Source organism: Mustela erminea, chromosome 3 (assembly GCF_009829155.1).
Source record: "Mustela erminea isolate mMusErm1 chromosome 3, mMusErm1.Pri, whole genome shotgun sequence".
Taxonomy (NCBI): Eukaryota; Metazoa; Chordata; class Mammalia; order Carnivora; family Mustelidae; genus Mustela; species Mustela erminea.
This window is the reverse complement of record NC_045616.1, coordinates 116,757,422-116,829,510: the sequence shown is the minus strand read 5'-3', so window position 1 is coordinate 116,829,510 and position 72,089 is coordinate 116,757,422. Positions and strand designations below refer to the sequence as shown.

Here is a 72,089-nt window from a genome sequence, read left to right as displayed (position 1 = left end):
TGGAAGGATTTTTCTATCCACCCCCTGCCACCAACAAAAGAGCATTTATTTCATAGGCAGCCACCTTAATACTGACAGCCTGAGTTGATCAAAATCTCCGATGGCAGCTCTGAAGAAGTGAGTGTCACAGCTGCTCTGCAGTTTACTCTGCCATCTGTTACAATGAGGAGAATATTAAATATTGACCTCTTGTGGATCAGGCAGGCTTTGTGAGTTTTAAGGATTTAATGTCTGAAAAGTGCCTCTTGCAGTAACACTAAGCACCTTACAGTAGCCCTCTGGCAGCATCAGGCTTTTTCCTTTCCTCACCCCAGAGATGATGAAGGAGCAGAAACCCATGTGAGGGCTTTCCCCACACAGTCACCACTGAGGGTAGTGCCAAGAAAAGGAGGAAGGAGAGAAATGGGGAGACAGAGGCCTGGAGGTGCAGATGATGGAGAGAACTCAGAATAAACATGAGAAATGAATAAATTGATGTCTTCTACACTAAAAAGGAAACAGTTTGTCTTCTGACGAATCGCTGTGTTGTCATGAGACCACTGAAAGACAGCCCTGGTGTTTCTACTTTGCCTGTAAGAGGACTTGGTTACATTTTATGTCCGATTTCAATCTATTTCCTTAGCTTAGAATCTCGGCAAGCAGCTTCGCCCTGACAATAAAACCCAAAACTAGGCAAAATGAGGTAACTGTGTCTTGTTATGATCAGGCTTCATATTCTTTTTGGGCAAGTGGGCAGAACGTAATACATTATTATGTGAAGATGGAAGAGTATACACTGACCCAGGAAATGCGCTAAAAGAGATTCAGTCCTTGATCACCCAGGATTTTCTCTGAAACAATCTCCACTTCGGAAACAAAGTCTTAGAAAAAGAATAATAAGTTGCTTTTTTAAAACTTTGCACTTAATTTAGAAGTGTTTAAATTTTTTTAATTAACTTAAAATGTTGATGATACAGAAAGAATCTGAAATAAACATGGAAATACTAGCATCTCAGTGGTAGGCACGTGGCTCTTTCTATGGATTTGAAATAGATCATACTTTTGAAAATAAACCCAAATTACTGAGAAGAGAGAAGTCCAGCTGGCATGAGAATTAGAAGCTCTGGACAGCCTTCTTGGGGGCTAAAAGGGGCTCATAATTGGAATCTGAAGTCGAGTGAGATTAAGGTAAGGAACAAAACTCTGAACAATCAGGAGGCTGCCAATTAAATCATCTGAAGACATTTATAGAGCTCTACTGTATACCTGGGGCTTTTCCAGGTCTTGAGGATATAAGGTTGAACAGATGTGGTGCCTAACTCCGAGCTTCCAGCCTAGTGGAAGACCAGACAAGAAATAAACAAACGAGTGAATATAGTTCTACAGTGTGGTAAGTGTTCTGACAGGGGTGCCTGGGTGGCTCAGTGGGTTAAAGCCTCTGCCTCTGGCTCAGGTCATGGTCTCAGAGTCCTGGGATCAAGCCCAGCAGGGAGCCTGCTTCCCCCTTTCTCTCTGCCTGCCTGTCTGCCTACTTGTGATATCTCTTTCTGTGTCAAATAAATAAAATCTTAAAAAAAAAAAAAGTGTTCTGACAAACAAGCGTGTAGGGCTGAGATAAAGATGGTGAAGGGGCTTTGCTCAATTTAGACAAGGTGATTATAAACAGCCTCTATGAGGAAGTTCAATTTAGCTAAAAACCAAAGGAGAAGGAACAAGAGAAGAGCAATCCTGAGTGAGGTCAGTGGATATGTACATGCCTGAGCAGGATTATGCTGTGTAAGTCGTGGGGACAGAAGACCAGAGTGGCTGGCATACATCCTTGAGGAGGGAGAGGAGCGAAGGTGTGGTTCAAGAAATAGTCAGGGGCCAGACCAGGCATCGCTCTGGACACACGGGAAGGAGCCGGCCTTTTATCCAAAACAAATATGGCAGCTACTACACATCGCAGTTACAAAGGACTAACAGGTTCTGAGGATACCCTGAAAAAAGATCACTCTGGCAACTAACATGAAGAGTTGGCTTGGAGATTGGTCGGAGTGGAAGCAGGAAGAGGAGGGAGAACAGGGACCATCTAACGGCAGCCTGAGAGCCGACGCTGGTGGGCTGTGCTGCCTCTTTTGTACGTCAAGGTTCATTGCAACACTACACGTTCCTGTTCCTGTATAGTCTATGGCTACTCTCACACTACAACAACAGAGTTCAGTGGTCAAGACAGAGGCTATATGGCCCATCAACCCCAAAATATTTCCTATTTGGCCCTTTACAGAAAACATACGCAGTCTCCTGAGTTTGAAGTTAGCGTCACTAGCCCCCATAAAATATGATAACAGCCAATCAGCTTTCATCCAACAGTTATTGAACATCTCCTGTGTTCTCAAGGGAAAGAAGGACCTAGAAAGAGAAATACTGCTAATAGACCAGATATTTTCTTTGGTAACTGTCCATCCCATCAGATCGGTCCCTTCACTTAGGCTTACCTAATCCTACTCTTCTGATGCCTCCACTCTTTTCTGAAGCTGGAAATCTGGGTCAAGTCCTAGACCATCCATAAAACTTTCCCTGACTTAAAGCTTACCCTATTTTTGAGCCCCAACCATAAGCATACTCCTATGTTATGTTCTTAGCCCTTGATTAGGCTCTATATACTTATGGTTTTAGATGACCAAAACAGTTTTCCTATGGTTATGAAAACATGAACTCTCCCCACCTTGTCCCCTAGCCCCCAGGGTGCCACTCAAGCTTTTAACTCAATGAGAGAACTCTAGTTCCAAGGTGACAGCAGTCGGTTCAGAGAAAGAACATGAACCTAACAAAAACTTTCCTCCAGGGTCATCTGCCAGAACCAGTGAAAATGATCATCTCTTGTCTTTGCTGTGATGGTACTAAAAGCTTCTGAAACCCTAGGATTGCCAACATCCTGCCAAATGGGCCTGTTCAGATACACACACCTGACCCACCCTCAGGAAGGGGAGAGGTAATGGTGAAAGAAGCAAATGGGAATCCTGATGGTTTTCCCTGTGCCCTGCCTCTCACAAAACCTCTCATTTTTACTAAGGACACAAGCTGATAAGTCTTGACTATTTAAGTTGACTGGGTTTCTGCCATTCCCAACAGAAATCCTGGCCATTATAATAGCTTCATCTGCTCTGGCAAAAGAAGACCAGGTTGGGGTCATTGGGTACCTCTATAACCCTCCTCCTGGTGCCAGGGAAACACAAATTGCTAATACACTAAATGCTGGCTGTTTGGCAAGCACACAGGCCTTTACACTTTGATCTTTGCAGTGAAGGCTTCACCTACAATCAGACTCTGCTAAGAATAAATCTAGGGAGGGTCTAGTACAAAACCAGGATACTCTACCTTTCATTACTGTGGGGGCTGGCTTCGCCACAAACTTTCTGTCTGACCTCAGGTAAGCCCTGGATACCCTCAAGCTTTTTCCCCCTACAAATGCAGAAACCTTTCTGAACAACCATCTCCATGCCCATTCCTGAGCTTGGGTCTGCCCAGTTCCTCCAGGAAAAAGTGCATTTTTATCCCATCACTTTGGGACCAAGGTGACTGTTTCCACAGAGCATTATTTGATTTTGTTCTAGAAAATTTAATCTCCGAGCCACATGTAGAAGCAGGAGCCTGCTATTTACACTGGACTTCTGGGTCAGCCCGGACTGGGCAGCCTCCACACACCAGGCAGGGACAGGCTAAGGGCAATGGGAACACCTCTGTTTTTGACTACGGTTGCATCCTGGGTCTTCTGAAACACCTCAAGAGCTTCTTGAAAAATGTATCCAACAAGGATAAAAAGAAGATTTTTAAAAGTCTTAGAGGCCAGTATGAACTATGAAGAATTCTAAAGCTGACTGAAAATGTTGGCTTTCTTGTTTCCTACAAAGGCACCTTATTAAAAACAAAACAAAACAAAAAACAAACGATCTCTGGCAATGGTTTGTTTCTGTCCTTAGCTGCATTTCTCATGAGCTCTGTTAGTCCTGGACAGCCTGGCTATAATAAGTCAAAGTCATCACAGTGTTTCTCAGCTAGGGCACCATTAACATTTTAAATGAGATTTTTCTTTGTGCTTCAAGGTTCCCTGCATGACAAAACATGGACCCTCTCAGCTAAATGCCAGTTGTACAGTCCCCTATCATCATGATGCACAGTCCAAAAAGACTCCTAATCATTTCCAATAACCCGAGGCAGACAGGTACTTGTACAAACGAGAGAACTGGGGTCCGAAGATGTGACGTGATTCCCCAAGATCACACATGAGAGACAGGGCTAAGGGACGAAACTGAAGCCACATATTTTGACATCCAATCCCAGTAATCCTTATACTAGCTTAACCCATCTCTGATAGCGGTGGGTTTCAATTCTATAGCTGATGTTGTTATAAAACTTACAACCAACCTATTAATATTAATCCCAATATCAGCCATTACCTTCCAATTATACTTTGATAGCACTTGATACATTCCCATTCTGTAGTTCAGCAAGTTTTTTCATATTCATGAGGGTCTTCCCTATCCTATGTAGCTCATCATACTCACATCTGTTAGTAGATAAGAAGTGGCCTACAGAATCCAAAAGCAGACTCCTAATTCTTACCCATTGCCCTCAAGAAGCAGAGGGAGGAACCGGTGGGCATTCCCCCAGAAGGTGGTAATCAAAAGATATTCAGCAACCAAGGAAGCTACTTGGTCCATAAAATCCTAGCATTTCTGACATTTGGAGTCCCGTTTGGTCAATGATCAGGTCTTCTCATGAGTTGCTCCTAGTGAGTGATTCCGCAAGTTGTCTAGGATACTTACAGGGGGATGGTCTAAGTTTCTAGCAGTAATCAGGTGTTGGGGGAAATCAGCTCCTCTCTTATCCATTACAGCTCCCCAGATCCCACCCCATCACTAAGTGCTAGAGGAGATGCACAGACAGGAAAAGAGAGAGGTTGGTTGCGTGATTACAGTAGCTGGTATTTGCTCTGCATGGTCTTCTTACAATAGAGTTGCTGGCAACAAGGATGGAAAAGCCTGCTCACATATCCTTGGTCTCAGAAGCCTCCTCACGCTCCTGCACACCATATCCATCAATATTGTAGGAAGGTGAAAAAGGACAGAGCCTCAGGACTCTATGTTCTCATGGTATTTTCAGAGCAATTCATGAGCTTCTTTTAATGCATTTGCCTCCGCCAAGATGTGCTTCGGACAAGCTCATATGATCAATGATCGAGCGATGCCCGGTCACTTTTTCAGAGTTTGGTAGACCAACAGGTCTGGAGTTGCATTTTAATAGCCAACTCTCTCCTATAATCCAGAGTTTTGGGGTTGTTTTTTTTTTCCCCTGCATAAGAAATTTGAAGACAGAAAATAGATTGACTCAAAAGTTTAACACAAGAACAAAGCTAAGGTCCTAGGTTTGTGAGCATTTAAAGCGGTAAATATAAGGTCATGGGAACACCAATTTATAGCTAATAAACATCAGGGGAAAATGAAAAATAAATATATGTGTGACTGTGTGGGTCTGTGTGCATAAAAACCTCAAAAAATGTGGTAGTGGCAGAGTTTTCTTTCCCATTTTTAGCAGTGGTATTAGAAACTCATTAGAAGTCAATTACCGTTTTTATTTCTCTGTAATATCCAATTACGGTTTTGCTGTCAAAATGTTCCTGTGTATCACATAGGCCATTTAAAACTAAAATTTTGCCCTTCCCTCTCCCTCCCACCACCAAAAGAGGGTCAATTTTGAAATACAAACTCCAAAAGTCCTTTTTAAATTTTTGACTCTTATTTTTCAGGGAAACCAGAGAAACTGGCCGATTCCTACAAAAATGTTGGCAGCTAAGCACAAGGATGCCCTCTTAATCTCCCCTCCCTTTGTAAAGCTGAGAGCTATCCAGACTGTTTATCCAAATCCATTCTTCAACAAATATTTGTTGCAAACAAGGAGAAAGCAATACTGTTAGCAAGGAAAAAAATGCTACATTTGTGAGGGAGAAGGGGAAAAAAGACCCTAAAAAAATGCAATTATCCAGCATGCCTTAAAGCTAGTCGTAACTATTTTAAATTACTTTGTATATAAATATCAGTTACCCCAATGGGAAAATGTAAAGACCAAAAAGAAATGCCAGAAAAGATGCAGTAATAAATCTGGCACTATCGTTGGTAAAGTTATGCAGGACAGAAATGCTTAACACCCCTCCCCACACACCCAACTCACCTTCAAGTCTTTCCTGTGAGGCATATTTGCAAGAAAACTTTCTGATAGTGGGGGCAGGGATAGAACTTGGAAGCAAATCAAAATAACAGCTTCAGACAAAAACCACTAAGATTGATCTTCAACTCAATTATTTGCTAGGAATGAAGAGCTTTCACTACAAAGTATTTGTAAATAATCTACTGGCATAGATTTGGTTTGCTTAAACACAGCTTTGCACCCTGCTCCACCACTTTTTCATTCCTCTCCTCCCAAGACCTCAGCTTCATCCTCAAGAGGTCCCAATCCAGAAATAATCAGGGAGAAGATTGTTGTCTTATTGCAAACTACAGGTGGTAAAGTAGTGTAAAGTTTTCCGACGAAATAAACACAACACCAGGCGAAGTGGGTGTAAGGCAAGGTTTATTAAAAATGCTCTCCAGTGAAGTTTCAGGGCTCAGGAGAAGGGGAGCCAGGAAAGTCGCGCTGGGAGGAGGTGGGCACCCTCGGGCGAGGTTCCGCTACTCTGGAAAGCAGAGTGGCGGAAGTCGCACCCAAGGCAGGGAGGAGGGGGCTTTTAAGGGGTCTTGGGGAAAGCTCAGGGGTCTTCTGGCAAGTTTCCCTTATTTGGATATCCCGCCTGCTCATCGGGATCCCATTGGTCCACAGGAGCCCGGGGCGGGGGTCTCAGATTCCTGCTTGGGCCTTTGTTCTCCTGTCCGAGCTCAGGTCTTGTGGCGGGAACTTTTTGCCATCTTTAGTAGCCCTTCATGCCAGCCCAACATTCCAATCTTTTGCTTAATATAATGGTGTCGGGGCATCGACTGGGTTTTGGCTACTTCCTGCTGACAGGGGGCGTCCTCATAGGGATAGTAGGAAGTGGGCAGGCGAGAGTAGGACTGGAGGAGGAGTTGATTGACAGATACTCAGGCAAGTTCTTGTAGGCGACCCTGCAAGTACCGGAAAAGACAGAGAGCAACTGAGATTAGAAGGAGGATTATGCATACAGGTCCCGCCAGAGGGAGCAGCCAGGTTACCCAGTTGTACGGTTCCAGGCCCCAGGAGGACGTGTCTCACCGCTGTGCTTGGATCTGATCCCTGAGTTCTTTGATCCTGGAGGTAACTATACCTGATTGGTTAACAAAGTAACAACATTCTTCATTTAAGAATAGGCAGGTCCCCCCTTTTTCATCAGTCAGAAGGTCTAAGGCCCGTCGGTTCTGTAGAGCTGAGGCTGCCAGGCTGGTGACTTGCATCTGTTGGATTGTGAGGGAGTCAGCAACCCGTTCCATGTCATCATTCAGGGCTTGGAAGAGTTCGTCATGAAAGTCTATGGAAGTCCCTGTCCCCGCTGTTCCAGTTGCCACCCCTGTGGCTACTCCTGCTGTTATGAATGGGAGGAAGGCAGCCCTTCCTCCACGGTGTTGGGGGAATAGGATGGACAGCAGCTGGGATTCAGAGTAGGTGGTGGTAGAAGGAGATAGTAGAATGAATATACAGCCCAGGGAGTCCTTAGTGGTCAGGCAGCGATAGATTCCCTGAGGGCACGAGAGAAATATTCCCGAGGGAGTACAATATGGGAGGGATAGTGATATGGCAGCTGCGGTGGTAAGGGGGTTAGGACACATTAATAATAAGTATGTTTCCCCCCGATGGGGCCGATATGGGCCGTATTATCTGTGGCCCTGAAGTTGGGGAGTGGCCAGTCAATAGAGAGGGGTATCCCTATGATGTAGAGTGAGGTAAGGTAGATAGGATAAAAGAGGCGGGGAAATGGCCTGAAGGCTATGATTTCTAAGAAAGGGCCAGCGGAATAGTAATTCGAATGGGCTTAAGCCGAAGGCCCGCGGGGCGTAGCCAGGAGTCTGGTGAGAGCCATAGGCAGAAGTGTAGGCCAGGAAAGATGGGTTTCTAGGGTAGGTTTGGTGAGTTGGGCTTTGAGCAGCCCGTTGGCCTTTTCTACCTTACCCCGATGACTGTGGGTGGTATGGGATGTGAAGTTTCCAGGTTATGTTGAGGCTCTCAGCTACCTGTTGGGTTACACTGGAGATAAAGGCAGGTCCATTGTCTGACTGGGGGGTCTGGGGCAATCTGAACCTCAGGATGATGTGCTCGATGAGTATTGTAGCCACCACGTCCGCTGTTTCCCGAGCCATGGGGTATGCCTCGATCCAACCTGTAAATGTATCAACCAAGGTTAATAGGTGGCGAAAGGTTTTATGGCGAGGATCTGAGTGAAGTCCAGTTGCCAGTCTTCCCCTGGCTGATGACCTCAGAGCGGATGGTTAGGCCCTGGTCTGTGGATTCCTCCTTATGAATTCATGGAGCAACAGGTTTTGCAAGCTCTGTGGACAACTTCAATTACCTTAGATAAGGAAGGATGATAGAACAATGGCTGAAGAAATTAGTGGAGAGCCTATGGGCCACTATGGAGGGATCGGTGGATGTCAGTAATCAAGGTGTGCGCCAGATTGCCTGGCAGGGCAATCCTGTCCTGAATGTAGATCCACCCCTTATCTGGTGAGGGTATAGGCAGTAAAGTTGCAGGGTTTAAGCTGGGGGAGGTAGAGAGAGAGAGATGCGGGTTTTCTAGGAATAGCAGATGGAATAGCTGGAGACGAGTTGGAGTCATATGGGCCAGGGATCGGTGGCTAAGGTCTGTGAGTTGGCGGGAGAGTAGACCGTGATGGGCTGCCCTAAGGTCATGTTGAGGACCTTAGGGGGGTGACTTGATATCTCTTGGCCCCCAGAAAGTTAAGTAGGGTGGAGGTGTCGTCTTGGGAGACCGAGAGGGAGGGGCTACAGAGGAGGAGGTCATCCACATATTGTAGTAGAGTACTGGCCTTAAGGACAAACTGCTGTTAAGTCTGTAGGCCTGGCCAAAAATGTGAGGGCGGTCCCTGAACCCCTGGGTAGGACAGTCCAAGTTAGTTGTCCAGAAGCATGCGTGTCGGGGTCCTCCCAGGTTAAGGCAAAAAGAAAATAGGAATCAGGGTGTAAGGGGACGGTGAAAAAGGCATCCTTTAGGTCCAGTACAGTCAAGTGAGAGGTGTTTGGGGGAACGGGAGACAGTAGGGTTAGGAACAACTGGGTGGAAGGGGACCATGGCCTCGTTGATAAGCCTAAGGTCTTGTACCAGTCGATAAGCCCCTGAGGGCTTGCGTACTGGGAGGATGGGGTATTATAGGGGGAAATGATGGGGATCAGGAGTCCCTGATGTTAAAGCCGTTCTATGATAGTTTCAGGCCCCGGCGGTGGGCTAAGGAAATAGGGAACTGAGCTTGAGGGAAACTTAGAGTTATCCTTAAGCTGTACTTTAACCGGGGTAAGGTGGGAAGCAATGATGGGCTCTGAGATGTCCCATGCCTGAGGATCTATAGTAGGTAGGTCATCTGGAGTGAGGGTCGAGGGAATGGAGAGGTGTAGGATGAGACGGGTTGAGGTGGATAGAGGGGAGAAAGGGGAGAGGCAGACAGTTGCCCTCCGTTTCTGGAGAATGTCCCTCCCCAGTAGAGGGACCAGGCAGGAAGGAATCATAGGAACGAGTGGGAGAAGGGGAACCCCTCCAGGCTAGAGGTAAGGGGAAGGGTCACCCTAGGATTGGAGGAGGTCCCATCGATCCCCATAACAGTACTTAGTGAGGTTCGAGTAAGTCCCAAGTAGGAAGGCAGAACAGAGTAGGTAGCCCCCGTGTTCAGCAAAAAAGAGATGGACTTACCCGCTACCTGGAGCATAACCCTGGGCTCGGCCTGGGTGAGGGGGGGGCTGAGTCTGGGCTTCGTCATCCTCAAATCCAAGCAGTTGAAAGGCCGGACTTACGGTCTCGGGGGTCCCCCCATGTTGAGGCACTGAAGATACCCCGAGGTTAGGGCAGTCGGATTTCCAGTGGCCCATCAAATGGCATTGAGGGCAAGGCCGAGTTGGTGGCTTTGGATTGGGGCACTGGCGAGCCCAATGTCCCTCAGCCCCACATTTGAAACAGGCGCCCGGGGGGGTGCGGTTGGTTGCCCCTCTCTGCTGGCTCCCGGAGCCAGTCACAGGGCTGCTACCAAGGATTGGGTCTGCAACTGAACCTTTTGCTGGAGTCTGGCTTGTCGTTTAAGCTCAGCCGCCTCCTCACGGGAATTAAAAACCTTAAATGCCATTTTCACCAAGTCAGAAATGGGGGTCTGAGGGCCCTCCTCAGCCTTCTTTAACTTTCTCTGTATATCCGGTGCCGATTGAGAGATAAAATGAGTAGCCAGTATCGTGGCCCCTGCAGGAGAGGTGGGGTCCAAGCGAGTGTCCTGGGTTAAAGCCTCAGTCAATTGGTTAAGAAACATGGTGGGGTTTTCGTAGGGGCCTGGACAATCTCCCTAATCTTGTAATTAACGGGCTTATTAGAGGCTGCCCGCATGCCGGCTATGAGAAATTGGACCATGCAGTCGCAGCGCCAGTGGCCATCTTGGCCATCCTGATAATCCCAACCTGGTTCTACAGCTGGGACCGCCCGGGCTCCAACTGGCATGGCAGCATCAGTGAGCTGACCTGATCCGCGTGCTCCCGGGCAGCAGCCTGGATGCGTTTCCTCTCCTCTGTGGTGAGGGTGGTGGTCTGGACCACATGTAAATCATGCCAGGCGAGGTCATAGGCTTGGGCCAAATATTGGAATTCTTTAATAAAGTTATCAGAACTGGCCGAAAAGGAGCCCAAACATTTCTCAGTTTGGGAAAGTTCTTGCAGAGAGAAGGGCGCATGAACTCAAACAACTCCCTCAACTCTAGCAACCTCCCTTAGGGGGCAGACTAACTCAGGGGGGTGGTTTGAGCCCTAGTGCGGGTGGAGCCATACAGACACATTCACGCAGTCAGGCACTCTTCAGATTCAAAGAGATTGGACACCCTCCCCTTTGGGTATCCCTGGCTAATGGGAGGTGATCAGTCTCCCCTTCCATTCTTTATGAAAGGATCTAGCTCAAACAGTAGCCCCGGGGTTGTTACAACAGAATTCAATTAAGCACAAAAGATGTTTACCAACAGATTTCAAAAGTGTAAACCTAGTTCCAGCAACCAGCACTCTGGTATTTTATCCCATTCTGTTAAAGGTTACCAAAGACCTTGAAAGCTACCTTAAGAATTACCCATTAAAACTCTGAGACACACAAGTAACCATCAGTTCTAGTCATCTCTTTGCTAGCAGATTTTAACAAATAACAAGAACCTATTTGACCTTCAGTAAACTTTGATTTGAGTTTGCCGTTTACTGCAGATAAATTTGTCAGGAGTTCAGATAGGAGTGGGGAGGGGGAGGAGGAAGGGTAGACAAGGGGGCTGGTTCAGAAATCCTGAACTTAAGGGACCTTGGGGTAAGGGATCGCGGTAAGGAGGAGGAGGAACCAGGGGCCCTCTTGTCAGTGGGTGGGTGAAGCTCTCCGGGGGTTCAGAGAGAGGAGACAGGGAGGAGAGGTCCGAGTCTTTGGGAGCAGTGGGTGGCAGGGGAGGGGAAGGGGAGCGGGCCAAGAGGACCTGTGAGCTGGAGCAGTGAGAGCAGAGGGAGGGGCGAGAGTGCAGAGTCCAGAAAGCCTGGACATAAGGGACTTCAACCCATTTGCCTTGGTGTCTGCCGAGGTTATTTAAGGTCCATGAAAATCTGATAGTTAAACGTGCCTTCCGGAGGCCATTGGGACTGATTGTCTAATCGGTATTGTGGCCAAGCGACAATACAGTAATGTCGTTTTCACAGGTCCTGGTCCAGTTCCAGGGTTTTAAGATTGGCCAGCAGGCCTAAAACACCCCCGGGATGTTTTAGGGTCGAATTTGGATTGGGAGGTCCCCACGATTCATTGCTGGGCAACCCGAGGGCTGGAGGAAGGCGTCCCCTAGTCCACCACTGGGTTGCAGAAAAACTGTGTCAACTGCCATGGAGGTTAGGACGTGTCTCCTAGCCTCTCGGAGTCATGGAGGTCACCTGGTGACCTGCGGGATCCGCCCTGACGCAGCCGCGATTAGGGCAGGGCTTTCCGGAAGGAGGCGCGGAAACGGGGGAAACTCACCACAGCTTCAGAAGTGGTGTTCGGAAAGGCAGGTCCGGTTCAGCCAGGGAAAGGAGAGAGCCTCCCCACTGTGTGTGGGCTCAATCTCCTTCCCGGGTGCCGGCACCAAATGTAAAGTTTTCCGACGAAATAAACACACCAGACGAAGTGGGTGTAAGGCAAGGTTTATTAAAAATGCTCTCCAGTTAAGTTTCAGGTCTCAGGAGAAGGGGAGCCAGGAAAGTTGTGCCGGGAGGAGGTGGGCACCCTCGGGCGAGGTTCCGCGACTCTGGAAAACAGAGTGGTGGAAGTCCGCGCTCAAGGCAGGGAGAAGGGGGCTTTTATGGGGTCTTCTGGCAAGTTTCCCTTATTTGGATATCCTGCCTGCTCATCGGGATCCCATTGGTCCACAGGAGCCCGGGGCGGGGGTCTCAGATTCCTGCTTGGGCCTTTGTTCTCCTGTCCGAGCTCAGGTCTTGTGGCGGGAACTTTGATCATTTTGGCTCCAAAATTCTTTGGCCAATAAAGTATCTCAAGCCTTTGGACCCTAGATAGTCAAAATCCTCAAGCAATAGAAAATCCTCTTGTTTTCCCCCGGAGACCAATGTTCATGAGTAAAGATGCCCCGCCCAAGCATATCTCATGCCTGAGGACCAAAATTTGTTTATTTATGTGTGCATGTACACACACTCACACAGAGTGGGAGGATTGTTTAAATAAATCCCAAGGGCAGAGTAGAGGTTTTAGAAGAGCAGTCATGAGAAATACTGTAGATGAAAAAAGCAAGAACCTAACAAAGATTCTCTTCTAACCAAATGTTAGACTTCTTGAAGCCCTTTTTGGTTAGACCTTATCCTTGGGCCTTGTTTTCAAGTACAAGAATCCCCTACCCCCCTGGGGGCGGTGGGGGTGGGGAGGTGGTAGAGCTGATCATCTAGCCAAATTCCTCATCCCTCCCAACACCCAGGTGATACCTGATCACTCTGGCCTGCCTTCAGCAAGCCTCCTGTGACATTGACTCATCCGGAAATGTCCTATTAGTAAATTTCCCATCCACTGACCCCCACCCTGCTTCTTGGCTCTAAAATCCCCACTGGTTCATGTTTTTTTGTTTTTGTTCTTGTTGTTTTAAGATTTTATTTATTTGGGAAAAAGAGAGAACAAGAGAGAGAGAGCGAGCAGGGGGTAGGAAGAGGGAGAAACAGGATCTGTGCTGAACGAGGAGCCTGTTGTACTCAAGTTTTCACGTCCAAGTGACCACCAATGAGCCAACACCGATGCAATCACATGAGGGTTTATTTAAGCTTAAACTTGGGCCCAAGTATGCCCGACACAGGGGAGTAGGGACTTGGACCCCGAGCTTAGTTAAGGCAGGGGTATTTATGGGTTCCTGTTACTAAAGCAGGGGTGTGGATTCCTGGAACCAAAGCAGAGTGGGGCTTCCTGTTACTAAAGCAGGGTGGGGGTCTTTGGAACCAAAGCAGGGTGGGGTTCTTGGAACTAAAGTAAAGTAGGGGAAAGTTCAGCCCTTGGGCACAGGGGTCTGAGATGGCTGCTGGAGCTAAGATGGCTGTACTTATGCTAAGGCTAAACCGGAGGCGGGATGGCCTTAATTCTTCTCTGCCTCCACAGAGACCAGTGTGGGGCTTTCGATCCCAGAGTCCTGGGATCATGACCTGAGCTCAAGGCAGATACTTTTGTTCATGTTCTATTTGGAACTGAGCCCAGTTCTACACTGAGGTCTCCGTTCCCTGTTGCAATAGTTCTGAGTAAATCCATTTTTACAACTTTCACTATTGTTCAGCTCTGGTTTGCCTTGATGGAAAATCATGGAAGTGCAAAAAATAAAAAGCATCTGTGGGAGGGCATTTCTGGAGTAGTTTGTATTCATGTGAGCACCTCCTGTCTTTTTGTGGGTTTTGTTGTTGTTATTTTGTTTTTCCATCGAATGGCCTCTAATGTTCAAAACACCATGAACGCAGGTATGTCTTTTCTTTTTGTTTTCAAGTTTTAGCTCAAAAATCCTCTCCTCACTTTCTCACTTCCACAGCAGTGAATGATGGCTACATGAATTCAGGGTTTCCTGTGGCTCCTATGCTCCAAGTCTTAAAAGTGGCTTTTTATTCAGAGAAGGGGCCAAACGGGAGGGGTTGGGCGGTGGGGGTGTGCGGCGCAGAGAAGACCATCCTGGGTAACTGATCTAAAAGAAACTTTAAATGTAGTCAGGTTACTGAAGCTTAATTGCTTCAACCTTTTTTTTTTTTTTTTTTCCCCTCAACCTAGAGTCTTCAATGATTACTGAAGTTCAGGATGTTACCCTAATAAAATTTTCTCTTTGTCATGTCAGCAGTTACTCAGAGAGTAGAAAATAAACATTTGGAAATGGTTTTAACAACAAAATCCAGGGGAGTTAGCTGTGATTTGAGGATAGGTTAAGGAAAAAAGAAATTTTTAACAATGCAGGAAATGCAGTTCACCCAGAAAATGCCAATCCCCACACATTCTGGTGTATTAAGATGTGGAGCTTGCTTCTGAAATTGTCTTATAGGATAAAAAGCAGTGACATCAACTAGCAAGGCAGTGACGAGAGTATGGGTTCTAACCTCTATTTTCACCATTTTGGCAGAACAGAAGGCACTCCAAGGAAATGGTAGGAGCTACACTTGGAAAGGGAGGTGAGGGGGCAAGGTGAACCAAAGATTTTGAAGAAAAGAAAGGCCTTGATTGGAATTATGACTTAGAAAGCTCCCTGGGAGAGCTGATCCTTGATGAACTGACAGGGGGAAAACATAGGCAGAGGAACCAGTTTGGGGGGTACTGGGACAATGCAGACAGCCCGGAGCCTGGCAGCAAGCAGAGGAGAGGGTAGATCCCAGGAAGCTCTGGAAGGAGAAGTGAGATAAGAGGCTTGGTTTGGAACATGCTGGCTTCCACGAATGGCATTTGGACCAGAAGTGTTTGGAACAATGGGACATGATGGTGAAAATGAGGAACAGGTTGTCAGAAATACAGAACCAGAGAATCAGAACCAGCTAAAATTCATGGATTTCCTGCAAGGTGCCAGGCCCCTTTAACTGTATAGGAGGTATTAACACAGCAAATTCGTCTATACAACCAAACAGATGCCACCTGCTGCAAAAACCAAAGAGCATGAAGAGATCTCAGGAGTAGCCCTGCTCCGACAGCCAGGCCTGGAAATGGCTTCACATATGCCGCCCTCGCTTGGAAAACCCTTGGCTGTGCACGTGGGTTCCTCGGCGACCGTGTCCAGCCAGTTACTAGATTAATCCTATAACCCAGCTCCTCTTTCCTGGGGGGAGGGTATGGTGAGCTGATAAATGCTGCAGCTAGACCGAGGGGGGCCGGCTTGCCCTGACCCCAAGAGAGGGTTTTCTTCGGCCCCTCCCTTTCAGCCCATCTCCAAAGACTTGAACACTAGCGTTTTATTCCTCTGCCTTGATAAGAACCTTCTTCTCCCAGATCTTCATGGCCCCCAATCAGGGAAAAGGTCTTCCTCTCAGTGAGGATCTCCCAAAGACTCAAGTGGACCCCAACATTTAGGCACATGTCACTCATTTATCTGGCTTCAGGCAACCATGAGCTTTCTTCCCTTTGTCCCACTCTCTACTTAGTAAAACTGCCAGTTAAAAATAATGGAAAACCTCTTAAGTGTCCAGCAACACTGCGATCGGTTCATAAATTAAGGATCCTCCATGCAGTCCAGCGCCATTCAACACTTAAAAATTCAACGAAGCTTATCTACTTACCACTGATATGGAACAATCCCTAGACACTCAGTTAAATGAAGAAAAATGCTAATAGTGTGTTTTACCACCATTTGAGCCAGGGAAGAGACTCTGGGTACTTGTATCCAACTGCTGTGGCACAACACTGTTTCTTGAATGACAAACGGTCACTCTTGGAACTAGTGCCCACAGGCTTGTCCCAGAGGGATGGGGTTGGGGGGCGCGGGGTATGGGGGAAACAAAACTTAACAAGGAAATGAAGGATTCTAGCCACTACTTGACTTCTATTCTATGGAAATTGTTAAAAACAAGTTTTCTGTTCGTGTCTTGTTACCAGGATACCATTTTTCCAATTACTCACAAAGAGCAGAGATTATTAACCCTGTGATTTTCTTCCAGTGGGACTATTCAAGATCGCACTTCCTGCCATCCACCAAGGTTAAATAATGAATTACGCATGGCACAATGGTAATGAAATTCTCAGAATGAACTTCTGTACGCTCCAAATAGGTTTTCTGGGCAGGGTGGAAGCGGGCAAAGAGAGGAAAGGCAAGCATTAAGAGTGTAAAGGTCTGATGGACCCAATTTGATTTTGTAGAACAGTGAGGAAGTCCCCAGAGCCTCTGCGAATGTACCCTAATTCCATTCAACAAACATGAAGCCACAGTGTCTGGAAGATTTTAGAATGAAATGCAGCAGGAACCAGTTGCAATGGTGCCCACTGTAGAATTACCTTTGGAAGAACCTCTTTGCAATTTCCAGCGAAGGAGGATGGCTTGTCAAACTCTGACCTCAGCAGCCTTCCCTGTACAGAAAGGGAGTCGTTCTGGAAAGGCCTGCCCTGGCTCATTATCCCTTACATTGAGTTCATGAGAGATCCGTGAGGCCCTCAGGTGAGCCCCCCATGGGCAGGTCACTGAGGGGCAGAAATGGGTGCAGCTGTTCCTAAGAGGCGCTGAGGGCTGAGCCTGGGGCTCTGGCTGTTTCTCACACCAGCAAGCCAAGTAAAAGGCAGAGCAGCCCCTGAGAGCGTGTCGAAAACACAGACTCATGGGCCCTACCCCACACCTTCAGAAGATGCATTTTAACAAGATCCCCAGGTTATCTGTACACACATATAATTTGAGTTGTACTGATGTTAAGTAGCAGCCATGAGAAGTGCTGCATTGAATACAAAGCAGGGGGTGGGAGATGCCTCCCTTTTCAGCCTAGGCTTGCAGAATGTTCCAAATTTATTATTTTCTCAAATTTTGGCATGGCACGGAGGCTTTGGGAAGATACTCCTGCCGAGAAGCATGGCCTCCCTAGTTCACCCCGTGCCAAGGGGTGGAAGAAGTAGGAACACTGCAATGAAGTTTCTGTTGCAGGTGTAATTACTAATTCAGTCTAATGTCAGGCAAGTTCTCTGCCGTTTCTGCATCTCATTTTCCCTGAAAGTGACATGAAGACTTTAGAAAGAGACCATCTTCTAAGGCAGTGACTGTCCACAGTTCTATCCATGACAAGAACAGTATCTGCTATGAGGTCTTCAATTTCCCCCCTTCACTGGCCCCTGGATTAGACAAGGCCCTCTTGCCGGAGCCTGTTTTGATTTTTTAGGCTTTCTTGGTTGTGCTTAGCAGCCTATCACTGTGCCAGAATCACTCAGATTTACCTGGAGGCCAGCCTGGTCTGCATTTCCAGGACTCTTTGCTTTAGGGGACCTCTTAGTCACTCAAAGACACAGATTATGAAAGTCTAAGCTTCTCTCAGGACATAAGGCTCCTTCACAGAAGGAGGGATTGCACCAATACACAGAGAGAGAGTTTATGAAGATGAATAGTTTAGCTTCTTTGGTATTTGCTAAGTGGTGATAACTGCTAATATTTGCTATGTAGTGATAATAATCTACCACAACATAAGCCCAGCTGATTACCCTGAACACAGAATCCCAGGGTGAAAAGTCTCCTTAAAGATCAAGTACCCCAATTATTAATTAAATATCCCCTTTAGAACACAATGGCAAGCACATCTTTCAGTCACTGTTTAAGTACCCTGATTTGGGGGAAACTAATGACCTCCAAGAGGTCTCTAGAAGTTTCCCTCAGCTTATGCGTCACTTCTGATCACTCTTGCCAACTGGGTCTGTTCTTCTTCATAAAGCCCCACAGCCCCTCTTCTTCGGGGTAGGTTTCCAGCTACTGTTTTCTAATGAAGTGTCCCATCCTCCTAAGTTCCTTCTAAGTTCCTCCTAAGACGTCGTTCCAACAGCACCCGGACTTGACATCTGTACTTTGGCTGTGGAAGGGAGCAGGACCCATCATGGCTGTTTTGCTCGCTATTTTTCAGGAAGGAGGTGAAGTTAAGGCATGATGTGGAAGGATGATGTGTTGAGATACATTTTATGTTTTGTGCTTCCTCTTTGTCTCACCATGCTACCCAGACCAGGTAGGGGGACCTTTGTGCTCCCACACTTCTAGGGTGGTTTGTGTTGCAAAATTAAGAACAAAAGTTGCTCTCAGAACATTCTTGACTTTTGTTCTCCAGGATCCTATGTTCCTTGACAGACTTGGGAAATGGCAGGAAGAGCAGAGAGAAGGGGTGATGGCCCTCGAAACAGAATGGGTAAAGCCAAAGAAAAAATTGAGAGATTCTTCTAGAATGAAAAGGGGATGGAGGTGATCCACAAAGTAGTGGTGACCTTTGCCAATGTGATGTTTAAGAGATGTGGCACCCATGCAGAGGACCCTACTACATTTTCAATAACCATTCGATATATTGCTTAGGCTATGGTTTAAAACCTTGAACCCAAAGCCAGAACATCTGGGTTTAAACCCTGGCTCTGTGTGAGTCTATGTAACTCTGGGCAAGCTCGTTACCCAGCCAACATTTCAATGTCTTTATAAAATGGAGATAATAATAGTAGCTGGTTTGTAGGGTTTTGTGAAAATTAAATAACATAATCCCTGTAATGTGCTTGGTACATTTCTAAGTGCTAATTAACTATTATACATGGAGGAAGTTGACGTGAAAACATTTGACAAAATTAAACACATCATAAAAATGTAAGTCATCATAATTAAGTATTTGGTATTTCAGTTGACTTGAAAAGAAATTTCCCCACTTCCTAAAATAAGTTAAACATCTGGATCTAAACATGCAGAATTATAACAACAAAAGGAGAGAAAACATTTCCATCCACAGATGGGGAATATTACTTATTTAGGCCTAAAAATAACCCAACACTGTCATATAACTTGGATTCTGTTCCATAAATAATCATAGGAAGGTTAGTGATGGGACGTTCAAGTACAGTATTCAAAACTTCTTTTCTGCATATACATCTGAATACGAACATCTTTTAAAATTAAAGTTTTCCTTCATCTGCCAGGCAGATAATACAAAGGTCTTATCAATAATTCATCCTGCCAAAGAAACTCATTACTCAGCCAAGGCTATGACGAAAATCCTGTCAAGAAGCCTTGTTTTGGCTAAATAAGACAACTTAATTTAGTGCAAAGTGAATAATCCGACTCTAAATCATTCATTCTAGGATTAAACATTATGGATTTCTCCATTATATATGCATCCCAGGCCTGGACATGTATTAACTTCTGTATTGCTTGGCCGTGAGGGATGGCCCCAAGGGGTGGCCAACCCCGTGTTCTTGGAGCCTCTCTGAGGCTACGAGGTCTGGTGGGCAGAACAAAAACCAAAAAAGCAAAAAAAAAAAAAAGGAGAGTTTTGGAGAAGCTAAGAACTTAGAGTTGGAAGTTCTCAAAGTCAACCTTTTGCATAATCTGAGTGTCCCCTCCATAACTACTCTGAAGGTTGGTCATCCCCTTCTATGGGAATACTATCATGAATATGGAGTTTCCTACCCATTTTAGTTAAAACTTTCTACATTTAAAAGAACAGAAAAGCCAACTCAAGCTAGTAAAAGCAAAATGGCAATTTATTTCCTCATAAAATACCACAAGAACTGTCTAAGATTATACTTTCAGTCTTGGCATGATTGAGACTCAACCAGTGTCACCAGGGTTTGCTTTTTATTCTCCTGTCTGAGCTGCACTTCCCCTTGAAGAGTCGCCCTTGTTTGTGCAAGCACAGCGGCAGCGGCAGCCTCCCCTTCTCTTCTTCACAGTCAGCAGGAAAAGATCAACATCCTGCATAACTGAAACAAAAAGCTTGGAATTGGGTCCTTGGGGCTCTAATTGGCCTAACTTGGGTCTTATGTCTATCCCGGACCTACTCATTAGTGCAGAGAAGAGGGTAGGGTGATGCAGTGCTCTGATCCCCCAGGCTCGGTTGAATAGAGGATAAGTGAGGTGCAAGGAAACTACAAATAATGGAAAGGCGAAAGAGAAGTATCAAAGAAATCAGAACAGATGAATGCTAGGTAACTAAAACCCTACTCACCACATATTCAAAGTAAAGCATTGAAAAGCATTCCTTTGGTTAGATAGAAATTGATTTCTGGAAGTTAAAATTCCCAGTCCTAAATTTGCCTTCTGGAATTACATAGAACAAGACTACTTCCTCTTTTCAGTGGCGGTTCTTCAACTGTTTGTAACACATATCAAATCTCCCTTGCTCTGTTCTCCTCCGGTTAAATGTACCAACATGCCAGAAAGAAGACTTTTGGGATTAGAAATAAATCAATGCATACTATTAGACAGTAGAATCTTATTGTAGAAGTAAATATATTTTTGTTCTTTTCATCTTTGTTTCAAAGAAAATGGTTTTATTAATAAATTTGGTAATGATTAGCATTGGCAAGGCTATTGGGGAAGTATACATTTTTAAGACCAATGAGTTCTGAAAATGTTCATTGGGTAATTTGGACCAACCATTGAAGACACAGAAGCCCAAACAAAATGCTTCTCAGTGTTCTTTAAAATATCAAAGAGCTGGGTGCCTGGGTGGCTCAGTGGGTTAAGCCTCTGCTTTCTACTCAGGTCATGATCTCAGTCAGAGTCCTGGGATTGAGGTCCAGGTCAGGTTCTCTGCTCGGCCGGGAGCCTGCTTTCCCTTCTCTCTCTCTGCCTGCCTCTCTGCCCACTTGTGACCTCTCACTCTCTGTCAAATAAATAAATAAAAACTTAAAAAAATAAAATAAAATAGCAAAGAGCTAACAAAATAATGAAAAATCACTAGGCCTAAAACGAAAGAACATGCTAAATCAGAAAGGAACTCTAGAACTCAAAGTTGCCTTTGTTTTGGAAGTGTTTTCTAATCTGGAAAAATACATCTACAAAATTAAATTGTGGTTTTGGCTGCCTCATGAAGTTAGATGAAAAATGTCAGGGTGTAGAACTCATCAAATTTAGGGAAGTTGATAAACCATTCTTAGTATTAGCTAGATCAAAAAGAACTAGATCAAAAAGGGTTATACCCTCAGGATACGCGTGAACCAGTAGGAACTCTGGGCTCTCAGGAGCTTACAACCTGACTTCAAGTCATCGACGTAATCCATGGAGCTTGAAGCAGTAGACTTGAGTTATGATGGTCCTAGACTGATAACACACAATATAGCAAATGCAAGTTCTTTCTGGAAAAGATCACAATATGCTAGGACTCAAATTATTCCTAAAAATAAATGTAAATTGTACCAAATGCAATACCTTTATACAGTCAAGATAGCCAGGCAGACAAGAAATTAAGACACCATGAGTAAGAATATGACAAGACAAAAGACAACAAGAACAGAGCCCAAAAGACCCCAAAGAGTGGAATATCAGATAAGCATGCATAGTATTTTCAAAGAAATTAAGTTAAGCTTGAATTCCAAGTCCATTCAATGGCAAAAAGGAACATCTCTTTAATAGATGGTGCTGGCACAGTGGGACATCCACATTCAAAATAAATAAATAGATAAATAAAGTTGGACTCCCTACCTCATACCACACACAAATCAAAATGAACCAAAGGCCTAAATATAAGACCAAACCAAAACACTCTTAGAAGAAAACAGAGGTATATTTTCGTGACTTTGGATTCAGAAATAGATTCTTAGATATGCCACTAAGATAACAAGCAACAAAAGAAACAATATACAAAATGGACTTGATTAAAATTAAAAACATTTGTGTAAAGGGCACTATCAAGAAATTGAAAGACTAAATATAGAATGGGAGATATTTTCCAATCATATGTGTGAGAAGAAATCAATATCCAGAATATATAAAGAACTCCTACAACTCAACAACAAAAGGACAAAAACCCAACTTAAAAATGATCACAGGACTTCAATAGACATCTGTCCAAATAAGATGTACAGGTGACCAGTAAGCATATGAAAAGATGCTCAATACTAGTAGTCATTAGTGAAATGTAAATCAAAACCAGAAGATATCACTTCATACCTACTAGGATGACTATATATTTTTTTCAAATAGGCAAAGAACAAGTGTTGATGAGGAGATAGAAAAATTGGAACTCTCATACATTGCTAGTGGGAACTTAAAAAGGTACAGTCACTGTGGAAAATGGCAGGATGGCTCCTCAAAAAACTAAACACCCAGAATTACCATCTGACCCAGCAATTCTACCCTCAGGCATGTGGCCAACAAAATTCAAAGCCAGTACTTGAATAAAGACTTGTATGCCACTGTTCACGGCAGCATTATTCATGACAGCTAAAACACTGAAACAACCCAAGTGTCCATCTTTAGACGAATGGATAAACAAAGTGTTGTATATACCTACAGTGAAGTGTTACTCATCCATAAAAAGGAATGAAGTTCTGATATATGCTGCAACACAGACACACCTTGAAAACATACACTATGTGAAATAAGCCATATATAAGAGGACAAATAGTGTACAATGCTACTTATATGAAATATCTAGAATAGGGGAATTCATAGAGGCAAAAAAAAAAGTACATGGTCATCACCAGGGGCTGAGGGAACAGGGAATGGAGAGTTATTGCCTAATAGTTACAGAGTTTCTGTTTGGGATGACAAAACATTTTGGGAATAGATCATGGTAATAGTTGTAGAGCATATAAATATAATTAATACCACTGACTTGTATACTTAAAATGGTTAAAACGAAAAATTTCATATTTTATATATATATATATATAAATAACAGTATAAATAACAGAAATAAATAAATATCATTTAATGAATTTTTTCATTTTACCCATTTTAAGTATACATATATTTAAGTGTACATATATATCTCTCTCTCCACAATTTTTAAAAATTATATATCTATTTATCTACCTATATATCCACAATGTAAAAAGAAAAAAAGAATCCAGATAGAACCCAGCACCTTTTTCTTATATTCTTCACCATTTGGCAGGGATGAAAACACCCCCACAATGAACCAAGATATATGAGGTGGATTTAAAATTGAAATGAAAAGTAACCCAGCATACATCTTAGGGGCAATAAAAATTCAGTGCAGGGTCCAGTCTCCACATTTCTGGTGCTTTAAAATTATGATTCAAATTCAAAATGGTACCCCTGCCATCTTTCTAGATCTTCATCCCATTGGAAGCCCAGAGGGGTGGCGAGTACAAAAAGCATGCATGAGAGGCAGGAGACGATGGCAAATGACAACCATAACTAGTGCATAGAAGCTTCAGGAGTGACAGGGTCACTTTGGAACAGTTTCGTGTGGAACACAAGATTAAGCCAGAGCCAAAGCTCAGGCAGGTAGGGGCAGCTGAAGGTATGAACCAGAGGGTGAGACTGTTCTGGGGCTGGCTATGGTGAACCAAGAAAGGACAGAATCAGAGCAAAACCAGAGCAGAGCACAGGATCTGAAGACAAAGGAAGGTAAAAACAGGATCAGAATCCAGGAAAAGGTGTCAGGGCAGAGTGGTCAGGAATCTACCATGACAGCTGCTTAAATGTCAACCTGTGAGACACACTCTCAGAGGATCCATTGCCCTATGCTTCAGATCTCTACCAAGATCATTAAAAATTCAGGTAGCAGGGCCCAATTCCAACTCAGTGAATCAGCATCTCTGGGGGTAGACCCAAGTAAATGGATTTTAACATACTCTCAGATAAGTCTTAGGCCATCTAAAGTATGAGAACCCAGATCAGGGGACACACGTGCAGCTCCTGAGGTAGACCAGAAGTCTACAAGTTCAACATTCCAGTTCCGCAAGTGCACCATATGTATCCTCAGTGCGGAACTCTGCAGATCCTGCCAGCAACTTCCAGTTAACATAGACTTATAACTCTACACTGACTAGGGCTGTGGACCTGAGCTAACAACAGTGCCTTCTAGTCATAGAGTTGTACCAAGCACCGGGCCAACTGCTTTTCTGGTATTGCTATGTAAGGACGCTCCCATGATTATCCCATATTTACAAATGATCAAGCTGAGGCTGAGAGATGGCAAGCAACTTGTCCTGGGCCACCCGCTGGGCAAGAGCAGCTTTGGGCTCTAGCCCATTTAACTCCAAGACCTGTGCTCTTTCCACACACCTACACGTTGCAAAATTTTCAACAATTCTTTTAAAAAAAAGCAACACAAAAAAGCAGGGGGCTGGCGGTGGAGGTTATAGCATTAATTGACGGTGAGTCTTAGGTTAATTAAAAAACTTTTCTCACTACAGCATACCCAGGGCACGGTGGTGAAGCAAGACTCTGCTGTCTTTTCTAATCATCTTGATCCCCAAGCCAGAAGGTATTGTCAGGTAATGTAATCTTGTTCTGGCCTTTTCTTCATCTAAGTGAAGAAGGGGCTGAGATTAAGTTTGGGAAGAGATTGAAAAGCAAAGCTCAGAGGAACAGATTAAAATGATGCTGAGGCATCCTGAAGCAGAAGAAAAAAAAAAAATGATAGGACTTTATTGATGGAGCTGCTGAAGGGAGATAAGACACATCTCAGAGGGACCAGAGAAGGGAAGGAAAGAAGCTGAGGAGGGAACAGAGATAAACAGGGTAGAGAGAAGAGATAAGAGGCAGCATGAGGGCGAGGCAGGGAAGAGGAAGACGGGATCAGGGCTCTGCGGGAGAGTGGGACCCAGGCCCTCTGCTTTCTCTTTTCTCAGGTACATTTTTAAAGGGCGAGGGAGCCACACTCATGGAAAAAGTTAAGTGCCAGATCCTGATTAATCTCTGAGCCCAAATAGGCCCATTTAAGTAAGGCTAAACTTGAGTCTCTTCAAGAATGTGAGACCCTCTGGCTTTGTGCCCTTCGCACTCCCCCGTCCATTTCCAGGTTGGCCCAATCAGACAGATTTAGAAAGGGAAGACACTGAACCTAAGATCCCCAGTGCAATCCTGTCTACCTCACAAGGGAGTAGAGTCATGAAGAGCTCAGTAAGGCCCTTCATACACCTGGAAGGTCCAGAGTGCCGGGGTCGAGGACATGGGCTTTGAAGGGTTTGCTCCAGGGTTTGAACCCCAGTGCAGCAGCGGGCTACCTACTTTATGAATCTGAACTTCCATTTCCTCAGCTGTCAAACAAGGATAAAACTGGCAACCCCCTCGTAGAGAGATTCTTACGATTCTATAAAAATCATGCATGTAAAGGGCTTAGGGTAGAGTCTGACATCCAGAAAGGGCTCAAGTAATATTAGGGATGACTTCTAGTGCTGTTATTAGGCTCAGGCACAAAACTACATACACACAGTGGGCACCCCATGAAAATACCCCATTGGATTGAGGGGAAATCAGGACATTTGCTTTTAGTCCTGTCTCACTCACCATGGTGGGAACACAGGCTGTGAATTTACTTCTCTGAGCTTCCATTTTTCTCCCCTATCAAATAGGGATGTGCTCTTGCTCTGACAGTATTGTGGGTTTGGAAACTTTTAGAAAAGTAGGAAAGCACGTAGAAATACAGCAGAGGTTATTTCCCTTACTCTATCATTGCACTTTTACTCCTAGGCTGCCTACTCTCTGACAGACTTACAAAGTTTCACCATAGCTAAGAATTTTTGTCACAATTTTCTTCACTGACCTGGGCTGAATATATCTGCCTCATTCTTCTACTGATGGCTGACATCTGCATGAGAGGTTCAGTTTCCCGGCTTCAAGAAGGTGTGTGTGTGGAATTTCTAAGCTTTTTATCCTGTTTATATCCCTCCATTCTTTTTGCTACTCAGGTACATTAAAAATGATCCAAACATTTGGAATCACCAAATGCATATTACAGATGGAAGTGGTTCCGTAGATTGTAAGCCGTCAGAGAAGAGGGACTAGGTCTGTCCTGATCATTTATCTGCCCCAGCACCCAACAGGGCCCTTTGGCACACAGGAGACACCCAGGATACTTCCATTGGATGAATGTGTCAGAAATCAAGGTCCTTGACCCAACAACCATTCCCAGTTTCTCCCTTGCTGATTGATTGTAAGTTTTGGCTAAATGGCTATGTGTACATCCTGGGGCTGAGTCACGATTCATGTAAATTAGGCCCAGATATCTCATTCGCCTTGGCCAAAGGGTAGGCATGTGGTCCAGTGAAGTATATGGCCGATGAAACATACGAGAGGGTTTTCTGGTAACTTCTACAGCAGATTTCCAATTTTGATAAAGGGTAAGAGTCATATTAGGGGAAAAGTCCTATTCCTTTCCATGTCCTTCCTTCCTGTTTGGGATCCTTTTGTGTGAGGGCACATCAGAGTTGTGACAGCCATCTTGCAACCACGGGGAAGGAGCCAAAAGAAGTCACAGAGACTCTTAATATCTCACTTCCATGAAGCTGCTGAGCCAACCCTCAAACAGACTATATCCAGATTTCTAGTTAGATGAAATAATTAAGTCTTTAAGTCACCACTTTTTAGTATTCTCTTACTTGCGGCTGAATACAATCTTTCTAAGACAAGGAATAACTGTGCCCTGAGAAGGATCTCCCATTATTTTTAGATACAAGAGGGCAGAGAGTTGCCTATTTCCAAGTTCTTTACTCTGCAACGAAGGTTTCCACTTAACCAGTCTTCCATGTTTCTCTTATAATCTTAGCATCATCCCATTACCCCTCTGATGTCTCTGAAAGATTAATAGCACCACCTTGACCCCCAGACATTCTCTCTCCGTTTATCTTTTCTGTTTTCTCATTATCACTTTCCACAAACCAAATATTATATCTTGGTTTTTAATTACTTTAATGGACCTCATCCATAGTAATTGGGACATTTAGGTCATTATCATGTCTCCTCAGATCTTCTTGAACAATTTTATTGATCATCTCTTTGAGCAAAATCATGTGGGGGTACTAGACCCACATAAACTTGTAACTTAGGCCAAAAGCTATCCTGATTAATTAGCAACATTTCCTTCTGGCGCAAAGCTGCCCTCCCTTTAGAATCGTGGTTCACAGTCATTGCTGAGTATTGAGGTGACCTAAAAACTCCCCTGATAGCCAGGTCTCCCCCATGCCCATTAAAATCAGGATCTCAGAGGGGAGTCAAACATCATTATATTTTGTTACTGAAATCCCCATATGATTTCCATGTACAGTTGACTTTGAAAATCAATCAATGCTTTAGGCCAGTTCTCAGTCTTTAATGCTCATACGAATAACATGGAAACCTCGTTAAAATGCAGATTCTAACTCCAGTCTCTAGGGTGGAGACTGACACTCTGCACTGCTAACAAGCTCACAGGTGATGACCATGATATGGTCTGAACCCCATGTTTTGATTAACAAGGGTCTAGCATCTAGATTTAATAGTCTATTTTAAGACTGGACCATAGCAGAGAAAAAATGATCACCGCAAGAGAGTCAGGAACTCAAGGTGGTTGTTTCCATGTCTGGTTTAGTTACAGACTTCAGTGGACAAATCATCCCAGTTTGCCTGGATTTGTAAACATGCTATAGTCATTAGGGGTTCCTGAAGGGGTTCCCAGCAGGTGGGACTTGAGTTTTAAAATGAGAGAAGTGGGGCACCTGGGTGGCTCAGTCGTTGGGCATCTGCCTTCGGCTTGGGTCATGATCCTGGGGTCCTGGGATCGGGCCCCGCATCAGGCTCCCTTCTTGGTGGTAGGCCTTCTTCTCCCTCTCCCACTCCCCCTGCTTGTGTTCCCTCTCTTGCTGTGTCTCTCTCTGTCAGGAATATGGATGGAATCTTTAAAAAAAAGGGGGGGGGGGACAAGTTGGTCACCCTCATTACAGGGTGTTCTTCAAAAAGGAACAGAACGGCCAAGCTTCACAGTTCCACATTCTCCTTCCTCTTTCTGGGTACGGCAGTCCACCACAGGGTCAAGGGTGTTCTGGGAAAGATGGTTCAAGGGAAAGAAACACTGAGTTGGCATGCACCAGGAACTTAATGGGACCTCAAAAGGGTAAACAATCAGGTAGATCCAGGTTGACCTAGAAAAATCCAAGAACAGTTTTATGACATGGCCACACCGAGAAGTCCAGGAGTCGTGGTTTAGGTCTGCCCTCTGGCTCTGTGTAGCCTGGGGTAACTCAGTCCCCTCATCTGGGCCTCAGTTTCATCAGGTAAAACATGAGAGTTGAATTGCTGGATGTGTCGGGATCTTTCCTGGACACACTCCCAGCCCCCAATCCCCACACAGCACCGATAAAGCACACAACTGCAGAACAGCACCTTCCCAGCTCAGATGGAAAATAAACGCATCTTCTGTTTCACGAGCAGCTAGCTCCAGCACGCCCCGAGACCCTCATAGCAATACCAGCATTCATCCTACTCCAGCATCCTTCTCTTTGCTGTCCTTTGATGTTCAGAGAGCTGAGAAATTCATGATGCCTTTTTTTTTTTTTTTAATGGCGATAACATGTTGACAAATCCAAATGAAATTCTATTTTGAGACCCAGCCTTTTGGTTACAAGTGGCTTCCTCCTTCTGATCTTGCCTTCGCCCAGGGAGCTCACTTCTCAACTTTTTGTTTTCTTTGGAGAGACAAAGAGTCTCCCCAGCCACCCATTGCTGGATTCCTGTTAACCTTTCATTAAGCCCGCTGACAGCTGGCTCCAACTCTTCATGAGTTAGTTCAACACATTCCCATTTAAATGTGTCCCACCTGGCTTCATTAAGGTTCCTGCCAGGTTCTCCACTTGCGGCTTCCTCTGCAAATGCAAATAAGATTCTGAGTAAATAATATGGAGACAAGGGAAGATTGAGCTATAAAGGGGTTAGGATGGGGTTGGGATAGGAGAACCATCAAAACTCTCGGGTCGCCGTGGATTTGAGCAAACTGAAATCCATTTGCGACCCACGCAGGCCAATACTGCAGTTCTGTATGCACTGAATGTTAAACTAAGGCCCTGGTTGTGAAGTACAGGGTAGTGGTTAAGAGTGTGGAGTCCTTCCAGCCTTGTTCAAGGCCCTGCTCTGTCATAGGGGGTTGGTCCATGTGACCTTAGGCAAGTTCCTTCACCTCTCTCTGCTTTTGTTTTCTCCACTCCAAAAGCAGGAGTAATACATCTTTTTGCTGGGTTGCTGTGAGGATTCAGTGAGAAATGGCCTTGAAACAGTCAAGTACCTAGACCATAGCAAATGCTGCTTAAGGATTGGATGTTATCTCTGATTTAGCCTAGAAAGACCAAGGTCAAGGTTGCAGAATTAGTTTGTCATAAATCCTCAAGGTTGGATTGTGGACCCACCATGTAAAAATCAACTATAAGAACCACAACTCCATCAAAGTCCTTCCTTGTGCAAACGGAAAATCAACACTGATTCCATTCTGTTGCATTTCCCATGTATGTTTCATCTCATTTAAATTTTTAAGCTCTCTAAGGGAAGCGATCCTCTCTCCTGGGCCCTAGATACTAGGAAGTTATTTGTAGGTGGCTACCAATTCATCCTGATTGCATGGAGACTAGGAAGTTATTTGTAGGTGGCTACCAATTCATCCTGATTGCATGGAGAGGGAAAGAGGAATTACTAGACCAACAGTCTCCTCTGACCAGGGAGTCTCAGCTTCAAGATTTATGTATCTTAATTCTTCATTTGGTAAAACCCACACCCTGCCTCCTAGACTTTGGAGTCTCAGACTGGTTTCCTTGTTCTAGCCTGTCGTCCTGGGTTGCCCAGGACATTACTCTGACTAAGTTGGAGTGGTAAGTCCATGCAGTGGACACAGACGCTTTCCACTCTGAACAGCACCGGCACTTCCCTAGCCTCACTCATCTGTAGTAGCTGCCTGGTCTCAGGCAGAGCCCAGGGGCTTCTTCCACACAATGGCTAGAAGTCAGGAGATAGGACTCTCTGATCTGCATTTAGAAAAGGAGATTTCTGCCATGGCATGGAGAACAAATTGGAGGGCGGAGGACTGAAGACAGGAAGTCCAACCCAGGCCAGCTTAAATGAGGGCTCTGACACCCACTTCCACCTGGACCTTTACCTCCTGCTGTAGGAAACTCTTGACTCTGTGCCACCACACCTGTCCCCAAAGAGCCCTGGTTAAGGGGGAACCTTTTCTCAAAAAAGAAAATGTGAGCCGAAATGATGGTGAAGTTCTATATTGCTTCTGGCATTACTGATGAGACCCAGACCCAGGGTTGCTCCGACCATCCCTGGAGGGAGGCATGCACTCCAAAAGTTGGGCATAAACAGAGAGATACAAATGCATAGGAGGCAAGGGCAACTAGGGTCAAAAAGGAACCCAAAATTGTGTCCCAGACGCAAGGCAATTTGGAGAGACATGAGGTCCTTCTTCCTATATCCAGATAGCTGCCAGAGAGAAGAGAGATTACACATGTTCTGTGTAAACACAATGAGTTTAGCTATGACCCATAAGCAGATGCTATCTGGAGACAGACTTTGTTTTAAATATTTTTAAGTCTCAGAACTGTCCTGAGATGGAATAATCTCCTTTAGATGTGGTAGTGAGCTCACCATCACCAAAGCTAATCAAGCACAGTCTGGACGATCACTTAGCATGATGCTACCTGGGAGATTAAAGCACCTGGCAGAGAAGGTGCTAAAGGTCTCTAAGGTACTTCCACTTGTGAAATTAAAGCAAGACTGGACCATGACACCAGTGGAATCAATAGGGCTTTAAAAACAAAACAACACAGACAACACATTCTAAGACTTCTTTTGAAGATTCCCACATCATGTCCCCGTTCTCCATCCTGAGAAAAGGTGGCGCATTAGAGCGTGAAAAGACCGTCTTCGTCTTCTCTTCCATGCTGCATGTCACCAAAGTTGTTCTTACATTCTCCAACATTGTCTAGCCTGCAAGGAGAAAGGGGAGTCTGAGAATGGAAAACGCAATGACCAGAAAGAAATGGACGTTGCTCACCCACAACATAACTAACCACGGTTGTTAGAGTTTTGAAAAGGGCTCAGACTCCATCCCATCTAAGCCTCTTCACTCACACATGGGAAAACCGATACTGTAGGAGATAAAGGGCTTTTCCCAGTCTATTCCAATAAGGGAATTAAACGTTTCTATATTAACAGAATATAAAATCAATATCACAATGTGTGTATGACTTTGGAAAGCTGCCTTGTTGAATCTCAGTTTCCCTACTTGTTAATATTTATTTGGTAACAGATAATTTAGTATTGATGCAATTAAGGGAAGGCTACAGTCTTCAACAGAGTTTACACCGCTTCTTTTCATTTCTTTCCCCCAAAGCTATAGAACAGGACAGATGTCCAAAATCTCTTTCCAGAGATGCTTCAAACTATTTAAAACAAAACAAAACTGTTCTGATGGTCTAATATTGGGCAGAGGAACCAAACCCCAAGAATGATATTCTTTTCATTTTCCACAGCGCCAACTCTCTTTCCCCATAAACTCCTGTTTAATAATGTCCTTTTAAAAATGAATTGCCCAGAGTGGAACAATTCTGAGCACAGAGGACAGAGGCATATCACTTTCTTTCTTTTGCATGCCGTGCTTCTATTAATGCAACCTGCCTTTGTATTTATATTTAAGAGAAATATAACAGTGTTAATCAAGACAAAGGTTAATGTGAGTTAAATCCCACATCTTTTTCACCTCTAATACCACACTTCTTTAACCCTTAATTTAAACAGAACACAAGCACAAGTCATTAAACCACTGAGTAGTATCTAATCATTTGTAACAGCTTGTGCAGTCATTACAACAATCAGTCATGCAAGATGAATTACCTTGTGTGTTTCGAGAAACAACTGGCTTTCATGACTTTCCCTGAAAAGACAAGGCCATGGGTAAGCAGGGTAGCCGTGCTAGAACATGTGAAATTCTGGGAAAACCCAAAGCTGCCTTACCAAGAGCAGAGTTGGGCCAAAGGTGAGAATTTAGGGGCTGGTTTTGGCAGACGAAGCCATTCCTTTTACTTCTTCGGGACCCAAGGCAGTGCCCATCAGTTACGCATCTGTTCCCATATTGTTGGCAATAATGTTAAGCTGCTTCATTCTTACGTCTTTGGCCCCGCAGAGCTGAAGCACTCACTTGAGTTTTAAAACACTTCCTTATGAGACATACTCACAAATTCCAAAACTGTATGAGGACCAGTGGCCTCTGCCTTTACAAAGGGCTTTGCGGGAAGGCTAATGGCAGGCTTCCTACTGAGATCAGAATTTCCTTTGTCCATGTTCACTAGGAACAGGTATTGAAACATGCAAATTTCACTACTGTTGCGTGAAAGGGCCAAGATGGTTAGCAGTTCTGTTTCCTCATTTACCACCTCAAAACAGTTTCTGTTAATGACTACAGAACAATTTCCCCCCATTTTACAACAGAACCAGATGTCACATACCTCTACTTTGCATGACAACTATAAACCCTGTTCCATGACTCCTTTTTACAGTGTGTTAAAACTATTTTTTTGAAGAGGTGTGTGGTGGGGTGGGGAGGTGTAAGGTCACAGACAGGTGGGGAATCTAATATGACTGTGGGTCCCACCCCCTGAGAAGTGCAGTTCGGAACATGCAAGTACCTTTGCACAGGATTCCAAGGGAATCCTTTCCCGCTGAGGTCTATCTGTGGAGCCCAGGTAAACAAAGCTTGCTTTAAGGCAAGAAGAAGCCTGAGGTCATTCATGGCTTTCTTCCTAGGCCAGTCCTAGCCAGAGCAGCAGGCTGGACCAGGGTTTCCTCCACCCTAAGACTATGATAATAATAGCATTTTTCACTTAAGGCAGTCATGAGGAGAAAAGGAGTTAGACACATCAGGAAAATAACAGCAGGACTGTCAGTGATTGAGTTTCCAGAAAAGTTCTTGCTTTTCTTTTCCAAAATATAAACTTCATCAGGAGGATGATACATGAAGGTTTTAGCATCCGAGGGAGATTAAGTTTCCCTGTTACGGCCCTGAACAGGATGGAGTCAGAGATGACAATGGGACTCTGGGGGAAAGACACAGGGACAGGAAGCGGAATGAGGCCACGCCCACATCCTCCTGGATGCTCCCCAGTTCCTAAGGGCACCATCTCACCTGGGCCTGCCCTCCTTACCTTGAAGGAAAAGTGCCACAAGCAACACCAACAGTACGAATCCCAGGGAGGGAGCGATGATCATCAGCTGGTCGGAGTTGATCATTTTTACCTGGTGAGACACAGGGATGGCGATTGGGCTAGTCCTTTCTGAACATTACCCCTGCATGATTTTCCTGTTCCAATCACACCCTCCACTCGCCAGCAGCTTCACTGCTTCCCGCCCACCCCCAACTTTGCCCGATAGGGCTCAAGATCGAGGCAAAGCACCCTTGCAAATCCGAATTTTTTAAGAAATCTTTGCAAATCTGGAATATTTACCCAGACCACCCAATTCTCCTGTCTATGACATCAGGCATATGGGCTGTGGGGTTCAGGGTTCTGAAGGTAGGAAATCTTCTGCCCAGTCCTGGGCAGCTCTCCTCACAGCTGATTTAGACCTCCGGAGGCAATAAGATTCAAGAGAAAAAGGAACACATTTCTAATTTTCTACAGCACTGGTTCTCAAAGTGCAGCCAGGGGACCCATGAGATCAAAATGATTTTCACGAACATTATTTGCCATTTTCACTGTCATTCTCATAAGATGGACAGTGGGGTCTTCCCCGGGGTGGCTTGACCAGTGATGTGCTGAGGTCATCCTTCCAATACTAGAATATGTAAGCAGATGCGACATTCTTTCTGCTTCCCACGCAGCCAGAAAGTCGAGAGATTTGCAGAAACGTAAAACAATGCCACTAAGGCCATTTTTCTAATATGGTTCATTGGGGAAAATATAGTTGTATTTCATGTTTTTCATGTTCACATGTCATGGATTTGTTTTGTTATTCTTGCTTTTAAATGAATTCATCAACATCGTTTTCAATTTCCGTTTTAATGTTTGTAAGTCTAAAGGGGTCCTGACACCAAATCGTTTGAAAAGAGCTGTTCTTCAGGCAGGTCCTAGTTCACCCCTGCTGCCTAGCCACATCCATTTCCTCACCTGCCTGGCCCTTTCTCGGACACAGCAGCAAGGAGAGCCAGCAATCTCCCTCTCCGGAGGGAGAAGGGACGGAAGAAAGAAGGGATGCGGGGGGCCTTCCCTTTTTGCTTGTAGGTGTCAATTCTGCCTGCAGTTTTTACTTAAAGCAGCTTGAATCACTTTGGTGACAATAAAAATTAATGAAGGGTACACTCAGCGACTAAGAAGGATGCTGGTGGCAAGTGTCGGTCCTGCAGGATGTCACTAATCCTGGGCCACACACAAGGCACACAGGATGATTTTTCTATGTTTTTGTATTTTTTATTTCTTTTTGTTTTTCAAAACGTCTGCACGTAGAGAGGTAACGATAGGAACATGATTTCTTCCAGGAACACAAGGCATCAGCCTACAAATTGCTTAACTATTTCCCCTACCTACAGTTGCTGCTCAGATGTATCTGCCTCCCCAGTTCATTTCTGCAAACCTCTATTGTGGCTAAAAATCAAAGTCCTATGCTTCCAATACTTCTCAAAAATTTTACCTGTTCTGATTCAACTCCATTTTGCACAGGCATTTCTGTCTCCATTGCTGGAAAGGAAGAAGATTGGGGGAGAAATGTTTATATTTCCTCTGGGGGAATAAAATACCACATCCTGCAACAGGCATTTCAAAGCTCATCTGGAATTTCAGTTGACATGTTTAATCTTTTAATCCCATCTTTCCTTTTTCATATAATTTATTTACAACACATTTGTTTTAAGATGGTTTTATCTGAAGCTCACCAGCTATTCAACATTATCCCCCAGGAATATCTCCATTTTATAGATGGGTAGGACGGCGCATTGGGCCAGCAGACAACTAGGGTCTAAATTTTCAGCTGGTGCCAGCAATGTGTCTGGGGTTTTTAATCCAGCAAGAAAATGGTCCGTCTATCAGTTAACAAATACTTATTAAGCATTTATCTGCTAGCTATACTATCACCCTTATTGACAAAACTTACAAGTTAATGCAGAAAACCAAATTTAAGCAAATAAGGTGAATAGCTGAAAAAATGTTATAATTGTGCAACGTTCTGGGAATAAAGAGTATAACAGTAAAATGTTCTAGGAATCAATAGTACAATAATAGTACAATAAATAGATATGTTTAGGGACATTCCACAAGGATGGCTGAATGGCTGACCTGTTCTGGAGGAACAAGGGTAAATGTCCTTGAGAATGTAAATTTTAAGCTGAGACATAGACTCATTTATTTATAACTGATAGCTGAGTTCAAGCAAAACATACTCTGCTAAGCACTGTTCCAGGCACTAAGAATACTAAGATGAATTCAGCCCCTCCCGCCAACCATGAAATTCACAGTACATTAGAGAAGGCAGACTAGGTCATCGCAGCCTCACAGGCCACTGGTGATGATGGGGTATGCGAGGTTGCCAGGGAGCGCAGGAGGAGGGAGAGGCACATAGCCCAACATCGTAGCTCAGTGAGAGCTGTTAGAATCAAACTCCTTGAGGACAATGTCCCTCTCTGCTTCCTCAACAGAGGGACCCTAACACTGCCTGGCACACACTCGGTGCTCAATAAGTGTTTGCTGAATGACTACCATCTGAGCTGAATTAAGATTGTGTTAGAATTAGCAAAGAAAGATGGTAAAGGCCTTTTAGGTAGGGCAGCATCAGCAAAGCCATGGAAGTGTGAACCAGCGTGGTTCCGTGTGGAATGGCAGGCAGCTGTGAAGGCAGAAGATGAGTGGGAGGGGGGGAATGGCCAGGATGACCACAGAGATGGGCAGGAACCAGTCAGGGAAGGCCTTTGTTTCATGCTGGTAAGTCTCCGTTTAATTCTGTAAGCAGTGGGAAACCGCAAAAACATTTTAAGCGTGCTATGGTCCAGTTAAGAGGATAAGGAAATAGCCAAGATGAGAAGATCAATTATCCTCTGATGCCAGGTCTGAAATTCAGAGTTGACAGAAATGAAGGGAGAGAGGAGGATTCTAGAAATGCTTGGAAGGGAGATCAAGAGGATATGGACACTGAACATGGGGGTGAGGAAGAACCAAGTCTTAGATAACTCACAGATTCTTGCTTGAGACTCTGGACCATCGCCCCACTGTCCACCAAGACTGGCACAGCAGAAGCAGAAGGGTCCGTCCCGGGGAGACAGACGCCAAGCTCAAATTCACAGTCATGGCATAAGGTGCCTGAGAGACACACACACAAATGCCAGTCGCCTCACTCGCAGTTGATGGATTTGAATTTGAATCAAACTCTAGGGAAGGTTGCAGTTGCAGATACTGATTCGGGAGTCATCAGTCTCCAGGGAGCAGTTAAAATCCTCTGAATGTATAAGAAATCCAAGGGTCACGTGTTCAGAGAAAGAAGAGCGGGGATCCTAAGAAACCCCAGCTCCTGAAAGGTGTCCAGAGAAGGCGGGGAAAAGAGAGAAACAAACAGCAGAGAGCAGCAAGTAAAACCAGGTCACATACGCCAGGACAGGAGAAAATGCCTAGAAAGGACACGGAATCATATGGACAAGAAAACCTGCCTGAAGAAACAGAACCTAAAGCCACACGTATTCGAGGCCTGAGTAAAATAAAAATCAAGGTGAATAATCGCTGAAATTGATCATTGTTTCTCTCAAGCTTCTTTGCACTCCAGGTGTAAGAAAAATGTGATGGGTTTTCTAAAGCTCATAATTTGGTACAAGAGAGCTTATTTGTTCGACAGGGAAAGTGACTTGTTGAATGCCTATGAGCCTAAAACTCTGAGGGGAAAATTCAGCGTGTTTTCATATCCTACAACTCAGTTATTGTTGTTTTTCTCTCCGCTATTATTCCCTAGAGCTGGAAATTACAGGTAAGAATTCAAAACTCCTACCTCTGTTCTGTCAAAATCCTGTAGTATTACAATCATTTGTGATAGATAAGACCGAAATTGAAACCATCAAAGAGAAAAGCCAGCCTAGGTCAGTTTTGTCAGAGCTAATCTGTATTTTAAATTGGAATTGTCTAGTAGGAGAGACATTTTGCAAACACAAACACTGCCAAGGAATACCTAACACTATTTCCTCTCCCTGCTCCCTTCCTCCTCCTCTTTCTTTTCTTCCTCCTCTTCCTCCTCCTCCTCTTCCTCTTCTTCTTCTGAAAATGCCAAAAGCCCGAGTGGGAGGCGCTCTACAGCGATAGTGTTAGACACGGAAGAGCAGCAAGGAACACGAGTGGATGGCGATGTTTGATCCTTGGGAAACAGCAATGCTAGCAGCTGGGGGGTGGGGTAGACAAGCGAAGACTACTCGTTTCCTGGTCTTCTGTGCTATCTTGGCCCTGACATTCTTAAGACCCTGAACCCTTAAAAAAGCACATCCAGGCAAAGGCAGGACTTCCCCATACCCCAAACTTGCACAAAAAGCAGTTCTGGGAGAGGGGAACTATGGTAGGTTGAATAGTGTCCTCCTCAAATGTATGAGCACTCAGAAGCCCCGACTGCGGACTTTTAGAAATAGGGCATCTTTGCAGCTGTAATTAGTTTGAGGATATTGAGATGAAACCATCCTAGATTTAGGATAGGTCCTAAATCCAATGGCAGGTGTCCTTATAAGGTGAGAAGACGCAGAGAGACACACACACACAACGAAGGCCACAGAAAGACGGGCAGAGATCGAAGGGACATGACCTCAAGGCAGGGAATTCTGGGGGCACTAGAAGCTGGAAGAGGCAAGAAAGTCTCTTCCCTTAGAGCCTTTAGAGAGAGCATGGGCCCCCTGACACCTCAACTTTAGGGTTTCTGACCTCCAAAATTGTGAGATAATACATTTGTGTTGTTTTGCACCACTACATTCTGGTAAATATTTACAGCATCCCTGGGAACTTCATACAGAGACACAGACACTGTACAGGCTCATGGTCATTAAAATCTTCCATGGGAACCTCAGCCCTGGGGATGGGCACATGAGGGGAAGATTGACCTTTCATTTAAATGTTTTTTTGTACACTTTGTACCTTCACCATATATATGTCTTCTATCTAAAAGAAATTAATTAACATTAATAACAATAAATAATCTTCAACTTAATTATACTTTTCCCAGGTCTATGGACTCGCCAATACTTCTGATTAATATCAGATTTGCCTACAGGGTGAGAACGTATTTACATTTAAAAAATTACCCAAATATGGACTCTCTAGGCAGAGTTCTCATTGTAGATTAGTAAATTGGCTTTCTGGTTTAATTTTAGGCTCTTGATTGAATTCTTGATAGGCATGGGTACTCCAGCAAAATGGAATTCCTACAAAACTTAACCCCAGACCTTGAGCACTATGAGGCTGCCCCTGGGCCTCCCCTACCCTTCACTGTCACTGAGTATCTGTATGCTCCACATTTCTCGGCTGGGTGACCTCGGGCATGACATTGCCTCTCTCTGAGCCACAGTTTATTCATCTGAAAATGATGGTATTGCACAACTGATCTCCTATGTCCCTTTTATCCTTTATATTTCTGGATGCCTTTTTACAAAAAATTTGAATGACCCAAGAAAATGATCATTTCACAGTAATTTTTTTAAAAGGATTTGAAGCTATATTTAGTATAGGAAATGAATATGTAAATATTTAAGAAACACATGCATCCCTCTTCCTCCACAAAGAAAATTTAAAATACTGAAAGACTAAATACATCTGACTTTGAGTGGAAATATTATAGGCAATTAAAATTTTTATCAGTACTCCTGTATACTTTCTAAATCTTCTCAAATGAGAAAACTTTAACTGTAGAATATATACCACGTGTTAATCACTGAAACTTGGCAAGATGCCTGAGTCAAGAGCCAACTCACGTAGCATTTCTCTGAAACAACTCCACAGTGACCGTCTAAGTGAAACTTTGAAGACTGCTGTTAGAAACCCATTAACTCACAACTAAAGAAGAGCTAGGTGATGCTATTGGTAAAAGATATACCCCTAGGTATAAGGGTCTGGCATACAAAGATGTTCAGGATATGTATATACTTTTTTAAAGATTATTTAGTTAGTTAGTTGACAGAGAGAGATATCACAAGTAGGCAGAGAGGCAGACAGGGGTGGGGAGGGGGAAGCAGGCTCCCTGCTGAGCAGAGAGCCCGATGCCAGGACCCTGAGATCATGACCTGAGCTGAAGGCAGAGGCTTAACCCACTGAGCCACACAGGTGCTCCTGTATATATATTTTTTTACTTTTTTATTTGGTTGGTTTTAAAGAATGAATGCATGTAAAAACGGGGGAAATCCAAGTAGAGTTTGTAGACTTGTTAATTGTATGGTGCCAATGTCAATTTCCTACTTTAACCATGTGCTATAGTTAGGTAAGATGTTGGGGGGAAGCTGGAGGAATGTAAAGATTTCTCTGTACTATTTTTGCGAGTTTGTGTTGAGTCTAAAATTGTCTCAAAACAAAAAGCTTTTAAAAAGTGGTTTAGGGGGCCTGGGTGGCTCAGTGGATAAAGCCTCTGCCTTCGGCTCAGGTCATGGTCTCAGGGTCCTGGGATCGAGCCCTGCATCGGGCTCTCTGCTCAGCGGGGAGCCTGCTTCTCTCTCTCTCTGCCTGCCTCTCTGCCTACTTGTGATCTCTGTCAAGTAATAAATAAAATCTTTAAAAAAAAAAAAAAAGAAAAAAAAACAGTTTTAAAAAGTGGTTTAAATACCCGCATTTCATATGGTTCAATCTAATATATGCATGACACACAGTGCTTTACAATAAAGATTTGTTAAACAAAAATTGGTGAATAAATGTTAAAGCAAATTTCAAAACGATTTTGTAACAAATTTTTAAATTTTTGTAAAAAATAATGATAGATGTTACTATGTTATTAGAAAAAGAAAATGATCCAGAGCTCCTGGGTGGCTCAGTCGGTTAAGCATCAGGCTCTTGGTTTCAGCTCAGGTCATGATCTCAGGGTCCTGGAATTGAGCCTCACATTGGACTCTAAGCTATGCCTGGAGCCTGCTTTGGATTCTCTCTCTCCCTCTGCACCTCCCTCGCTCTCTCTCTCTCTCTAAAAATAAATATTTTTTTAAAAAAGAAAAAGAAAATTATCTGAAAGGATATAGACCATACTGTTAGAGCAATTATTTCTTCTTCTGGGTCATTTGGGGTGAGTAGTTGGGGAGAATGTTTGCAATGCAAGGAAATTCACTTTCTACTGTTTTCTTTTACAAGAGCATGTACTTATTTTAAAATATAAAAAAATTAAGGGTAAATGTGAAAACAATAACATAAAAACACTTGCTTTACCTTTAAAGAACTTACAATCCAGTAGGGTAGGAAGCAGTTTTCAGTGCCTGTGCTGGATGAGCCCGTTGAAATAGACTCAATACCGCCCTTCCTAAAGAATGTGTCATATGTCTGGGTGGTGTAGATCAAGGGTTGGCAAACTATGGCCTGAAGGTCAAATCCACTCTGATGCCCATTTTTGTACAGCCTGAGAGCTAAGAATCATTTCTATATTTTTTAGTGATTGAGAATAAAACAAAATACGACTAACTCCTAACACATGTCAACTACAGGCAATTCATATTTCCACACCCATCAATGAAGTTTTGTTGGAGCAAGGCAGTATCCATCTGTTCACTTTACCTTGGGCTGGTTTTGTACAAACGGCCACTCTGAATAGTTAAGACCAACAGCATGGCTTGTAAGGCCTAAAACAGGTACCATCTCAGGCCCTAAGGTGATGAGACTTCCCCTTCAAGGTGATTATGCCTAAGTTAGGAGACCTGAACCCACCCACTGAAATAAAACTATGTGCTCTGTGCAGATCTGGAATGGCACTGAATTTTTAGATAAGAGAATCTTTTAAAATCCACTTTGAATATCACCACTGTTCCATCCACTGGGCAGAAATTGGCTTCAAAATTACTTGGTACTCCCTTCAAAATCAATTTATTGAGCCTTTATTGTCAGTGTGCCTGACATAGTGATAAGCACTTTATGTAAATGATCTCATTTAATGCTTATACTATCCATTCTACAGATGTATAAACTGAGGCTGAAAGAGTTTAAATCACTCACTTAAAGTAACACACACAATAAAAGGAAATTTGAACCCAACTCTGAATGACTCAAAAAATCATGATGATAGCCACTCTGAGAGAAAAGGTAAAGAGCATATTAAAATCCTGTTTGAAAATACAGACTCTCTGGCCTGTGCCAGAAATCAACTTGGAAATAAAAGCACTCTATCTTCTTTGTGGGTACATTTATTACATATTTTGATTCATCATTAAATTAATAGACACAAGGACTTTACTTGTGTCTCTCTACTTTTAAAACAAATTTAGTTCTGATATAAGTCAATCCAATGATACAATCTTAACATAATCATGGAATTTTTAAAAGTGACAACCTGAGGCCTTCAGTTCTTTCATCTCAGGATCTGGCTTATGCTGCCCCTCTCTGGACAACTGGTGGTATGGTCTTAAATAATCCAAAGGAAAGAAAAAAGATGCCCAAATCTGTTGCAGTATTTTAGACTTGAAAAGAATTAGAAATTATCTCCTCTGATACCCCCCCTTTTTTATCATCACCAAGAGAAAAATTAAAATCTAGAGACAGTTTCATTTACTCAAGATTTCACACCAATGAGTAACAAAGGAAATGACTAGAACCCATATTTTCTGAACTTGCCTGGCAGCACTCACGCAGATCTGAAATTTCCAAAAGTCTTTTGAAAATAGAAACACACATTTATTGACTTCACAAACTTCCCTTAAATTTCAGAGACCAATGTTTTTAATATGAGCAATGATCCAAAAGAGCACTATGTACTTAAATAGATCAATCATTAGCTCTGAGAGTCAGATGTTCTTTAGCACCAGGGGCAAAATTGAGTGAGGACCTTTTTTTTTTTTTTCCAATTCTGGAAAGGAACAGAGACCAAAATGTTTTGGCACCCAATGTAGTTCCCAAAGCAGAAGGAATGGTAAGATGACTTCACTTTTTATGCTGATGAGCTAATAGAAGGAAACCAGGGACTGTAGAACACCATTATCTAAGACTCACTGACCCTGGGTGGCTCAGTGGGTTGGGCCTCTGCCTTAGGCTGGGGTCATGGTCCCAGGGTCCTGGGATCCTGGGATCAAGCCCCACATTGGGCTTTCTGCTCTCTGCCTCCTTGTGATCTCTTTCTTTCTGTTGAGTGAATAGATTTTAAAAAAAAAAAAAAGACAGAGTTCCAAACTTGGCCTCAAGATTCCACTGCCTCTAAGGATTCCCCACCAACAAAAACATCATCATTGTGAGAACCCAGAGCTGTCACCTCAGACTTCTGCTCTTATGTGCCAATATCTGAGGGTCTCACTGAGGCATAGATAAGACCCCATCCCTAATCCTTCCCCCACAGAATCCTCTCTGAAGGGCAATGTCTGTAAGGCTCTTCCTACACCCAGATGATCAATAAATCTTGACTGAGGGAGATCGCAAAGTCCTCATTTTACCAAGAAACCTCAGAAGTATTAACAACAACAAGAACAATAATAATAAACAGACACCATATACCAAGCACTAAACCATACTACATGCCAGGCATAATGAGAAGGACTTCCATGTTTGATCTCAAAAAATGCTCTGCAGGAAATTCCATTATTGTGCTCACTGCACAGTGAGAATCCTGTGGCCTAGAGATGTCAGGTGACTTGCTCAAGTCACATAGCTAGGAGAGGAAAGAGCAAATCTCAGAGCCAAGGTTATCTACCTGCAGAGCCCAAGCTCTTATCCTCTGAGCTCTACAGCCTTTGGAAAACATGGCAAGCGCCCACACACACGTGCTATGGAAAGATCAGTACTGGAGAGTGAATATCTTGTTACTTGGTAGCAATCCATTTGGAACAGAAACCTCATCTTTGGCTGCTTTGGTGGGTGCAGTTTCTGGAAAGGAGATTCTAACTATTATTATTGGTGGTGATGATAATGAGCACCAGGTAAGCGTCTCGAAGTACACAAAACACTTTCACGCTTATTATTACTTTTGAACTTCAAAATAATCTACTGATGGTGCCCTCGGGTGGTTCAGTGGGTTAAGCCTCTGCCTTCAGCTCAGGTCATGATCTCAGGGTCCTGGAATCGAGCCCCGCATCGGGCTCCCTGCTCAGTGGGGAACCTGCTTCCCTCTCTCTCTGCTATTCCTCCTGTTCATGCTTTCTCTCTCTTTCTCTCTCTCAAATAAATAAATGAAGTCTTTTTTAAAGGTATTTTTTAAAAAATAAATCTGCAGAGGTAAGTAAATTTGGACAGAATTATTGTAAGGGGAGGAGCCTGAAACTCAGGTCCCACATCTTGCCCAAGCCTGCATAGCTAGTAACAATTGCTAATAAATGGTAAAGCTCTGTTCAGTGGTAGCGTCATAACCAGCCAGGTTTACCTGAGGCATGGTTATTGTTGATTGAAAACTTTTCCCAGTTATATCTGCTTCCACACTCCACGTCTGCCCCCTCGCACATCCTCCGCCCCCCCACCCCACCCCCCGCCTGGCACTGTACTTCTGAGCATCCCAGGGTTCAAGAGGCTGCCAGGGCTGGGACTCTTGTCAAAGGGTATGGGTACCTTTAGCCAATGACTTGATCACAGTGGGAGAACAGATGCTTCACCTCCTCCTAGATCTTGCCAAGGTGCGTCGTTTATCCTCCCCACTGGGAGACCAGAGATCTCTCCGGTGCCTAGCTCCGTGTCAGAGGAACATTCTGGTCTGCAGAGTGTCATCCAGCTCACTTGGTTTTCCAGTAACGAGGACCCATCTTAGGGCCGACTCCGGGTTCTGTTTCAGTGGCTGGCACCTTCTTTCTATTTCACTCTGTTTTCTTTCCACGGCCATACCTCTCCTAAAGCTTGGCAACCCTCTTTGTTCTTATTTGGTTGACCTTTCTGAAGGTGAGCAGTTAGATGTTAGAATTACACAGAGTCAATCCCAACTTTATTAATGAAAAAATATCATTTGTACAGTTGGTAGAATAGAAATACTATTGTGAGAAGAATCATGAGAATCCACTCTTTGTCCTTTGCCTTTATCCCCAGACCGCCGGCCTACCAGCTGATTCGAGCCTGTGAACAGCATGGCCATGAGAGATAAAACAAATCGGCTAATGCCTCGCAAAAAATGTTGACTTTGAAATCAACTGCATCCAATTTCTTTCCTCCTAACAACGGCATTTGTGAGTGAAAATGAGCTTTGCTTCATTCCCCTGCCTTCCTCTGTTCCTTCTGCTGAACTTGGACTGAAAATGGTAATCCCCCTACAATTTCTTTGTGTCCTTGACCAACTGAGGACCCAGAAAAATGTCAAGTTTTGACACGGTTCGATTTTGTCTTTAATAAAATAGCACAGTGTAGGGGAAAGAGCTCTGCTTTGAGAGCCAGAAAAGAGTCCTACCTGAGGCCTTGTTCCCACTTCTCTTTGAACTTTTTTCAATGCCTTTCTGCCTCAGTTTCCTTCTATGTAAAACAAGGAGTATGCACTACACCAGCAAATCCTAAATGCCTTCTTGGGGCCAGGGATGGGCTAGCTTCAAAACAGTCTCCTGAAGAACTTTGTTAAGCAAACAATTTCTTGGATTCACACCCAGAGGTCCTAATTCTGCAAGTCTTGGGTAGACTAGAGCAATCCATATTTTTAATAAGCACCCTGTGTTTCCAGGCCAAGGCCAAGTCTAGTAAACATGGACTGGATGACCAAAAAAGTTGAAGGTCTCAGTTCCTCAGTGTTCTCCTGTTCCCCTGGGAAGTCAACACGAGATCAGATGGTTCCATACCTTCATTCATTCTAGCCTCATTCCCTTTTCTCTTCCCTCCATTTCTAGACCAAACCCTACCTCCCTCATGTTTGACTGATCCCCTTCTCCTACACCAGGACCACCCTTGCTCTATTCACTCTCCCCTTTTCTAAATTATTCATCCTCAAACCCCTTGAGAGAACACCTAACACTCATTTCTTAACAGTGTGGACTTATTCTTTAACATCTTGGACTTTAGTAACTCCACCCATAGAGCTAAGGCTGTTCTCTTAACGGTCCCCCTGTCACAGTTCACAGCCACCTACGTGCTCATCCTATTGGACTGCCATTCTGAATTTCCTAACATTGGACTACTCGCTCCATTACCTTTGTCAGCCCAGCCCTCTCTGCACTCCTGCTCTCCTGGATCCTTTCCTGGTTTTGTTGTCTCCCTCTCCACCTCCTCTCCCAGGGTGGTTGTTCGTTTACCATCTTCCAGCTCTTCGTCTCCCTCTTCATCTCACACAGTATCTTTAGGTGATTTCACAGGAGCTTTAGTTACTCCTGTGCTAATGAGACAATATAATAAAGTGCTTAAGAGCTCAATTTCAAGAACCAAGAGACCCAGGTTCAAATTCTGGAAAAAAATTTTTAAAGCTTATTTTATTTATTTGGGGGATTAGAAGAGGGACAGAGGGCAAGGGAGAGAACCAGACTCCCCAATGAGCGAGCGTGGAGCCTGACCAGGGTTTGATTCCAGGACCCTGAGATCAGGACCTGAGAGGAATTCAAGAGTCGGACACTTAACTGACTGAGCCACCCGGGCTCCCCCTGGCAAATTTCTTAACGTCTCTGAACTTGAGTCACTTTCCTTTATAATGGACATAATAATAGAATTTTTCTCACAGATCCAGACAATGCCTCACAATAAAACAATGTACTCAGGCTTGGTATATAATGAGCACTCAGTAAGTATCATTTACTATCAATGTTTCCCCAAATTATATCTATAGCCCTGAACTGTCCCTACTGAGATAATGTGTATTAAAGTATTGGTTAAGTAGCAAGTTCCTGTTCAGCAATTATGTGAATCACAGGAATTATTATTTGATCAGAGGTAAGTGCCAATCATCAAAGACCCCCATCCCCACCCCATCTGTAAGTCAACCCAGCCCCACATTTCCAAGGGGCCTTTGAACTCCAGCTCTCCCAAACAGATTTCACTCTTCCTCCTGGGGTTCCTTACTAGTTAACCTGTCACATCGATCTAATCTCCCAGGTACAGAGAATCCATCATCCTTCATTCTTACTTTGGTGATCAAAACCTCTTGATCTCAACTCCGAAGTGGCTCTGACTCTGTCACCTCTCGTAGTTACTGCCATCATTCTAGTCTAGACACTCATCCCTGGCCTGAATTATTGCAGGAGCCTCCTGAGTAGTCTCTCTGCCCCCAGGCTTGCTCTCACTCATACAACTTCCACACTCCAACTAGAGCAATGTCTCCTAAAACAGAACTGGAAATGTCATTCCCTACCCAGAAAGCATGAATTGTTCCTTATCATCCTGGGATAAAAATCTAAACTCTTCAGCCTATCAATCAAGTCCTTTAAGAACCTAGACCATACCTTGCTTCCTGTCTCCACTAGATTAAACTAAACTATTAGACAATCTCTAAAGATTTCCTGCTCTCAACAAGTCCCCGTCTCTTTGCTCGTGCCATTCTACCTGCCTGTTCACCCTTCCCTGCACAAAGAAATGTTCTCATCCAAGGAGGAAAACTTTCCATACTTCTATCCCCAAACAAAACCCACTGGGTGATTGTTTGCTATGCACAGCCTGTCCCTCCCACTAAAGTGTGACCCCTATGGAGCAGATGTCACAACTCTTTTATTCCTGTGCCATGTATAGAGAGGCCGCTCAGTCAGCCATGCTTAATTAATGACAAATTTGAAAGGCTTTTACCAAAAATCATGTTACCTATTTCCATATATCCAAACCAAATGCCAAGATAAAGACAGAAAATCTCATGTCCAACCACTTTGTCCTCTGAGAACCCTCTGACTCCATGGAAAGGTCAGTTTTCCCTGGAGCGTGAAGCTTGGGATGACTTTGTAAAATGGAAAGGTACAGTAATAGAACAGATCTTTCTAAAAGCATTGTCTCCCCATTGTCTCACCATCCTACCCTGGGACAAAAAAAAAAAAAAAAAAAAATTACTATAAAACTCTTAAGAGGGGGAAAATATTATCACCAAAGCATGTTCGTGGGGTGCCTGGGTGGCTCAGTTGTTAAGCATCTGCCTTCAGCTCAGGTCATGATCCCAGGGTTCTGGGATCAAGCCCCACATCAGGCTCCTTGCTCAGTGGGAAGCCTGCTTCTCCCTCCCCGACTCCCCCTGCTTGCATCCCCTACCTCTCTGTCTCTTTCTCTGTCAAATAAATTTTTTAAATCTTTAAAAAAAAAAAAAGCATGTTCTTTTATTTTCTAATTTTATTGGATTGATAGCAAAGTCCTCATGCATATAATAGGTGCCTTACATTTGAAACCTTTCTGCAGCTTTGACTTCATGCTGGTGATGGGTAAAATGCTCCATCTAGGGGCTGAGAGGAAGTGAATCCTAATACTTTAGGAGCAAAAATGAAATCTCCTTTTGGGAAAGCTCCATTGAGAGACAGTGGCTGCTAGTCCTCGAACAAAGGCCAATTATTCATGGAATCAGGAGAACTGGCCTCTGGTCTCATCTCTCTTCCCAAGACACTGCACGGCCTCTCAACTCACAAGCCTTTCCTAGGTCTTCGTTTCCCATCTTCTCGGTTTTCGGTTTTCCGCAGAAAACACCCCTCCCCCAGGAGTTCATGAACACAAGTTTAAAGCTCCTGAAACCTGGGTGTGAGCCTCAGCTCTTCCCCTGCCTAGCTGTGTGATCTTGGGCAAGTCATTCCACATCTCTGAGCATCATTTCTAGGCAGCCTTAGAGTGGACATGAGGATTTGCCAGCCTGGGTAGGGCCTCTTCTAATGATGTCTGCAGCGAATGCCTTAAAAGTGGAGGGGGCACTGAAGCAGGAGTTACATCCCTGTAGTTGTCTTATAAATGGTATAACATGAATCTGGAAGCTCTCCTATGACTCACTCAACTACAGCTCTTTTTCCAGCATGACTCGGTTTCCAAGCCTACATTATAGAGTGGAGCCTCTCTAGAATGAGCAATGTGAGACGGACAAAAGTCAAGGGGCAGAAGATGAACAGTGTCCAGAAGCAGGAATGAAACCTATAATTGGGAAATCTGAGGGCCCATGTAAAGGGACTCAGTGAAGAGCTTTCAGAATCTCAGATTTCCTCCATCCATGAGTAGAGAATGACTACTTTTCTAACTTCCCCAAGTTTGTAATTTTGTCACTCATTGGCTGTTTCCCTGGTAAGGTTAGCATTAAAAAAAAAAAAAAAAAATCCTTAAACCAAAAAGTGTCTGTGTACTTATAAGGAACAACAAGCCAGCTGGGAGCTGGTGGCAGCAGCCTCTTGTCACCTGCTGGAGTGGCCTACAGATGAAGGTGTGTGAGTAGGAAAAGCAGAAGAGGTGGAAAGAAAAGAGGAAATAGGTGTCTGGCAGGATGACTATCATTTACCAGCCACTAGTCTGTCTCGTGCATTTCTTCATTGCACATTCCTATGAACTAAGCATTCCTATTATCTTCACTATACATTTTGAGGAAACTGCGATTTAGGAAAAGATAAAACAAGTAATTCACCTGAGGTTCTGGAAAAAAAAAAAAAAAAAAAACCAAACCCCCCAACAGTGCCTCCATACACACACAAAATGGTAGAGCTGAGATAGAAGCCTGAGACTTGAGACCCTGTGGTGAGCTCTCAGTTCCCACTCAGTGCTACCTGGGAGACAGTGAGGGTGAAAGACTAGGAAGAAAGGATCAGAAATGTTACTGAGGCAGTAGAAGGACCAGAGGCATAATCAGCGGAAGACTTGATCCCAGACTAATTGATGACAGCTTCAGGGTCCCTCCCTAGTTAGAGACTAGATCCTAATGGAACAATCTGGGACCATTTCACACATTCCTGCTGCCAAGAAACAATGAAATTAACCCTCAGGCTGGACAGAATGATTTGAGTTCCTAAGCACCTGAAGGGGTCAGAGCTTATATTCCTCGAACGTAGACTCTCTTTAGCTGAGGGGAGACACTTATGAGTGTTTTTATTGTTGTTGTTTGTGTTTGAATTATGGCTCCAGACCATCTGGAGTTTTGCAGCATTCCTGGAGAATCTCAAGAAATGTCCTAGACTTTTCCCTCTGAAAAAAAATGTGTGTGCAGATATACACACAGAATGATATATATAATTTCACGGGGTTCATACCCTCTAGCCTATCCATAGACACTCCACCCAGGAGCCCATGGACATAGTTTAAAATCCCTGAGGTCTAGGTGTGATTCCCAACTCTCCCTCTCCCATCTGTGTGATCGTGGGCAAGTCACTCCACATCTCTGAACTCCATTCCAGGGAGCCATAGAATGAGGATGAAGAATTGTCACGCTGGGTAATGCTAATTTTAGGGAATAATAATTTTGACCAGATCTTCTTGAAGGGTTTAAACCAGCCCGCATTTATGGAAGGCTTGCCATCCAAAATTACATGAAGGAATGAGGAGGGGGTCAGGGATATTTAGCCAAGGGAAAAAACCCACAGAAACATGCGGGCTCCAAAATAAGTTGAAACAATTTTCATGGGGATGAAGAAGTAGGATTCATTCTGAATTATTCTGTAAGTGGCTCCAGAGGAGCAGGAAGCCTCTCAGCATGGTGTCAGAGTGGCATCACAGTTGAACAGACACAGGTTACACGGAGGCTATCATTTACCATAAGTTAATAACCATCACGGGCTCTGAAACGGAGGTGACAATGGTACCCATCTCCTAGGATTTTTGAAAAGTCAACTGAAGTAATGCGCTTAACACGCACAGTGTTAAAACAGAGACTTCAGTGGATGGCAACTTCTCTAATAATGTCTCTGACCCTCCATTTCTTTGCCTGTAAAAGGGGGATATTCTCTGTACCCGATAAGAAGGTCACTGTGAGATTTAAATCAGAAAATGCACACAAAAATACCCTACCTACAGCACCTGATACATAATTGAGTCCTCAGCAGGTGGGAAGTGCAATGATGATTATTACAAAGTTTTCATGACAAAAATCAATGGGAAGAGAGGACGGTAAAGGAAATGAACATAAGCTTTTATTTCAAAATGGAAGGGGAGGCATAAATAAATAAATAAATATATGTATTTATATGCATGTATGTGTGTATGTATGTGTGTGTGTGTATATATATATATATATATATATATATGTATGTATGTATGTATGTATATACACAGACTCAGAGCTAGACTTCCTGCATCTGCACTTCAGAGCAGTGTGGCTTGGGAAATTTGCACAAAATAGGGATATGAGCATCAGCTAAAAAGGAATTGAATGAAGTGACCCATGAGAAGAGCTTGGCTCCACACAGCACGTAACACGCGTTCAATAAATCCTGGTCTCTTCCATAACAACTAAAGGTAACACAGAGATAGACCTTCTTATAACAAGCTCCTCTTCAGCGGTGTAGGCAAGTGTTTTCTCTCCTCTGGGATTTATCAAGGAAGAGAGAAATGAAATTACCAGGGATATTACAGAAGAGTGTAAAACATCAAGATGACCTCTTGTTCCCTTGCAATTCAGTGCAAGGTAAGTCTGAGTTTAAGTGGAATGAATGGTAACATTTTGAAAAGTCCTTGCCTACCCTCCATGATTTTTCTAGCGGCTACCTTCCCTTCTGCCAGAAAATAGCCCCCCACCTTTATCCCACACCACGGACAAAGAAGGTTTGGAACTTGGGCATCTAGCTTCTCTTCGATTCACAACAACTAGTCCAGATTTTCTGTTTTGCTGCTGGAAAAGGTAGCACATGCCAAAGCTTTTCAACATGAGATCAGCCTTGCATTTCATCTTGACTTGTAGTCTTCCTTCAAAATGTATCCCCCCTCCACTCACTCTTGTCTGTCCCCTCCGATTGTGTCTTCTGAGCCTCTGCGAGTGATGTCCCATTGCCTCCTTCACAGAGCTAAAGAACTATCATTTTCTGGCTAGTAAGCACATAGAAAGATGCTCAAACTCTTTGTTAATCTGAACAGCAAAAGCATAAGATGACATTTTTTCCTTGGGAGATGAAAAAAGAAAATTAAACAAATGGTCATATTAAGTGTAGGAAGGATGTAGGAGGGCAGACCCTCTCTGGATGGGAAAATAAATTGGCAAGGTCTTTCCGAAGACAATTTTGCAATGGCTATTGAATTTAAAAGTGGACATTTCTTTCAGCCCAGCATTTCTCCTTCTATTCACCCCCCTAGTGATAGAAACACCAGTATAGACACTTAAGGCAACTGTCACATACAAGGATGACCCCTGCTAACTACTTATGGTAATGAGCTATTTGAACAACCTCAATGTCCCTTAGTGGGCAATGATACTATAAGTATCCATAGTATAAAATACCATACAGCAATTTAACACAATGAAGCAAATCTACATGGACTGGAAAAGAAAGTGGTCCAATATATAACGTCAAATGAATAAAACAAAATGGAGAAGGCTACGTACGCTAGGACAGAATTTTTTTAAAAATCCACACACAAAACAAAGCTGAATTTTTTCTATATCTATACACACACATAAACAAATAGAAAAAGATCTGAAGAATGCTCCTTTTCAACTAATAGCAATGATTATCTCAGAGGAAGTGTTGGGATTCAAGACAGGGAATCAAAGAGAATTCTTTGCTACTCTTTTTATGTCTCCCTAACAAAAATACATTAGTGCAGTATTTGGGCAATCTACCATAAACTACTAATTTTTTTTTAGTGAATGAATGATTTTTCTGGCACTTCTACCTTCAAGACAGAAGCAGCTAAGGAAGAAGGGGAATCCCAAAAGAGGGGTTTCAGAAATAAGGCAGAGGAGGGAAGAAGCCAGCTCAGAAGATGTTAGCACATTTCACTTTTATCCTAGCTTGTGGGAAGACAGAGGATGTGACCACAATAAAACCAAAAGAGCTGAATCCCAAGAAAAGCAGGCATATGACAGATCAGATTGTTCCCACGGCCAAAGACAAAACCACGCAGGAGCACATCCCCTTACCTCCTGTCTGAGGAAAAGTCACTGGGTCACTCATTTCCCACATGGAGACCTGGGATGTTGACTGGAGAAACCAGGCTTGAGACTCTGAAGGAAAAAAAAAAAAAAAGGAAAAGAGAAAACAAACAGTAAATTCCTCTCTTTTTTTATTTTTGGTGCCTCACTGTCCCCTAAACTAACTTCTGTCATAAAAAATAAAAGAAAGCCAATGTTTACTGAGCATGTAGTACATGTCAGACAGTGTTCTAAGTGATCTCCATGCATGCTCTCATTTAATCCTCAGAAATAGACAAGGATGGGTGTTATTAGTTCCATTTTACCAATGTGGAAGCCAAGGCCCAGAGAGACAAAATAACTTTCCCAGAGTCACACAACAGATAAGAAGCAGGACTTATGCCCAGGCACTGTGACTCCAGAGCTGTGTGCTCTGTGACCGTCCCCCCCCATCATACTACCTCCCTATACTGTACTAATGTAAGAACTGATTGATTTTTTTTTTTTACACTCCATAGATGTCTGCTTCCTTCCTCTTGATTATAACCCCATAAGTAATATCTTCCACTTGAGGCACTCAGCCGTGACCATCAGATGCATGAAGTTATACAGCTCTCCAACTCACCTGGGAAGAAACCGAGGCCAGAGACCCCTGGCAAAAAGGAGTAAAAGAGGGAGCCAAGGCTGGGCAGTTCTCTCTGGCAGCCCCATGGATGTGAATCATGCCTTATCTTTAGGGTAGTCTCTGCCCTTGGGCCCTAGCAAATACCTAAAGAAGGCTTGAGGGATGGATGAAAGGTCACATGTATGAAAGAATTCTCCCTCTACTACAGAAAGCCAGTGAGACAAGTGAGGATATCCCTCAAAGGGATCTACAGAGATCCTTGTGCTTGGAATTAGGATGAGACAGCTAAGCACTACCTCGCCTAAACTGGAAAGGCAAATATTCCAGAGAGTGCTACCATGAAGAATTGCTGAAAAACAAATCAAGGTCAGTCCCAATCTCTCTCCCTCTATCTCTCTCTTCCTAGCCCCCTTTCTCTCAAAGCCACAAGAGTGAATGAGCCACAAATATTGTCCAGTTTGTCCTAGGTGGGGTTCATGGCAAAGTCATCTCTAATCATCTGATTCAACAATATTTTACTCTCCTCAGTGTAAGAAATGAGGAAAAGAAAAAGAAATTGTCCACGTACCTTTGGATGTCAGCAAGGCGGTGCTTCCAGAAGTCACCTCAGTGCTTCTCTCAGGGTCTTTGGAGAGAAAGAAAGTTTCTGACTCTGGAAGAGAAAAAAAGTTCAGTAAAAGGGAGCAAAAAATAAGTGTTTGTGCCGAGTGCTGGGATTTGGGCCTATTTTTATAGTTGTCTTCCGTGCTTTTTTATGTATTTCAGGTTTTCTTCAAGGACTCCAAGTAATTTTTAGGATCAAGGGGAGAAAACTATAAATATTATATTTTAAAATGATTATTTTAAAGGCCAAAAGAATAAAAAATTGCATACAAAAGTTGACTGGCTTATGGTTCATGACTAGTAGCTAGTAGTACTAGCTAGTAGTAGTACTACTAGTACTAGTAGTACTAGCTAGTAGCTAGTACCTAGTTCATTTACTAGGTACAAGGACCAGTAAATTCAATGTCGTCAAGCTATTTAAACTATTTAGGCCTTACTGAGGCAGCTGGGACACCTAAGAAAGCCTTCACACTATCTCTTAATGGTTTTCTAATATTCTTACATCAGAATCAGAGGTTGAAACATGGTAGGACCTTTGATAGGCCCTGTAAGTAATGGAACTAGTAAGTCAACAAGGGTCCAAGATGCAGGATCAAAAAGGATTGGGCGGAGGAAGAGGGGAAAAAAGGAACAGAACAGAAGGGAGGGAGGAAAGAAAAAAGGAAGAAAAAAAAAATAAGGGAAGTTGGGGCGCCTGGGTGGCTCAGTCGTTAACATTCTGCCTTCAGCTCCGGTCATGATCCCAGGGTCCTGGGATCGAGCCCCATATCGGGCTTCCTAATCAGCGGGAAGCCTGTTTTTCTCTCCCGGAGAGAAGCCTGTTTGTCTCCCACTCCCCCTGCTTGTGTTCCCTCTCTCACTGTGTCTCTCTCTGTGTCAAATAAATAAATAAATAAATAAGCATAGAACCTGTTCATCATCAAGGGGTATTTTAGGGATCTGGAGACTTTTCCTCAGTCTCTACTGGCCAGGCAGAGACTTAGCCCCTTGTGGCAAACTGAAACCAGATTCTGACCCTGGGTGACATTTCCTGGTTCTTCAGTAAATATCTCTGAGATTCCTGGAAGGTCAACTGGAGAACCAAAAAAACAAAACAAAACAAAAAACAACAAAAAAAAAACCTGAACTTTCAAAAAAAGGTGGGGGGGGGGGGGGGGAATAGGGTGAAAAAAGGAAACCATAAGACAAAGAAAAGGAACAGGTAATGAAACCACATCCTCACTGAGACCCACACACATGAACACAGGCGCACACACACACACACACACACACACACACACTGCTATAAGCTGAATTATATTCCCCAAAATTCATATGTTGAAATCCTAACCCCCAAAACTGAGAATGTGGCCATATTTGGAGAAAGAGGTAACCAAGGTGCAATGAGGTCATATGGAAGGGCCCGAATTCCATACGAGTGGTGTCCTTATAAGAAGACAACTTTAGGCTACACACTCACAGAGGGAAGACCATGTAAAAACACAGGGAGGAGGTGACCATCTTAAGCCAAGGAAAGAGGCCCCAGAAGAAATGAATCCTACTCAGACCTTTATCTCAGACTGCTAGCGTCCAAACTGTGAGAAAATAAATTTCTGTTGCTTAAGTCTCTCAGTGTGCAGTATTCGTTATGACCTAGCAAACCAGTACACACACACACACACACACACACACACACACACACACACATTCAAGAGCAAGTCTCTGGATTGCCCCATTCAGTAAAAAGAACCCTGTTTCAAGGGACCAAGATACATGTGACCAGAGAAGGGGAAGAATGGCCAAATGTACCACGTACCTGCAGTGAGGATGGTCCCCTCCGTGGAAAGCTCAGTGGTTGGAAGAACTGTGGTGGTTTCAGAAAGGAATGTTGATGTGGCTGAAGGGCATGTCGTTGCCACTGTTGTGAGGGCAGTGGTGGTTCTTGTCTGAAGTGGCGTTCTGGTTGTGAGCTCAGGTGTAATCATAGCTGTTGTTGGAAGCACAGCTGTGGTTGTTGTCAGAGCAGTGGTGGTGGTTGGGAGACGTGTTGTGGAGCGCCTGGCTGATGGGGCTGTAACCAGTAGAAGATATGTCTGGTACCAATCAGAGACAGAGGAGAAGGGAAACCATAGAAATATATGGGGGATCTGTCTATTTCTCTTCATTTCTGCTGCCCTTACCTGGTCTCCTGAGCTGAACCACTGTACTGCCCATGAAAGTTGGGTTTCTTACCTCTACTCTTGGCCTTTCCAATCTGCTCTTCATAGATTGATTAAAATAATCTTTTTAAATGACAGATAATTATGTCAGTCCCCTGTTTGAAACTTTTTACTGGATCCTCCATGCCCCTGAGATAAAGGACCCAATCCCCAAACTTGACCCACAAAACTCCACCTGATCCTGCTCTTTCTTTACAATCTCAAGTCTCCACTCTACTCTTCTTGCTTTTCCCCAGGCTGCTGACCTTTCTTCATCTCTCTGAACAGTGATCTCACCTTGGAGGGACTTTGTACCTGTTGCTCCCTAGCCTCTCCCTTTATTAGGCTGACTCCTACTGAACCCTCTTGTAGCAGCTAAAAGGACACTGCTGCACGGAGGTCATCCATATTCTGCCATTGTGATTAGGTTTCTTGGTTTTGCATTGCCATACTTTGCCTTCACAGTGTTTATTGCATTCCAACTGCACATTTTATCTGACGATTATGGTTTAACACCTCTTCTCCCTCTTAACTGCAAGCTCCATGATGGGAAATCTGGTATTTACTTTGTTCTCTGCAACAAATCTAATACCTACCCCAGTGTTGGGCAAATAATAGGTGTTCCAAAAACATTGCATCAGTGAGCAAATGAACAATTGCCTCAAAAGTGAGCCCAAACAGGGGGGCCTGGGTGGCTCAGTGAGTTAAAGCCTCTGCCTTCAGCTCAGGTCATGATCTCAGGATCCTGGGATCGAGCCCCGCATCGGGATCTCTGCTCACCAGGGAGCCCGCTTCCTCCTCTCTCTCTGCCTGCCTCTCTGCCTACTTGTGATCTCTGTCTGTCAAACAAACAAATAAAATCTTAAAAAAAAAAAGTGAAACCAAACAAAATTTCCTTCAAATAAGATGAAGAAGCTCTAGAGTTGTGCTGTACAATATAGTACCTGTAATTAACAATAATATATTATACACTTGAAAATTTGCTGAGTAGAACTCATCTTAGGTGTTCTTTCCATAATAAGATAAAATTAAAATCTAAAAAAAAGTGAGCCCAAAGTATGCCACATGGGTTGAGAATATAGTCTCTTTCAGATATTATAGGTAAACTTACACCAACACCACTGACCCCTAATATTTGAATTTGGGCTCATCAGCCACAATTATTCTATATGTGCTACCCTCTCTTAAATATGACAAATTTCAATTAACTCTAACAGATTCCAGCGAGCTTAGAAATGACCCATGGATATTGAGTTCAACAAGTATTTTATAAAATAATAGCTGGTTATACCAGGCTTGAAAAGAGAATGCTTGGATTAGCATCATTTAACTTCAATAAATCAGAAAAAATACCTTCTTTATCACAAAGCACTTTCAGAGAAAAATATACTAATGTGTATGAATGTTCTCTAGGGAGAAGCATCCATATAAGTTGTTCTCAAATTCTAGAGTGCACTGAAGTCCCCTGAGAATCCTGTTAAGTGTCTGGCTATAAGCATATGACCCTGCCTCCCAAAATGCCTACGCAGTTAGGAACAGAGCACAAGAATCTTCCATCTTTGATGCATGTTGAACACAGAGCTTACTCTGAAAGGCTCCATTCCAAGCAAGCAGGAAAGCTGATTACTATTAGCATAATTCAACCTTAGGCTGTTTTCCATGCATCTCAAATCTTTAAGAGTTCCACCATATTCCAGTTTCTTCAAAAGCAACTAATATTAACAGAAGGAAAGGCCACCTGAAAACTGTCACGATGGTCTCCAAATCTCATGCCCTTTCCCCTCCGCCAGAAGTCACAAACTATTGGCTGATGGGAGGAAGCTGACCCATGGACACATTTTATTTAGTTTACATGGTAGTTCTTTTTTTAATCTTAGTCAACATGCAAAAATCAATGTCATGCACATAAAAATTGGGAGATCTGAAAACACTGCACACAAATTTCTGCAAAGTGACAATCTCCTAGGTAAGAAGCAGATGCTTTCTGCACATTGATTCTGAAATTCACTGGTAGTCTTCTCCATGTACCCTCCACTCACTCATTTCTAAGGTCTTCTTGGCCCCCATGCCATTTGCTTCCTGCTGTGGCTCCTCTAGCCATAGAGACATCTTAGATTTCATCTGCCCACTCGTGCTTAAGCACCTACAGCCTGCCCAACAGCACCCACTGAATCCATTCCTCATCCACTGCTGGCATCTCCTTCTGCAGATACAAGCTCCTTTGTGCACGTACCTCTCATCAACTGCAGGCGAATGTTCTTCTTCACGTCATTGAACCAACCAGGGACCTCTATGCGGCAGCAGTACACACTGCTGTCATCTTCATTGGTGTTGTAGATGGTCAAGGAGACATTGCCTCTCCGGATAATGCCCCGAAGTTCGTATTTTGGTGACTTCTTGGACAGCACCCGCCTCCCATCGGTGTGGAGAAGCTCATTATTGCATTTGGATTTGGGACACTCGCCCTTCCCCCAGCACATGCTGTTCCTGTTGTGAGACCAGGATGAGTATTTACAGGGCAAAGTCACCGTCTGACCCAAATATGCTCTCACAGTCTCTTCTGCAGCTGAACCTGTGAGGAAAGATGAGAAAAATAGGCTGTGTGGTTCTAAAATCTCTCAAATATGCTACATGGCATTTGTGTAGATAGCTGCTTCCAGGATGATGAAAAGAGTTGTAGTGTATATCTTTTTAGCTTAAATTCTGACATGTCCTTAGCTGCTGCTGAGTCCCTAACTCCACATCCTTTTGTACCCTAACTGGAGACAGTTGACCCATGTGAGTATCCAGACTTGTCTCCACAACAAGACGTTTTGGCTGATCTTGGGGCACCTGGGTGGCTTGGTTGGTTAAGCATCTCCTTTTGGTTAGGTCATGATCCCAGCCCACATCAGGCTCTCTGCTCAGCGGGGAACCTGCTTCTCCCTCTCCCTCTGCCTCTCTCTCTGTCAAATAAATAAATAAAATATTTTTAAGTAAATAAATAAATAAAAACACCATTCAATGAACAACAACAACAAAAAATGATCTTGAGTACCATTCCATAAACAAAAAAAATTCTCTCATGAAAAGGCCATCACTTTAATCCAATTCCACTAACTTATATGAGCAGATCCAAAACCAACACTCTACCCAGTGTATCTCAATAAGCAGTGAGCATGTACTACAGACCCAAATGCTTCAAATGGGACTCGCTCCACCCTCCAACCCAGAGAATGCCATGGCAGTAACATGGACTTTTGAACTACATTCTATTTTCCTTCTCCTGTTTCAGTACTGGATACAGAAATTAATTGTTCTTGACCATCTATTCATTGTTAGAGAATATGAAGTTAGGTGGAGTTTGAAAACATTTTTAATGTTAGAACTGGAAAGGACCACAGAAATTAGATACAATGGCAGCTGTGACATACAGAAATGCTGGAAGGTTAGTCCTACCAGATAAGCTGTGTAAGATGGAAGGCATCACTATTTCTAAGATGAAGTAGTCATCTTTGCCAGCTTTGGCTGCTCATCAGCATGACCTGGGGAGCTTGTTAAAAATGTAAATTTTATTGTCCAACCCTGAATCAGAACCTCTGAGGCCATGGAAATATACCTAACCAAATTCTCCAAGTCATTGTTTGTTTGTTTGTTTGTTTAAGATTTTATTTGTTTATTTGACAGAGATTACAGTTGTTGGAGAGACAGGCAAAGAGAGAGAGGAGGAAGCAGGCTCCCCGCTGAGCAGAGAGTCCAACGGGGGGCTCCATCCCAGGACCCTGGGATCATGAACTGAGCCAAAGTCAGAGGCTTTAACCCACTGAGACACCCAGGCGCCCCTCTCCAAGTCATTCTGATGTTGCTTGCTTCTCACCCACTGTTTGAGGACCAAGAGACAAGCTCTTCTACGATTACTTCCATCTCTGAGAATCTATTAAATATTTTCACTGCTGCAAATATCAAGCCCAGTAGTTTAAGAGAGCATCAGCAATTATTCTAATACCCTCACCCCACAAAAAATTCTCTTAAAGACAGGCTGAAGCTCCAGACCATCAGGACTTCATCCTGCACCTGCTGGGGTCTATAGATCATGCTTATTGTTTTCTCCAGCGTAACTTCCTGTGAGACTCTCCATTCACTAACTTTGTGGACCTATACGGCTAAGCTGTATAAGACAAGGCCAGCATTACTAGGTTCCTCTCTGACTCAAGTGTCAGGAATGTCCACATATCCCTCTCTAGAAAAAGGTGAGCACAAACTTTAAGAGTCTGCAAATTCAGAGTAGCCTAGAGCCTTCCCTGAAATCACAGTTTCTTCATTTCATCCTAGTAGAAATGTTTCAATGATTGTAAATGCTCTGGAAGTCCCTTTGGCCCACCACAAAACAAGGAAAAATAAATAAATAAGAAATTCATTGTCATCACTTTCACCTATATTAACAACACAGAACATATGCTCCTAAAACTAGTAACTCCTACAATGTGAACTTATTCTTATATTTGGAAAATTAATAACAAATATGTGCAGGAATTATTTCTGCTGGAAACTGGACAGTTTATTTTCTTAGTACCATAGTATGGAAGGAGGCATCCTATTACTCAGTAAGAAAAGACCAGATACAGCAGACAAAACAGGCATAGATGAGGAAATGTAAGCAGCCAGTCAATTTCACCTGTGAAACTGGCAAAAATTTAGAATGTCATTGATATTAAGGTTGGCCAGACAGGGACCTAGGAAATGATTTAGACTACTGGAATATACTGGAATAAAATGGGAAGTTAATTGATAGAGCCAAACTATGGGGCAATCTGGCAGTTTCCATTAATACCAAACATGCGTATATCCTAGCTAAGCCTCAGCAATTTTATGTTTTGTTATGCACACTAGAAAAACACATATCCGCAAAGAATCCTATTTGCAAATGTTTGCTACAGCTTTCATTTGCTACAGCTTTCATGTATATATGAGTGAAATGAACAATGCGTGCATGGAGAATGGCAAAACTATGGCATATGCATTCCAAGGAATCATGAATGAATCATTCATTCCCTGTAACCATTCCAAGGTTAGTAAAAGTAAAGAGAGCTATATCAGTGGACATGAAAACTCCTTATTAACATATGAAAAGGACAAATTCATAATAATACATAAAATATAAAAGTATCTGTTAACATAAATAGGACAATTTGCTTTTTTTTTTTTTTTTTTTTTTGGTTGGCACAGATGAATGAAGGCAAATGCATAGAAAAATGTCTGGTGAGATACACACCTAACTCAGTGTACCAGTCACCTCTGTGATCAGAGAAAAGGAACTGGGGCTGGAAGTAGTAGTCAAAGGGATTTTAGCTTTATAATGGCTACTGTTTTTTCACCAAGAGTGTTTCTATATCACCAATCTGATTAAAAATTAATATTAAAAAAAGAAAGCAGGCAATTTGGTATGGCAGAAAAACATTCATTAGGCTTACATTGTAAACCTCATTCTGCCAGTTACTGCTTTTGTGTTCTTGGAGGAAATCCACAACAATCCTGACTTCATTACCATCAAAAGACAAAGGGGATATATAATACTTGCTTCAGAAATAGTTCAGAGTTTCACATGCCATGAAGTACCAAATGACACATGAAAGTAATAAAGTATTGGTACAAGTAACCAAGCATTTCAGAATTTATAAATAGGATGGGAATCTGTTCTTGCCATTATAAAAGTATCTTGGAGTAGAGGAATCATTGGCATCAAATCAATTCCCCTCTTCAGAAATGGTAGGTGCAATGAAGGTTCTGGTGCCAGCTGGTTTCGTTCTCCAGTTGGTGACCTCAGAAAAGGTCCTTTACCAACCTGGGTTTCAGCTTCACCATTTAGAGAATAAAGGGTTTCATTCCACATCTTTTTCTTTTTTGGGGGGAGGGGGGGGTTATTTACTATTTATTTGAAAGAGCAAGAAAGCACAACAGAGGCAGGGGGAGGAGGGGCAGAGGGAAAGAGACAAGCAGGATCCTCCTGACATGAGGCTAGATCCCATGACTCTGGGATCATGACCTGAGCCGAAGTCAGACACAACCTAGTGAGACACCCAGGCTGCCCTTCATTCTGCATCTTTCAAGAGCATCTCCAGTCCTGACTGATTCTTTGTGATTCTGAGCAGTCGCTCTCCTCTAAATTAGTCATTTCGGAAAAGGTACAAATGAAAAACAAGCAACAGACCATTCTCCAGGTACAGCTTCCTACATGTAAGGTTGGAGAAGCCCACACAACCAGCATCCAGCCAGTAGCAGGAAATGTGGACCTAGACTCCAGCAACCTTCAGCACAATGAAACCTCCACACCTCAACTTACTCAGGACAAGATAAAGACAGTGAAAACACTGATAAAGTGACAAGGACTGCGTTCTTTCGGTGAACTCCTACAGAGTACCAGGGGAGGGAGGCAATTAAATGATCAGTTACCTCAGGGTGATAAATTTTCTAATGAATGACTCCATGGGAGATAAGAACTCAGAGCAGAAGCACCTAAACCGCTCCAGAGCCTGTGGGTGCTCCAGAAAAGCCTCACTTGGGTGGAAACCGCGTAGTTTCAAAGGAAAGAAAGTCAGACAAAAATCAGCATGACAAAGGTTCAAAGGGTAGAGAGAATACATTTGTTTTCCTTGGAATGCAGGTGTTTTCTCACGCAGCCTATTTGAAAGATCATGTGCAAATAACTATGAACTTTAGAAAGTGCTAGGGACATTAGATACTGCCTAGTTCCAGAATCATGGATTGTTCAAATTGGTCTTACCAAAGCCCCTCATTTTATACATAGAGAAGTCAGCAATTTTCGAAAGGTTCCCAATGTTAATGGTTAGTGACCAAGACACAAGGGCAGCTCAGTGCAGAGCATTTTGCCCAATGCTGCCAGGATGCAGAAGTCTAAGCTTGCCCAAACTGAGCGTATACATCTGCAGCATCCAAAACCTGGAAACAATGCACAGAAAAGAAGCCTCACCTTGAAGCCTCATCCTCAGCAAAATAAAACAAACAAAAAGCAAACTATAACTCCTAAAAATCAAGAGGGAAAGTAAGAATTATAATAGGAGCTCTTGTAGAACAAATTCCCCAGACTCCAACTGTGCTAATAATACCTGCAGAAGAAATTTCTTTTTCCCATCTCATCTGACCCTTTATTTTGTGTTTCTTCTTAAATGGTCCTTTCTGATATGAACACAAATTGTCCCACCCTAAAACTCCAAAACCAGTTGCAGGATAAAAATCCTGTGTTAACAAGAAAGGGGAGAGACCCTCAAAGAAGGAAGCCTGGAGGGAAGGAGGAATGAATCAGGCTTCTGCTCTATGGAGGCCTGATCAGCCATGAGAATCCAACACAGGATGCCAAGCTATCCAGAGACTCCTGCATGGAAGGATTCAGAACACTTACTCAGAGAGAGCCGCCCAAGCTCAATCAGCAGCCAGAGAATAAGAGGCCCTTTGGACATTTTGATGGTTGGCAGGCCCCAGGAGTCTGTCTGTCTGTCCAAAGCCCATTTCTTATACTCCAGTGAATGCTGACAGGGCAGGACATTTTAGTTTCATTTCTCTTTCTGCTTCATAATCTTCCCTTTCCCCCCTCCTGAATGGCTTCCCTCAATCTGGGATGTACGATAAAATATGCTGAGCACTTTTCTCCCAGCCACTAGTGTATGCCAAATGCGTGCACAGATCGTGAGGTTGCATGTGTATTCCTTTGTCCACATGTATCGAGGGATTTCCTACCTGTGTGTTAGCATCCATGCATGTGCTGATGTGTATGTGCATGTGAGAGCTGTGCTCAAGCTACAGTCCTCCTGGCTACTGTGCAGCTCAGAATAAAATGCCATGAACTCTCCTCACTGGCAGCTGTTTACAAATGGACTCCTCTTAGGGGCCAAAGGAAAGTTAGCCTAGAATTTGCCTCTGCTCCCTTTGCCTGATTCACCTGTTTCTCCTTCACTCAGATCTTTGATTCCTTTACCCCAATAATGAAAAAAGAAAAGCAGGGCTGCAATCAACCATCACATAATGGTGATTAGAGTCTACTAGACAAGGAAAGAAGAATTCAATAGAAAAAGCATACTGTGGCCATTACTGGATGGGCTCAGATAATAAAGAAACCCAAGGTCCAGACCCAATTCTACTGCTTTTTAAGTGAAGCCACTTGATAAAATATAATTCACAAGCCAGATTACATGGTTTGACTCTATAAATTCAATGATCTATACAAGAACCACAGAACCAGTTATAGAAAGAACCAAATTAGTCAGTTGTGTTTTCTAAAAGAGACTTAGCGGCACCTGGGGTAGTCAGTCAGGCGACCAACTCTTGATCTCAACTCAGTTCTTGATCTCAAGGTTGTGAGTTCAAGCCTCATGCTGGGCCTACAGCCTACTTTAAATTTAATTAATTAATTAGATTTAGATTATCATCATTGGTTATTGAATCCTTAGTTATATACCAGGTACTCTGCTACATGATACAGATGTATTATTTAATTCTCACAATCCTAAGAAATAGATATATTTTTTCTCATTTAACACATGAGGAAACTGAGGCTTAAGGGAGCTACATAAATGACATTGACAGCTAAGAAGGTGTGAAAACAAGGCTCAAGCCCAAGTCTCCCTGATCCCAAAGCCCATGCCCCTAACTACTGCACCCTCCTTTGACCTGTGATACTTAGGGTAACACAGCCATGGGAACGCCCACACCAGTGGCCATCAGATCCCACCCAGCCCCAGAGAAGGAATTTAAGGATTCACAAACATTTTAGATTTAAAAACAAACAAACAAAAAAATACCTCATTTGATTGTAGCCAGTCAAATGAGCCTCAGACATTTAGCATAGCTCACAGTAAAAGTATTTGTGAAAATACAAATATTGAATGGGGCTCTGGACTCAGAGAAGCCAGAAAAATGGGGAAGAAATGAAAATGAGGGACTCAGGGAAACCCTCCCATTGAATACCCATTGAATTATGGAATCCTCTCCCTAGGGAACTGAGGGGTTTATTCTCTGGATAAACTGAACAGCCCTAATAAAACACTTACAGATATTGATATTTAGGTTTTTCCCAATAATATTAACACAATTGCCCTTCAATAAAGTCACCAGTGCATGAGCCTCAGTCTTGTGTGTAGCACTCCAAATTAGTGTCATTTTAAGTAAAAACAGATAACCAAGGATCTGAGACATGTGGGGAAAGTCTTTACTATGAAAAAGATGACAACATCCAAGATGACTTTTTCCCCTCACTTATATAGCAAATTGATAGGATGACTAGAAGATCTAAGAGTTGGATAGGCAACACTTTCTCTTCACATGGCCTTTCCTCAAGGCATCTTGGGCTTCCTTACAGTATGGCAGTCTCAGAGCAAATAAATTTCTTACATAGTATCTGGCTTTCTCAAAAATGAGTGTTCCAACAAGCTCAGGAAGAATCTGCAAAGGTTGTGACCTAAACCTACACATGATTCAGTGTCATTTCTACTGCATTCTGTTGGTCAAAAAGTAAGTTATAAGAGCATCCCAGATTCAAGTAGAGGGAACAATATGAGAGTGTGAATATCAGAAAGTCGCTGGAAGTAAAGGGGAAGCATCTTTGCGGACTAGTTACCACAATGAGCAAACCAGGCTGGAGCAGAAGGGCAGAGAGATAAGGTCTGCGGTGGTGGTGGTAAGTGTAACTCGTAGATCATCTCATGCATTTAGGTATTTTGAAAACAGATTCAATTGACAAAAAAGGGTAGAATGGGAAATTGGAAGGGGAGGTGAACCATGAGAGACTATGGACTCTGAAAAACAATCTGAGGGTTTTGAAGGGGTAGGGGGTGGGAGGTTGGGGTACCAGGTGGTGTGTATTATAGAGGGCACGGATTGCATGGAGCACTGGGTGTGGTGCAAAAATAATGAATACTGTTATGCTGAAAATAAATAAAAAATAAATTTAAAAAAACTAAAAAAAAAGAGTAGAATGGTTTGGGATGAATTTTGATAAACACTTGGAAAATTAAGAAAAGCAAAATGTGAGACAATTATTACAATCAGGAAAGATAAAATATTATACAAGAAAGAATATGTAATTATAGTATATTTTCTGAATGTGAAACACAGTTATATGGTCATGATAATGTAAACTCTGGCTACTAGTTTAACACAAAATTATAATATGAATACATTGGGAAGATAGGCAGAGAGAAGTGGGGGGGCAAGAAAGCCCAAACCCCTAGTCACCCTTAGAGGAGGTCAATAGATAGTGATCAGAGTAATCAGTCAAACAATACCAGTATAAGTACATTATTTGTAATATGGAAGGAGAAAAAAAAAAAAAAAGAAGAAAACAACTCAAAAGAGCTTACATTTATGGGAAGGAGTAGGAAAGGAACTGACTATTTTTTTAGTTATGCCTTTTAAGATAATTTTACTTTAAAAAATGTACATATTGAGCATACCTGGCACCCAGATATTAGTTTATAAATACCACTCTCCAATAGAAGGAACCAGGGATCTTTGGAGAAATGGCTGATTCTAGGACTAGGGCAACAAGTACTTCAGATGAATCTGGAACATCTTGTACTAGAAAGTATGAAAATGCTGAATAAACAAATAGATGTTCGATAGATAGATCGATAGATCAATAGATAGATAAATGATAAGAGTTTTGATCAGGAAGGGATGCTGTACTTTGTCAAATGCTTTTTCAGCATCCTTTGAGAGTATCATATGGTTCTTGTTCTTTCTTTTATTGATGTGTTGTATCACATTGACTGATTTGCGGATGTTGAACCAACCTTGCAGCCCTGGAATAAATCCCACTTGGTCGTGGTGAATAATCCTTTTAATGTACTGTTGAATCCTATTGGCTAGTATTTTGTTGAGTATTTTTGCATCTGTGTTCATCAAGGATAGATAAATGATAGATAGAACCCACAATGGTGCAATTGTTAGTGGAATACAGGAGACAACTGAAAGAGTTCTCAATGACCAAAGCTGGAACAACCTGACCAACAAAATAAACTAGTACTGGATTATAGCACAAAGTATAAAATAGAAGTCTATACTGATATAATGACTGAATCAATAAATAAGTGAGGGAGAAGAGACAAATCTTCCATTCAAAAGAATTCCAAATAATTTATGTAGAGACTTCACCCTTAAAGGGAAGGTAGAGCATAACTCCCACTCCTTGAGTGTGGGCTGGACACAGTGACTTTCTTCCAAAACATCCAGCCAAGACAGTTAGAACAAAGATTACCTTTAGAGTGAAGAAATCTAGCAATTGTTACCTCAGGCATGTGTTTAAAGTCAGCATCAACAGAGATAAGTCACGTTGATGGTTTGCACCCTTGATAGATGTGGTGTGAATGGCGATTTACCTCTGCGATCAAGTCTTCCTCCCAAGAATATAATCCTAGTATAATCATGAGAAAAAACATTTAACGTCAACCAAACTGGGGCACATTCTACAAAATTATTTGACAAATACTTCTCAAAACCATTGTGTTCATATAAAACAAGGAAAGTCTGAAAAAATGTGAATAGCCCAGAGAACCTAAGGAGATGTGACAACCAAATGTAATGTGGCATCCTAGATAGGTTCCTGGAAGGGGAAACAGCCAGGAGGTGAAAACAAAGGAAATTTTGGATTTTGGTTAATAATAATGTGTTAATATTGGTTTATTAATTATTACTATACACCATTTCCACAGTGTAAGATGTTAACAATAGGGGAAATTGGGTGTAGGGTATATGGGAACTCTCTATTCTATCTTCATCATTTTTCTGTAAACCTAAAACTATTCTAAAACAAAGATTTTCTTAATATACATATTCTTTTATTTTAAGAAATACAAATGTTAATTTAATATCTGGAAGGGGTTACACACTGGAAAGAGAGACTGAGACCAATCTTGGTTATCTTCTCTTCCTAAATAAGGGTCCCTGGACAGTCTTTAGGGAATTCACAAACATCCTAATATTGGATGCTCGATTTGTATTGCTGTATTGAAGCATATTATTCTTGAGAAAGGGCCATAGCAGTTTTGGTAATTCATGTCCTTGCCACCTTCCTCTGCATATGGAGGTTTTTGTCTGGAGAGCCAGTCCTTCCTCATTCTCAGTCAGTGCAGTTTAGACAGCATTGATTTCATTCATGGCCATGGTGTTTGGATCAGGATGAGCAATTGATCCAAATAAAGTCAAGGATACATAACCTTGACACTTTTCTTGGAACTTTTGAGAGACAGGAACACTCCCTACTTTCCACAGATTTTTCAGCTATGAGGATATGAGCCTGAATCCAAAGATATTCATTATGTCACCAATGGGTAAAGACTGCCTGAATAGAGAACCAATCAGGCAGAAGGTACATGGAGAAATAGAGAATCCTAGGTCCTTGACAAAGTTTGAACCCCTGAAACAAGACACATCAATGTGCCAATAAATTTCCTTTTGAGCATAAGCCAATTTACATGGGGTCTTCAGTCATTTGGAATCAAAATGCCCCACGTTCTTAAACCTAGAAGGGCTCCTATATAGTGGTAATTCAGCAGATGACTAAAGTTTTTCCAATATTAAGAGTTTATACAATTATCTGGCCCAAGTACTGATTCACCAAACACCTGCTTCATGCTAATCTTTTAATCATTCAGCAAGTGGCTCGTCAACCTATTATACTTTAGGCCAATGGGAATTCTGCTAGGCTCTGGGGATAAAGACAAATAAACCATAGATCCTACTTACCAGGACCTGACAATTCCAAATTTTAAGCAAAAGAGGTATTATATAAATTACTATTTAAAGATAAAGCTATTGGAGGCCAGAGAAGATAAAAGACTTTTAAGTAATATGAAAGAAATAGAATCCAAGTTTTTAAATAAAGAGTTCTTTATGATAAACAATGCTTCTGTTCTGACAAATGAGGTTAAATGTAACCCCACTCGTTCATTTTCATTCATTCATTTCTTCATCAGTTATAGCAGAGATCAGCAAACAGTGGCTCATGGACCAGATCCAGCCCATCATCCATCTTTGTAAATAAAGTATTAATGCAACCCATATGTTTACATAATATCTATAGCTGCTTTCACACTATGATGGCAGAATTGAGTAAATGCGACAGATACTGCATGGTCCACAAAGCCAGAGATACTTACTATCTGGTCTTAAGAGAAAGAGTTTACCAACCTTTGAACTATATATTGAGCTCATGCTATGTGCCATGTACTGTGTTAAACACTAAGACGGGAATATTAGACCTGTCATTCTTATCCTCAATAAGCTCACAGGCTAGTGCCTACTAGTGGGAGACAAGCAAGTTAGCAGACAATATAGCATGTTGTGATAGGAAAAGGACAGAATAGTATGGGAGTGTTGAGAGAAGATTCCCAGCCAGTCTTGAAGGTGGAAGAAGAAAATCAAGGACACTTTTTAAATATAGACCTCAAGGACATTGGAGGGGGTTGGGATGTCATGGAAAGAATTTCAGGCAGAGGAAAGAGAATATAAAAGCTCAGTGATGATAACAGTGAGGTATTTTAGACTAACCAAAGAATTTCAGCTTCACACGTCTTTATTATAGTATTTAAAAATAAATGTAGAACTGAGGCACCTGGGTGGCTCAGTCAGTTAAGCATCCAACTCTAAATTTCAGCTCAGGTCACTATCTCAGAGTTGTGAGATTAAGACCCACAGAGGGCCCTGTGCTGGGCATGGAGCCTGATTAAGATTCTCTATCTCCCCCTCCTTCCCTTCTCCTTCCCTCTCTCCCTCTTAAAAAAAAAGGTAAATGTAGAACTTAAACGTTCACACACACACACACACACACACACACACACACCCCAAATGAAGAAACAGAATAAAACCATGCTGTGTGGGGTGCCTGGGTGCCTCAGTCCGTTAATCAGCTGCCTTTGGATTAGGTCATGATCCCATGGTCCTGGGATGGAGTCCCACATCAGGCTCCTGGCTCAGTGGGGAGTCTGTTTATCCCTCTGCTCTTCCCCCCACTCATGCTTCCTTGTGTGCGCACGCTCTCTCTCTCTCTGTCTCTCTTTTTGGCATAAATAAGTAAATAAACAAAATCTTTTTTTAAAAAAAGAAAGAAAGGAAAACAGGGCTATGTGTAGTCCAACACTGAAACAACGTAGTGATCTGAAGATTATGATCAGTGTGTGTGTGTGTGTGTGTGTGTGTGTGTGTGCGCGCGCGCTTGTGTGTGTAAATTTCTCCATGGCTGGCTCTCAGATCAGGAGGGAAGAAATAGAAGTGCTAAGTGAGAAGGCTGGAACACAGGCCAGGGCAGATCATGAAGGACCTGATAAGCCAGAAGGTGGGCACTGTCTGAGAGTAAAATGGAATCCATGTTTTTGGAATGATTACTGAGCTTGAGAGCAAAACCCATAAAAGAAAGACGTCTATAACTGGGAGCATTTTCATCAGAATGTGCCTAGAACTAACTAGTTGTAAGATCTTTAAATCTCTTCCAGCTTTGGCAGGTTATGACTGTATTTCTGAGGTCAGGAAATGACTTCAACCTGGGATTGGAGCTATTTTCTGAGTTTTTTTACTGAGGGGTAGAAGGGTACTCTTTCTTGCTTATTAGCAACCTTGGGAGTCTATTTGGCAAGTTTCCTCTCACTCAGTGACCCCAGCATCAGCTTCTCTATTTTTTGTGATTTCCTGTGGGGTGAGAAATCACAGTACCTGGGTTCCATCTTGACCACATACCAGTTGTGGGGCTATAAGCAAATTACTCAATGTCTTCATGCTTAATTACCCTTTATAAAATGGAGATAGTAGTTCCTACATCTTGGATTGCTGTGAGCACTAAGTGAGATGGTCTATGGAAAGCATTTAGCAGAGTGCCATGCAAATAGTGAACCCCCAACAAATAGTTATTATTCAAGTAGCTATTACCCAGGGAAAGTGAGAAGAACACAAAAGAAAGAATGACCTATTATAGTGGACATATCTTGTCATAACCTACTCTGAATCCCTTCCTCTGTGGAACCAACCCTCTTTCAGTCTATGTGGATCCAGTCTGTCATATAGTAGAGTAGGCATATGCCTTAGGTATAACCTATTCCCTTGTGGGGATTGATACAAGGCAAAGAAAGTAGACTGGTTGACTTGGAAAAGTTCGTTCAATCACATACATGGAGAACCATGGACTCTTGGAATCTTGGGGGAAAAAGACAAAGGATCACTAATTTACCCATCAATCTGAAACTTGATATATGTGGTCACACTTCTGCCTGCTTACTTCCTTCCAAGCAGTCCATTCTACTTCTATGTAGCCTTACTTGTTAGGTAAAATAGAAAGGAATTAATAGTCACAAAATTGTGGCTATGTGCTAAGCACTGTGCTTAGGTGTTGTTGCCTTCGGGGAAGCAACTAGGGTTAAATGAAGTCCTAAGGGTGGGGTCCTGATTCTGCCTCTGGAATCAGGCCTTCTAAGAAGAAGAGCAGTCTCTCCTTCCCGGCACCTGCACGTGCATCATGTGAGCACAGAGCCGGAAGGCAGCTGTTTGCAGGCCTAGACGAGAGATCTCACCGGAGCCCAACCACGCTGGCACCCTGGTCTCCGACTTCCAGCCTCCAGAGCTGTGAGAAAGCTTATTGGTTCCTGCTGCTACCACTCCCAGCTGCTGGCCCAGGAAGCTGACCACAGATGTGCAGATTAGTGTGTCTTGGCACAAAGCTCAGCTGTCCCAGCCCCCAGGAAGCCTTCTCCTGTCCCTGCTTTGGGAAGGCCTCCCTCTGCTGCCTTGGAATACTTGGCCATGGCCCAGGCTATCCCCCCTTGTGTCGCCGTGGATTGACTGGCACCTGCCATTCGTCTCTGGAGCTGTATGTTCCTCAAAGAAAAGACAAATCCAGTGACCAGGCAGGCGGCCACTGCTGGGAAGGGGCTGAATGCAGATTCTGCCCAAGCAAGCACCCGCAGAGCCTTGCATTCCCCGGATGTGGATCAGTGCCAGGCCTTCTGACAGATTCTGCATTCCCAGGCCCTTCGAAGGGAGGTTTTCGGCAGCGATGACAGAGGTTCCCTGTACTTTGCCAGAGCACGCTACCCCCCACTGCAGCTGCCGTCCCTTCTCCCTAATCCCAACATGTATGTTAAAAAAATTATCATTTGAACTACACATACAATCAAAGAGGGATTAGAATATGTTTAAAATTTAACTTAAAATATAGCTGTTATACTCTAGTATGTTAGAGCTTTTTTGAGGACAAGAACAGAGGTTCACTAATATTGCCTGAAGAAAGAACTGACTTATGACATGGGCACACATGGTCTGGAATAAGTACCCCATCAGGAATCTCCAAGCTCTTGCTCTACTCTTGTTAGGTATCTCTGCCTCTGTCTGAACCTCTCCCCTTGACAGGCTCCTCATGATTTCAACTCGGTCATGGTCTCTGTCATACTCTCCATCCCCAAATGCTTTCTGTGACCCTCAACTCAGCTCTCTGAGCCCACTGACTCATTCTCTTAATTCTAAATTCCAGATTTCTGAAAGAGAACTCCACCCCCCTCCAGTTCTCATCTTCCATGGTAGACCCCAAGCTATAGTTCACTGGCAGATCAGTAGTTAGCTACCCTAGGA

At 43.1% G+C, this 72,089-nt stretch overlaps 1 protein-coding gene across 3 annotated transcripts; it reads right to left on the bottom strand.

Annotated features, from left to right (window-relative positions):
- Positions 1–30,288: 30,288 nt before the first annotated feature.
- Positions 30,289–62,992, bottom strand: TIMD4 (T cell immunoglobulin and mucin domain containing 4). 3 transcript variants are annotated; one of them, XM_032337199.1, is made up of 10 exons: positions 62,887–62,992; positions 57,724–58,062; positions 55,109–55,363; positions 53,279–53,362; positions 52,095–52,178; positions 34,716–34,762; positions 33,236–33,326; positions 32,720–32,790; positions 31,929–31,968; positions 30,937–31,022 (listed from the first exon to the last, which is right to left on the bottom strand). In XM_032337199.1, the coding sequence occupies exons 1-9, from the start codon at positions 62,942–62,944 to the stop codon at positions 31,957–31,959; spliced, it is 1,041 nt and encodes a 346-aa protein (XP_032193090.1). In that variant the 5' UTR covers positions 62,945–62,992; the 3' UTR covers positions 30,937–31,022; positions 31,929–31,956. The 3 variants fall into 3 exon arrangements, with proteins under 3 accessions (XP_032193089.1, XP_032193090.1, XP_032193091.1); XM_032337198.1 differs by lacking the exon at positions 32,720–32,790 and having other exon boundaries at positions 30,289–31,022; XM_032337200.1 differs by lacking the exons at positions 30,937–31,022; positions 31,929–31,968; positions 32,720–32,790 and adding an exon at positions 32,797–32,889.
- Between the last annotated feature and the right edge of the window lie 9,097 nt (positions 62,993–72,089).

Coding starts and splice junctions, on each gene's coding strand:
- TIMD4 (XM_032337198.1), bottom strand. CDS start 62,944: ATGTCCAAAGGGCCTCTTATTCTCTGGCTGCTGATTGAGCTTGGGCGG. Junction 52,179..53,278: donor CGCCTTGCTGACATCCAAAG/GTACGTGGACAA, acceptor TTTTTCCTTCAG/AGTCTCAAGCCTGGTTTCTC. Junction 31,023..31,928: donor TGTTTCTCGAAACACACAAG/GTAATTCATCTT, acceptor TTCTCCTTGCAG/GCTAGACAATGTTGGAGAAT.